This window comes from Chenopodium quinoa, unplaced genomic scaffold (assembly GCF_001683475.1).
Source record: "Chenopodium quinoa cultivar QQ74 unplaced genomic scaffold, ASM168347v1, whole genome shotgun sequence".
NCBI lineage: Eukaryota > Viridiplantae > Streptophyta > Magnoliopsida > Caryophyllales > Amaranthaceae > Chenopodium > Chenopodium quinoa.
The window spans coordinates 5,364,871-5,434,424 of record NW_018742204.1 but is presented as its reverse complement, the minus strand read 5'-3'; the positions used below and the strand labels follow the sequence as shown (position 1 = coordinate 5,434,424).

At 39.5% G+C, this 69,554-nt stretch overlaps 2 protein-coding genes and 1 long non-coding RNA gene across 4 annotated transcripts; 2 read left to right on the top strand and 1 right to left on the bottom strand.

Annotated features, from left to right (window-relative positions):
• Positions 1 to 10,951: 10,951 nt before the first annotated feature.
• Positions 10,952 to 32,951, top strand: LOC110705267 (dihydroorotate dehydrogenase (quinone), mitochondrial-like). 2 transcript variants are annotated; one of them, XM_021883137.1, is made up of 11 exons: positions 10,957 to 11,269; positions 11,568 to 11,650; positions 14,523 to 14,846; positions 15,623 to 15,878; positions 18,627 to 18,707; positions 18,784 to 18,891; positions 18,975 to 19,004; positions 19,249 to 19,386; positions 31,902 to 31,939; positions 32,055 to 32,154; positions 32,379 to 32,951. In XM_021883137.1, exons 1-11 carry the CDS (start codon positions 11,099 to 11,101, stop codon positions 32,451 to 32,453), a joined length of 1,404 nt encoding a protein of 467 aa, XP_021738829.1. In that variant the 5' UTR covers positions 10,957 to 11,098; the 3' UTR covers positions 32,454 to 32,951. The 2 variants fall into 2 exon arrangements, with proteins under 2 accessions (XP_021738899.1, XP_021738829.1); XM_021883207.1 differs by lacking the exons at positions 31,902 to 31,939; positions 32,379 to 32,951 and having other exon boundaries at positions 10,952 to 11,269; positions 32,055 to 32,147.
• Positions 32,952 to 40,647: 7,696 nt separating this feature from the next.
• On the bottom strand, positions 40,648 to 44,508 carry LOC110705166. Its single transcript, XM_021883055.1, has 2 exons — positions 44,264 to 44,508; positions 40,648 to 41,164 (listed from the first exon to the last, which is right to left on the bottom strand). The coding sequence occupies exons 1-2, from the start codon at positions 44,421 to 44,423 to the stop codon at positions 40,896 to 40,898; spliced, it is 429 nt and encodes a 142-aa protein (XP_021738747.1). The 5' UTR covers positions 44,424 to 44,508; the 3' UTR covers positions 40,648 to 40,895.
• Positions 44,509 to 56,613: 12,105 nt separating this feature from the next.
• Positions 56,614 to 62,145, top strand: LOC110705109. The gene is made up of 4 exons (XR_002508046.1): positions 56,614 to 57,103; positions 57,440 to 59,618; positions 59,718 to 59,861; positions 59,958 to 62,145. It is a non-coding gene; the product is annotated as an uncharacterized LOC110705109 (long non-coding RNA).
• The last annotated feature ends 7,409 nt before the right edge of the window (positions 62,146 to 69,554 follow it).

The following is a 69,554-nucleotide window of genomic DNA, read 5'->3' as shown; positions in this document are numbered from 1 at the left end:
GCTTCTCCAGGCTCAGAAGAAAGAAACAGCCGCCTACAAGAGGCGAGGCTTTCTCATGCAGTTGAGAAGGGGGGCAATTGGGCGGAGCCGTCCGCCTCTTACAGAGAGGAAAACACCCCCTACTACTGCACGGTACCCCGGGGCCGGATCGCAGCCATGCAAGACAAAGTGGAGAGCTTTATAGCTAACCACAGAATGGGCCCCGGATTTTTACTGTTCGTGCCGGATCCAGAAGACACTGTCGTCTGGCCGGCTGGTACCAGCTATGATGACGGCTGCTTTGGCTGCTATGTGGCGGCCATCAAAGCTGGACTGCGCTTCCCATTACATCCGGCTGTTCAGCGGATTTTAGATGGGTATGATTTGGGGTTATGGCAGTTAGCCCCCAACTCTTGGGTAAACGTACTCGGCTATGTGGCCGGGTGCGAAATGTACGGGGTGGAGCCAAGCTTTGAGGCTTTCGCCCACATGAACTATCTCAGCCGGACCCCTAAGTCGGGAGGTACCGGCTGGTATCAATTAACAAGCCATAGGGGCTACCTCATGACGAGAGGTAAGGCGAACAAATGGAAGGATTGGCGGAACACCTTCCTTATCATCGAGGGTTCAGACACGGAGCTGAACAAACGCTTTAACAAGTGGAATAGGGATCCGCCTCTTCTCGCAAGCGGCCGCAGCATGCCGCCTGTTCCCCCAAAGGCTAAAAAAGAGATCCTAGACAAAGGACTCTTCAAAGTAGAGACTAGGGTGAACTCTACTTCAGGGGTACGAGAGCAAGTACCCCTAAACTGCGTCCCGAGCTTCAAGTGGCTCTATGACGAGTACCTTTTGGCCGCCTGTGGCCTCAGCAGTCGGTGCTCTAGAGGTAGTCGGCCTGACAAATACTCTGTTTTTTCACGCCTTGTTTACTTGGGATTTTTACTAACTTTGCTGTTTATTTTTTGCAGCTGACGCCATGAGTAAAATAACAGCATCCAAGACTGCGGCGGCCATGTTGCGGGCCTCTCTCATGCAACAGTCTTGTACCGACTCCCCCAACAAGGGGGCACCCTTGGTAGGCTTCGAAACTTCCTCTTTTAGGAGTTGTCTTATGCATATACTAACTCTTTTTTTTTTTTTTTTTTTTTTTTTTTTTTTTTTTTTTTTTCAGTCGGGCACTCCAAGAGCTTCTTCCTCGCAACAGCCGGACCCCAAGGCCCGGAGGACGACTGTTGCAAGCTCTCCTGGGTCTTCCAGGAAAACAGTGGCGGCTGAGAAGCAGCCGGCCACTTCTTCTAAAACCCCGGCGGGGCCGCCTAAAAGTATGGACAATTACTTGTAAAAACTTTTACACTTGCTTCCTTCTTCACTAGGTCTAACTTGCTTTTTTACGCTTGATGCAGCCGGCCCTCAGGGGCCTGACTTGGTAGAGGTAGCCAAGTCCATGATCAAAGCAGTTCCTCCATCTGAAAAGGAGGCGGTCAGGGGTGTCGGCACCCTTAACCTTGATGGGATTGCAGGGGTCCTTGCTGAGGTATACTTTTTGAGTATTTGAATTCCAGGACGCCTGTTATCTTTTTTTGTTTGGAAACTGACGCCTGTTTTTTTTTTGTACTTAGGCTCTGCTCCGAATTAACGGCCTTCGCAAGCCGCTTGATCGGAAGAACAAAGAGGTAAAGGCTGCAAAAGCTATGGCCGCCTCTGACTGTGATAAGGAAATGTTTCAAATTGCCCAAAATGAAGTACTGACCATTGATATTCTTTATTATCAGGCGCAGGCTACCGCCGCTGTTCGGGCTCAGTTAGAGGCGGCCCAGAAGAAGAATGACGAGCTGGAGGCGACCATCACAAATCTTAAGGCCGAGCTGAAACCTCTTCGCCTAAAAATGTACTCTTACGAAGCCATGGAGAAATCCTTGGCCAGCGTAAAAGAACGCCTGATGAGCCAAGAGAAGAGTCTTACCCAAGAGCTCTCGGAAAAGGCCGAGCAAGAGAAGAAAGAGCTCGTCCGGGAGATGATGGAAGACTCCGCTCAAATCCAGCGCATGACCTGGGGCCGCCTCTTCCCCAGTGCCGACTTTGCCTCTTGGGAAAGAACGTACCGCCAGTGTTCGGAAACATATAATCAAGAGATCCTGGCGGCTGCTGAAGAAGAGGCGTTGGAAGAAGCGTTGGAGGAGGAGGAGGAGCCGGTTGTGGCGCTTGTGCCACTTGGGGGTAAGGCATCAAAAAAGGATGCAGCTGAAGCCGAGTCCAGCAAGAAGAGTGCTGACCAGGCGGCAGCTGCTAATACTGAACTGCCCCCTTCTTAAGCTTAATGTATTCTTTCCACGGCCTGCGTGCCGTTTGCTTTGTATTTACCCGGCCAGGGGGCCGGGGCTTTGAATATTTTGCTGGTCTTTAATGACCGGCTTATTTTTAATGAATTTTTGTTTTGCTTCAAATTTGTCCAAGTATTCCATATCTAATATCCAATTGTTTACTAGACCGACTGTTGTACATGGCCGAACGTTGCAGACAGGTACGGATAATTAGTACGCCGCCTATGCCCCTGGACGACTGGTTGTCTGTTTCCAGGATAGACGATCAGTCGGCCATTTATTCAATCGGTATTCGAACTATTTTGTCTGGATCCTTTTTAGGCAGGCGTGCCTGTCTTTTTGTAATTTTAACCAAGTAGGAAAGTGGTCTGACCAAGTAAATAGAGTACAGGCGGCGGAGGCCGGCTGATCCCCTTGATTTGCCAATGTTTGTTGGCTATTAACTCAATAGGTTACCTAGTAGGAATAGGGGTTTGAGTGCCCTTGTTTGTTAAAAACAGGCGGACGACTCAAACCTTTTAGGTTCCATACCAAATTTGAGGGAGTGACTATGAGTTAACGTTGGAGTTACTCAGACGCCGTCACTTTTGTTTGAGAAGTAGAGGTACCAGGCGGCGTAAGCCGGCTAGACCCCTTGATTCGCCAATGTTTGTGGCTATTAACTCAATAGGTACCCCCTGCATTTATCCCAAGTAATACAGGCGGTCATCTGACTCAGATGTCAACTGCTACCACTGGTTTGGTTAGTGATAGAGTTATCCTTGTCTCAAAAACGGCTACGTGGTTGCCCTTGGGGATAGTCGTATAGGTGCCGTGTAATTAGTTTATAGAACAATGTTCCACCCAAAAGGGAGCTGCTCTCTGCGACGAATTTCATCCGGAGGGATGCCGTCGGACGCCTGCTATGATGTTGGGACAGGTCGTATTAGTTTTGTAGATTTGATCAGTTGGCTTGGCGCCTGGTCTGATCATCCGGCCTATGGCCTTGGTAAGTTCTTGGTGAACGTTGGTGCTAAATAAAAGGAGGGTAGCCGCCTGTTAGGCACAGGGTCGGCCAGGCCCTAATCTTTTTAGCTAAGTATTAGGGGGGTGGCTATGTGTTTGGAACCAGTCGGCCATCTTCTTATGGAGAGTAGCCGACTATATGCCCAGGCGACATGCCCCTATTGTGAGTGAAATACTCAATGGAGAGTAGCCGACGGTAAAGGTACAGACGGCATGCCCCTCTGAAGATAGAGTGTAAAACTCAATGGAGAGTAGCCGACTGTAAAGGTACAGACGGCATGCCCCTCTGAAGATAGAGTGTAAAACTCAATGGAGAGTAGCCGACTGTAAAGGTACAGACGGCATGCCCCTCGTAATACAAAATTGAATAGTAAGTGCAAACTTTTATTAAGTAGCTCTTTACTTTACATCATTCAAAAGAAATATTTTTTAAGATTATCTACATTCCAAGTTCGAGGCAACGGTTGTCCGTCTGGTGTTTCCAGACGGTAGGTACCGTCCCTGACTTCCTCATAGATTCGGTAGGGTCCTTCTCAGTTGGGAGTTAGTTTGCCAGACTCATTAGCCCTACCAACTGCTTCCATTTTTCTAAGTACAAAGTCCCCTACTTTGAGTGGACGCCTGTGTACTTTTTTGTTGTATGATCTAGTCATTCTCAGGCTATAGATCTCATGGCGCAAGACAGCATTGCCCCTCTTTTCAGGAAGTGAGTCTAATGCCAGGCGCATGGCTTCCCAGTTTGCCTCTTCGTCATATAGCATTACACGAAGAGTCGGCTCGTAGTGTTCTATTGGAAGAACAGTTTCCGCACCGTAAGTTAGGAGGAATGGAGTTTCTCCAGTCGCCCCTTTTTCAGTCGTCCTAATGGCCCAGAGAACATGTGGTAGTTCATCCGCCCATAGGCCGCCTGCTCGTTCAATCTTTTTCTTGAGACCGTCTGAGATGATTTTATTAAAGGCTTCTACCTGGCCGTTTGCTTGTGGACGGCCGACAGATGCAAAGTAGTTTGCAATTCCTTGGTCACCCAACCAGCTTTTGAGAACAGGCGTCTCAAATTGGGGACCATTATCAAAAACCATAGACATGGGAACCCCGAACCGAATGATGACATTTTTCCAAATGAACGAAATTACATCTTTCGTCTTGATTCCCTTTACAGCCTCCGCCTCTACCCATTTAGTGAAGTAGTCGACGGCAACAAGTATGTACCTCCTTCCGCCTGTAGCAGGCATATATGGACCCAGAATGTCCATGCCCCACTTAGCAAACGGTAGTGGGCTGTGAATGGTAGTGAGGTCAGTAGCCGGACGGTGAATTAGTTTGCCAAACCTTTGGCACTTGTCACATTTTTTCACCATCTCCATTGCATCTGCTTCCAAAGTAGGCCAAAAGTAGCCCTGCCGCCTTGCCCTTTGAGCAAGCGTCCTACCGCCTATATGAGAAGCACAGTAACCAGAGTGAAGATCATCTAGTATCTCTCGTCCCTTTTCTGGAGTAACACACTTTAAGAAGGGTTGAAGGTACCCCCTCTTGTGAAGTTCTCCCTTAATCATTTCAAATCAGGTGGCTCGTTTTTTCAGTGCTGCCGCCTGTTGAGGATCATCCGGCAGTGTACCGTTTGTCAGATATGCCCTGATTGAATCCATCCAGGTTGAGCTTCTGTCTAGGATTCCAATAGGGTCTTCCTCGATGCTTCTCTTCTCCATTACATCCCAAAAAACAGTTCGAGGAGTATCAGAGGAGGCGGATGATGCTAATTTTGACAGTGCGTCCGCCTGGTTGTTTTCTGATCTCGGCACTTGGATCAGATGGAAATCCTCAAGGGAGTCGACTGCTTGTCGGACCGCCTGTAAATACTTGATCATGGCCGGATGGGTTGCTTCGTATTCGCCATTGTACTGACTCACTATCAATTGTGAATCGGAACAGGCGTCTATTTTTCTTGCCCCTGCCGCCTTGGACATGCGGATCCCGGCTAGTAAAGCTTCATATTCTGCCTCATTGTTTGAAGCCTGAAAACTGAAGCGTAGAGCATACTCGAACCTGTCGCCCTCTGGCGACTGACATATGACGCCTGCTCCACAACCATTTGAAGTAGAGCTTCCGTCCACATATACCTTCCATACTTGGTCTGGAACTTGAGAGTTAGGAGGACGAGTCATCTCTACAATAAAGTCAGCAAAGGCTTGCCCCTTCACTGCTTTTCTAGGCTCGAAAGTAACTTCGAGGCTCTGTATTTCTATGGCCCATTTGATCATTCGGCCTGACGACTCCATGATGGTCAGCGGCCGCTTGATAGGTTGGTCTGTATACACGACGACTGTATGTGCCAAAAAGTAGGGCTTCAATTTTTTAACAGCCATGAAGAGTGCAAGACCAAATTTCTCCACTAGGGGATACCTCAACTCGGCATTTTTCAGTACGTGACTGACAAAGTAGACCGGGAGCTGACAGCCGTCCCTTTCAGCAAGGAGAACAACGCTTAACGCATGATCAGAGACGGCCAGGTACATGTAGAGAACCTCTTTGGGCAAAGGGCTGACCAGCCTCGGCAAGGAATGCAAGTGAACTTTTAATTTCTGGAAGGCGGCCTCAGCATCCGGCCCCCATTCAAACCTTGCCTTTTTCTTAATTGCCTGGAAAAAGTATAGGCATTTGTCGCCTGATCGGCTTAGAAATCTTCCCAAGGCCGCCAGACAACCTGTTAACTTCTGAACCTCTCGGATGGTACGAGGCGACTGCATGTCAATGACCGCCTGCACCTTCTCAGGGTTCGCTTCTATTCCTCTCTGATTGATAAGGAATCCGAGAAATTTCCCAGACTCAACTCCAAATACACATTTCTTGGGATTGAGCATAACATGGTGCCGCCTGAGTGTGGCGAAAGTTTCTCGGAGGTCCGACAGATGATCTTTCTGAAGTTTAGTCTTGACAATCATATCATCAATATATGCCTCGACGTTTCTCCCAATCTGATCAAAGAACACAGTGTTTATCATTCGTTGGAAGGTAGCCGGGGCATTCTTAAGACCAAACGGCATGACCGTGTAACAGTATAACCCCTGATCAGTGACGAAGGCCGTCTTCTCCTGATCTTTCTTCCATAAGGGAATTTGATGGAAACCAGAATAGGCGTCCATGAAACTCATCAAGGCATGGCCGGCTGTTGAGTCGACCAGGTTATCAATTTTAGGCAGAGGGTAACTGTCTTTGGGGCACGCCTTGTTTAAGTCTGTGTAGTCTACACACATTCGCCAGGTGCCATTCGGCTTTTTAACAAGCACCACATTTGCAACCCAGTCTGGGAAGTAACATTGCCGAATGAACCCTGCATCAAGTAATTTTTTAACTTCGGCGGCTGCCGCCTGACTTCTTTCTTCGCCATGGTTCCGCTTCTTTTGCCGTACCGGCTTCTTTTTTGGATCCACGGCGAGTTTATGTACCGCCAGATCAGGACTAATGCCTGGCATTTCATGGACTTCAAATGCAAAGATGTCCTTGTATTCTTTCAATAGGTTGTGAAAGTCGTCACCAAGGTTTCTCAGAGCAGTCGTCCCAACTTTGACTGTTCGGTCAGGACGTGAGTCGTCTAAGATCAGGTCCGCATGCTCACCAGCCGGCTGAGGGCGGAACTCATCCGGCCGCTCCTCTGCCAATGATTGCTATTTTCTTGCTTTTCTTGCGGACTCTGTCAGGGACGCCTTTCTCTTATTGCCGCCTGCTTCTTGAACAGGCGCACTCTCCTTGACATTGTCAAGGTCTGTTTTTTTACCACTTGACCCAGTGGCCATAACAGTGGGCTTGACATCCGAGAGATAGCACTCTCGGGCCATCCTCTGATCTCCCCTTAGGGAGCCGACTGTTCCATTATCCCTCTCAAACTTGAGCAACATAAGAGACGGGATTATAACCGCCTTGGAATTATTCAGGGTTGGTCGACCCAGAATCATGTTGTAGGCCGAGAGTTCCTCTACTACTAGGAACCGGACTACCATGTGTCGTCCTTCCCCTTTTTCGCCCAGGCGAATGGGTAAATCTACTCGTCCCAGTGGGTGGACGACTCCTCCTCCAAACCCTATTAAAGGGTGGGAGGCCGGATGTATGCAGTCAGTCTGATATTTCAGTTTCGACAGACATTTGCTGCTGATGAGATCTGAGGAGCTCCCGGTATCTATGAGGATTCGGCCAACTCTCTGGTTGGCCACTTTACATTCAATAACGAGAGGGTTATCATGCGGCCCCCTTACCCCTCCTAGATCCTCTTCAGTGATGACAATCTCAGGAAATGTATATTTGGACGGCCGTTCTTGGTGAACGGAATTTACATCTAACCGCCTTATATTATCTTTGTTGCCCCTAATAGTGGGGCCGCCTCCTGAGAAGCCGCCTGCAATGGTGTAGACGACTGCATCATCTGTATCGGAGCTGTCGGCCTGTTGATTCTTTTTGGCCGACAACTTTTTTGAGGAAGTGTTCCCCGTAGATTTCTTGACATAAGTGTCAAGATCACCTTGCTCAGCCAGGCGGTCTAGGTACCGCATAAGACTGATGCAGTCATTAGTGTGATGACCAACGTCATCATGATAAGCACAGATTTTATATTGGTTCCGGTTGTTTGCAGAACCTTTCATGGGGACCGGCTTCTCAATTGAGATCCGTCCCTTGATTTCTTTTAGGATAAACTGGTTATCCTTGTTAAACGCATACTTTGGGGAGTATGGTTTGAATTCTTTTTTCTTTTTCTGGGCCGGCTGTTTAGAGGAATCAGCCGCCCAGACCTCTTTTCTTTTCTCATCTTTGTTTGACGACTGTTTCTGTCGTCCTTCTCTTTTGTCGAACCTTTTCCCGTCCGACTGTTTTATCGTACACAGATCAGTCACCTGTATATAGGCTTCTGCTTCAATCAAGGCCTCCTGAAGAGTCGCCACCCTTTTTCGAACCAAATCAAATTTGAAGGTAGACCCGTCTTTGAGACCTCTAAAAAAGTCGGTATAAGCTACCTCATCCAGTAACCCTTGAATCTGTATTCTCATCAGGTTGAACCGCCTGATGTAAGAACGAAGCCCCTCCTTCTTGCCCTGCTGAATTGTTCCCAAATCAAGGGTCGTTTTCTTCGCAGGGATGTTCATGGCGAAGTTGGAGGCAAATAAGTAAGCAAGCGTCCTGAAGCTATTTACACAACCAGTCGGCAGGTTGCCGAACCATTGCTGTGCGATTCCTTTGAGAGTCGCTGGGAAACACTTGCACCAAGTGGGATCATCCAACCCTTGAAGGTACATCAGGTTGGTGAATGCCATCAGATGGTCTTCTGGGTTAGTAGTGCCGTCATAGGCGCCTACTAGTACATTTTTTACTTTGGCCGGCTGAGCGGCGTCAGTAATTTCCTTGGAGAAGGCCGACGGCTGTTCACCAAGTCTAAGCAACCGTAGCTGCCAGTCCATAGGTTGGATGTTTTTTTGCTGTAGGTCCACCAAATGGAGGTGGCTGCATAAAATACTGTTGTTGCGGCACAAATGGTAAGTTTGGTACCGCCTGGGCACTATGAAAGCCGGACTGACGGGAGGTGCCGCCTGACTGACTCTCATGGTACGACTGAGTATGCCTCATCGAGGCATTTCGCAAACTGTCTTGAAAGTTTGAAGTAGAAGCCGACTCTGACAATCGGTCACTCTTCTTCTGCTCTAGCAGTAGCCGAGCATCTGTGAATGTTTGCTTTGACCCGTCCGCCTGAATATGACGAACCGGTTTCCTATTTCCTGTAGGATAACGGAATTTTGTGAAATCAAGGGCAGGTGGCTCCCGCTTCCTAGATTTAGGATGAGGAGTCGCCTCTCGCCCTTGAACTGGCTTCCTCTTCAGTGAAGTGGAGGGTTTCTTGGCCGACTGCTCCTTGACTGAAGCAGGCGGCTTCTTGTTGATCAGCTCTTGAATCTCTCCCTTGAAGTTCCTCATGAAGGTCATGAGTTCGTTCCTTGTGATGGGAGCAGACCCATCAGTCGGCTGTTGCCGAACAGGCGGTGCGCCTGCTGGCTCGCTTCCTGTTTGAAGATGCTCCCGTTCCCTCCTTTCGGTATGACGGGTACGTCGGGCCCTTAGGGTCCCGTCTGGAGCTGTATGAGTTTCAACTTCAAATTCACTTTCGGTGTCATGGTCCGACTGAACTTGAGGGTCGTTTAGGGGACGCCTCTCTTCAGAAGTCGGTACAGACTTGGATGCCATCTCTGAAGTACTCTCCCCACAGACGGCGCCAAATGTTTCGGGGTTTTCTGATGTCCTGCGGGAGAGTTACAATTCCGAGACTGGAACCGGACGCCTGTACCTGCAAAATAACGGAGACTCCTGTGAGCTCCGCCTCCAACGGTCAAGTTAGTACCTGATTAAGGAGTAATTAATGCGGAAATTAAAGTAATAAGGTCTCTCTAGGTGAGAGTGTTTAAGGTAGGTAATCTGCTTAGTTAGCGAGATCAGCCGGTTATTAGTGTGTTCCGTAATGTTTCTGTCCTCACCCTCCCCTTAATGAGGATTAAGGGAGGTATTTATAACCTTGGGAAACGTGCCCATCCTAGGTTTAGGTAAACCTAGGGCCGATTGGGCTTCCCTCGGAAGTTGGGCCTGGGTGGCCGGTTTCTCCATTAGGCATGGAGTATGCCACATGTCGTGACATAACAGGTCCAAGGTGGACGAATAAGCGCGTGCCACGTGGCAAGCCCTGACAGTTCCAACTAGGGGACACTTGGCAGGTCCTGATTGGCCCACGTGGCGCATTCCGATTGGTAGGAGCAAAATCCCCTAATCAACTACTACTACGACTACTACTACTACTACTACTACTACTACTACTACGACTACTACTACTACTACTACTACTACTACTACTACTACTACTACTACCACTACTACTACTACTACTACTACTACTACGACTACGTGCATATACGATTTAGGTGAGTGAAAACATAAATGAGTGAAAACATAAATATATGTGTGCCATATTTAACATATGTTAATACTAGAAAGATAAAAGACAACAGTTTACTTATATTTATTTCACAAAAAATTAAAATAAAATGATTTAATGAGTTATAATGATTTTACTTATAAATTTGTCTTAATCATATATGTTTTACCCTAAAATTGATAATAATATAAAAAGTACTAATTGAAAACAATCTCTTTTTTTTTTGAAAGAATTGTTATAATTATTAGAAATTATTAATTAATAATATTATTAAATATTAATTCTTAATAGTTTCAATTATTAAATATTATTATTGATAATTATTAATAATAATTATTATTATGATTAATAAATATTAATTATTATTAATATTAATAATTATTTAAATTATTTTTAATCTTAATAATTATTCAAAATAATAAATTATTATCATCAATACAATATTAATTATTATTGTTGTTATTATTAATTATTTTTTGTAAATAGAGCAGAGCCGAACCGAGCAGAGCAGATTTAATTTGAGCAGAACAAATTTGATTTGAGTAGAGCAGAGCAAAACAGAACGGGGCCTTACTCTATAGGCCTCCCCTCTTCTCAAGTCCTTTATTTATCTTTCTTACTAGCAAACCCTTTCTTACTAGCAAACCCTTTCTTGATGTTTTATGCATCGTATTATTCGATCTCTTTGAGTTGTTAGCGTAACTTTCACGAGTGCAATGTGTCGGGTCGGATTACCCATATTCTAAGCAGTCGGGTCAACTTGAGTTGAGTTATGAAATACAATCTCCTATTTGCAGCACAATAGTCCACACTCGTCACCTCCTTCCTCCCAACAATGGCGGTAAAATTCATCAAGCTACCAAAAAGGGCTCTCTCACAAACCCCTTTCTTCAACTCCCTCTTCTTTCGTCGCCATTTTTGCGACAAGGTACGACCTTCCTCACTCGACAACTCCGACCGTGTCACCTCCGCCGCCAAAAACTTCCATAAAGTTGACCCTTCAAAGGTATTATTTTCTATTCATTATCTAATTAATCTCATTTTCAGTTTTTCAATTTTAGTTTTGTGATTGATTAATTTAAATTTCGTTAATTGCACTGTTAATTCTTGTATAAAAGCGGCAGATTATTCAATTGAATTTTTACTGGCATTATAAGCTTCGTGTTTTGAAGAAATTTAAATTAAATTTGTTAACTTTAGATTTTTATATTGTGCTGTTGAATTTGAAGATTTTTAAATTACAGATCAAAATTAATTCATTGTTGAGTTCTTATTATGCTATATTTGTTTTGGTTAACGTATAGGGAAGATTATTGACTGGAGCAACAATTGGCTTAATTATAGCTGGAGGAGCTTATGTTAGTACAGTCGATGAAGCGACATTCTGGTATTTTGTTTTCGATTTATCGTTATTTCGGATGCGATATGTGTAGCCATTATTAGCATTTTGGTGATTTGAATGTTTGATAAAACTTTAATATTTGTTACTAAGCATTGCTAATACCATCTGCTCGTAGCATGAAAGGAAGGGCAATAGGAAAAAAAGAGCCCTATGATTTATGGAAGGCAAAACATAGTTTAGCCTTGAAACTCGTGATAGGATAATGTCGGCAATGTCGCTTAATTTTTAGTTTAGGTAGCCTTGAATCATGGATCAATTGGCAAAGAATAAGGTATCCTCATTGTGGCTGATTGACAGTCATAAGAATGTGATAAAGCTTCCCACTTCCCAAGCTATTTATAGAAAATAGCTCTTTGAAGTGCTCATATACTGATGATTAACTTTAATGTAATTTGCTAACCTCATAGAAAATTGCGCTTCTTGTCATAATTTGCAAATGGCAAATAAAGAGTGTTTTTTTGACGAGAGAACTGTTGGAATTGTGGTAGTACAACTTGTAATGTGTAGTAGAATTGTCATGTGTAATTGATAATGAAGGCATTGGGAGTTTGATGATCATGTGGGAGAAGTGAGATTTGATTGATTGATAGTTTAAAACTTTTCTGTTGATGCAAAACCATCTAAGTAACATATTTCAGTACAGCCAATCCAAAAGAAGCTAGCATTACATGCCAGTTACCTGTAGGACTGACTGAGTTTGTCAATGCAGCAAAGATGACAGAGTTAGACACTGAAAACTAGGAAGACATGCTTGTGACTAGGAAGAATCACCTATCAACCAGAGGCTACTTTAGGAGTGAGATTGTGTTATTGCTGATCCTGGGTAAAATTAGGAATTTCCAGCTTCAACTAAGGTGACAAGACACATTGATTTTTGAGGGTTATTAACTAATGTAAAATTCCTCGAGTGTTAAGTTTCGTCCTCATTTCCAGAGATTTTAATGATGGTATAATTTAGGAGTTTAGTATGGTTGGGATTCATGGTCTTACGGAGTACCATTTAGAAACTAATATTTACGGATTTGCTTCACTCTGCTTCAAGGTGATGCTGTTATTACCTAAGAAAAAGGTTATGCTGTTATTGGGACTATATTACAGAATTTTCATATTTTCTCTTTGGTCATTTGTTTTATTGGTTTCTTTTAGTTTCAAGTTAGTTTGCGGGATGGAAATATTCCCAGGAGTTAGTTCTGTTGAGAAGTTTACAGAATGATAATCTGACATTGTTGCATTGACAGTGTCAAACAGATTAGGCATTTAGCAAAGCTTGCAGCTTTAACATAATTTACCTTGTCAAACATCTGTGAGTAAGAATAATATGATTGTAAGGACAGCGTTGAAGTAATTCACGATTCAATCAATTACTGAAATCAAGTTTTATTTTTTATTTATTTATTTATTTATTTTATTTTTTTTTGGGTCCAGCAGTCTTCAATGTTGAGTCATGTGGTGGTGATATTTGGTTCATGCGATCATGGTGGATTATAGTATCACCTTTGATTGGGAACGAATTGGGCATATCTATCAAGTCAATTTTGAGATTATCCTCCCTATGTTGAACCACCATATGATTGACAATGCTGAAACTTCAAAGTTGTTGCTCTCTTAATTGTCATCAAATCAGAAGAACTGTCAGAGGAGATTTCTTTATCCAAGACCAGAATGCTATTGCTTATTCGAACCTTTTCAGCTACCAAATCATTTAAATTACAATCAAATTTTCTTGATTCAGATAATGTGCTTCTTGAGTAATTAGTTTCCTCAGTTGTGTGCCTCGATGGGAAAGTCTCTACCTGCACATCCTCAGTTGGAAGTGTTGAATTAGTTTCTAGTCACCATTACCTTCTGATTCCTTACCTGCTTCAAAAATCTCACATTCTGGTGATCCTTCTGCTAACAGCTTATCAAACTGCTCAGACGTTTCATTAATCTGCACATGATTTACAAAATGAACATTATCCCTTTCACTCACATTGAAACACTGCCCATTGCTATTCAAAGACACCTCCAAATTTGCCTGTTCTTGATGATCCAAAATGACAAGGTTATCAGTCTCCTTACTTGTTGATATACATGCCACCTTAGCAGCGTCTTCCCCTATTTTTTCAGTCCAATGTTCAGTAGAGTGCAGAACAACATCCATATCATAATGTCTGGTAGATTGCCTATTGTTGTCTAAATTGAGCACCATAGTATCCTTTTTTTCTTGACTCGAGAAACCATTCAGTCCACTTGCTGTCTGAAACAAAACACCTTGAGGTTCAGAAGAAATTATTCCCAATGGATAATCAACTGCAACGGTATCACCTTTTTGCTCTTCATAAGTAAATTGTCCAGTACCCAGAACCCTATTCTCTTGAATTATCTCCCTAAAAATCTCCCGAACAGTATAAAACGAACCCCCAACCTCTTTATGAGTTAAATTCAGAGATGGAAAATTTCCATTTTAGAACTCTGGTATCTGCAAACCAGCAATAATAATGAAATAGCTAAAATCTAATTCCTCAGCTCATACACTTTAACATATAAAAGAAATGTACCCTACTTCAACCACTTTTTACCCAGTCCTTTTATACTTGCAATTGAGTAAAATGTTGTTATAAATCAAGGTTTAACTTATAAAAAAAACTTATGTGTAAATTGCCAAAAGTATATAATGAAGGGAATTACTGCACACTGTACAGTGATTGAATTCTTGACATTTTTGTCTGTTAATAAGTGACTCAGGCTAGCTTGTCATTATTGTGATTTATTGTCAACAATTTTTGGGTAACACCATAGCTGATTCTTTGGAGAAGTATTATGTCATATCTTTCTAATCCCTCATTATGATAATAGCTGTAATCTTCTTCTGCAGTGGTTGGTTGTTTTCAGCGACAAAACTTGTGAATCCATTCTTTGCCTTATTAGATCCAGAGGTTGCTCATAGATTGGCTGTCTCAGCTGCTGCTCGTGGATGGGTTCCTAGAGAAAAAAGGCCAGATCCTTCCATTCTAGAACTGGAAGTCTGGGGAAGAAAATTCTCCAATCCAATAGGTCTTGCTGCTGGATTTGATAAAAATGCCGAGGCTGTCGAAGGTCTGCTGGGTCTTGGTTATGGCTTTGTAGAAGTTGGTTCTGTTACTCCTGTTCCACAGGTGGGCAATCCAAAGCCTCGTATCTTTAGATTGCGGGAGGAACGGTAAGTATAATTTTGGAACAATCAGCATCAAATGCTTTTTTTTTCATGATTCTAGCTGATCCTTTCTACCTTTGATCCTGCATAAAGATGTGTATAAGCGTGTGCACACTTTTGGGCGTGTTTGTTAATTTCTGCATAAATACATATATAGATATACATTTTACACCGATGCACGCTCACATATGCACATGCACCCTTACATCCTGATTTATCAATAATGCCTGTGATAGAATCACAAATTAATTTTAGTGATCAACTATAGTTTCATTTCATTTGTATGGTTACCTATATTCCACTATTCCAGTGTATGAACAAAAAATTATTAATTTGAAAATTCCCCATTCTTGTAAATTGATCTTTTTATCCAAAAATTGTGGCACTATAGTAAGGTGAATCATCTAATATCTTCTTAGAGGTTATCTTTATATAGAAACCACCCAAAGTTTTGGCAAAGCCTGCCTAGTGTCTATGGATATAAAAAAATGGGAAAGTTGGTTTAGACTTATTTGTCCTCATGTCATCCCTCAGCTAAACCCGTATAACCACAGCCCATAACTTCCATCACTTCTTGTTCAAGCTTCAATTTTTTGATGCGTATCGTTAACATTGGTTTGAAGCTGGCAAATTAGGAGAGAGAGCCTGGATAGGAAACCATAAGCTATGTTAATTTGTTAAGTAATGATAAGAACATGTGGCTGCATGGGCTTCATATAGTTTGTTGGATACATGCAAAAATTCTCTCTCTAATATATTGCATTTGATTGATATATAAACAGTGCAATCATCAATCACTGTGGGTTTAATAGTGAGGGTATACAAGCTGTTGCTAAACGTTTAGGTGCACAGCACGGCAAGAGGAAGTTAGATGAGAGTTCTAGCACTTCCCCAACTGCTAATGATGGGGGGAAACCAGGAGGAAAGGCTGGGCCAGGAATTCTTGGTGTCAACCTTGGCAAGAATAAGACAAGTGAAGATGCTGCTAATGACTATGTACAAGGAGTGCACACATTATCTCAGTATGCAGACTACCTGGTAGATATTCTTTTGTTTCTTACTTGCTTTATGTGTAATAATTATTGATTTTGTTTTCCTAAAGTAAATTTAGCTACTGTGAGTCCAATTTTCATTTTAAGGAGCTACCAAATATTCAGCCTATATAAATATAAATATAAATATAAATATACAGATTTGTGTGTATACCAACTTTGTAATTAGATGGCGTTCACATTCACCCATTTGCAACAATATAACTAAAACACGTGTTTATAAGCATTTACCTAACTAAGCTTTAAATATTCTATCAAAAAAGTTGGAAGGGGCAAGCTTTGGCCTTCTCAAAAGCATCTTGGTGTTGAATTTTGTAGTTTTTGCTACTTACAGTACTTATTATGTGGACTGTATCACTGAGATTAGTTTTCTTTTATGTTTATAATAGTCATTAAATCTCCTTGAATAAATAATTACTAAACTCATACTCCCTCTAATCCTTTTTGTTTGTCCAATTTAACTTTTTGCAAAACTTCAAATGCATATATTACATAAATTTGTGCAATATTATGGTGAAAAGTTGATAATTTTAATATACACGTAGATAAGAATCTAACATGATCCCGCATGAATGTATCTTTTGATAAAGTTTTCTTTTCATAGTAAATACTCTAAAAAAGTTAAAAAAAAATTAATAAATAAATAAAAAATGAAAAAAAAAGGAAAGAAAGAAAGGAAAAAAAGAAGGAATTAGAGTATAAAGACTACCTCTATTATTTGGTTCTACTCAATTGCTGTAGATATGTTGGTTAAGCAAATTTTGAAAAATGTGAGTGAATGTAAAGTGGGTAAGAGAGATTGTAAAAAGGTGGATAGGGGTAATTAAAAGTTGTTTAAAGTGAAAGAGTGTGAAAAGATTTAATTATTGTGGGGTAAGATGGTAAAAGCCTAAAGGGGATATGCCTCAATTAAAATAAAGCATAGTGGGCATACAAGAATGAACATACATGGAAAATACTTTGAACAAATAAGAATTGGGGGATTATTTATTTAAGATATAAACTTTTACATATTTTAGTCAATAAAGCTACTTACTAACTTATTAATTGGTTTACTTTGTGATGGGAAGTTGCCAAATGTGTTTTGGAATATAAAACCCTTACAAGTTTTCTCCAAAAATTTATTTAATAATTTAAATATGTATTCCTCGTGGAAAATGTCTATACAAGATCTAACTTGAGGAGGTCCTCATCATGGGCTGAACATATCCAGGGATAACCAATCCTTTTGGCTTCCCTTCAGTTGATAATGTGGAAACATATAATTAGGTTCCTTTTTGAATTTGCTAACAACAATGTTTTTGGGCAGTCAAGTATTGAGTTTAAACATTTTTCATGTTAACTAATTCCCTTTTTTGATCTAAAATTAAATTCTTTTTTAATAGTTTTTTTTTTTTTTTTTTTTTTTTTTTTTTTTTTTTTTTTTTTTTGTGTTCGTGTACTATTTGTCTATTTGGGATTAATTTTCCTTTTTCTACATTGTTTCCATACCTATGTCTGTTTAATGTAATCTAGGTTATGTATTGTTTTATTTTTAGTCTATATCTTTAAATAATGGTTTCAGCTTTCAGATTATATACTCCCTCTGTTTTGCATAGTTGTCGACCTTGTCCCACTTTGATTTCTAAGATATTCACATAACCCACTTCGACCTTATTTTCTTACTAATATATACAAACACATTATCTTGTTAAATGTTGAATTTATCTCATTGTTTAATTTTCAGCTTTTTACTAATTTGTGATGAAAGATATTAATGATCAAAGTTGTGCATTGGAAAGCTTGAAAGTCAAAGTGAAACAACTTACCAAATACAACTAATTTGTATATCACAGCAAACTTCTAGCATGTCCAATTGTCCAAGAGTCTGTATCTGAAGTCCATTATATCTCTGTCGGCTAGTACCAAATGACTGATTTTTCCTAGTATGTAGGGATGCAACTAATCTATTTGCATTTTTGTGTGGGCTTCATAGCAGTTTGAAAATAACTATAAAATTTTGTGAAAATAAGCAATGTATATGGTGGTGGGCTCGTCTTGTTGATTGAAGAAAGGTTTTTTTTTTTATTTTTATATATTTTATTTTGTTTTATTTTATTTTATATTAAAATCATGTTCCCTTTGTTTGGCCAGTTATGATTATCCAAATACTGGGAAGAATTTACTACAAAATTTACTTTGGTGACTTCCCTTATCTGGTGCTTAATTAATTTTTTTTGTTTGTCCTCTCAAAATGCTGGTACATCATGTTGATTCTCTTGATTCTGTCCCTTATGTCTTCTTTTGTATCAGCTAGAGTAATTTTTCAATTTGTGTTCATGTTTATGATAGTCATTGGTCCTTATTGCATCTATGTAAAATCTTACACACTGTTCGGATAGAAGGAAATAGAAGGAAAAGAAGAGGAGAAAGGGAGGAGGACAATTTCTCTTGTTTGAGTAAAGGATTAAGGAAGGGGAATGAAAGGGAGGGATCAATAAGTATAATCCCTCCAAAATAGGATAGTTTTGGAGGGAAAATGGAGCTAACCTTTCTGCTCCCTTTCTCTTCCCTCCTCTTCCTTTCTTTCCTCCTTTGTTATCCAGACAAAGTATTAATTACTCTTTATTTTTATTGGCTGTTACAATAAAGTATAAGTTTTTAGCTGATATCACAATATGTTTATGGTGGTGTTAGCTACCCAAATCTGTTTATTGCAGTTTTTGTAAATCTAAAGTGTCCTTTTTTTAATCAGGTGATCAATGTTTCATCACCAAATACACCTGGACTGCGTCAGCTTCAAGGAAGAAAACAACTTAAGGATCTCGTTAAAAAGGTTTTGTCTTCAGATCCTACGTATATATCTACACATTGCTTTTACTCTACTAACTATGTTGTGGAAAATTATGTAGGTTCAAGCTGCTCGTGATGAAATGCAATGGGGGGATGAAGGTCCACCTCCGTTGCTTGTTAAAATTGCCCCCGACTTGTCTAAACAGGACCTTGAAGACATTGCTGCGGTACTTGTTTGATTGTGAACTGTATATTCTTTGTTAAGTATCTATATACTATATTAAGATTTTCTATTTCATCCCTTTCCCAGGTTGCGCTTGCTCTCCAAGTAGATGGACTGGTAAGCTTTCTTCTTCATATTAGGTTATCATGCCTTTTTTTAGATTGGAATATCTAACTGTATGATTTCTTATACTATGAGTAATGAGTAATGAGCGGCACATATTTGCATGACTGCACAAGCATTTGCTGATGTGCACATGTCTAAGACTTGGTTGATAAACTTTGGGAAATTTGATTATGGTAATAGATTACTTTTAACTTATAATGTGCTACATTCTAAAAAATTGTCTGGTTCTCTGCAGATTATATCAAATACGACTATTTCAAGGCCTGACTCCATCAGCCAGAATCCTCTATCTCAGGAAGTCGGTGGTTTAAGTGGGAAGCCTTTGTTTGACTTATCAACCAGTGTCTTGAAAGAAATGTATAACTTAACAAGGGTATGGTTACTCCATTCTGAAAAAAGAGATCATTCTTTATTGCTTAAAAATTATCTTCACTTCTTTCACAGTATGTAACTTTCTGAAATATCCTAAGGCACTAACACATGCATAGGCGTAAGGAGAGTGAATTCTTCCACAAATATTGAATGCCTGTTTGTTGTAGCTCATCATATAAATAAGACTAGTAGTCTGAAGACTGATTGGTTTTTTCTTTTCTTTTTTATTTTTTTTTTATTTTTATAATCTTGCTATTATTTTACTTATTGCTTCTAACTGTGCATTTGCTTGCATCCTGATTTCAATTAGTTGATTAGTGATCCAACACCAACTTCTGTCATCTAACTGTTTATAATATTCCTCATTTCTTGAAGTGTCTTGTGAATTGTGAGCATGTTTGGTACTCATCATTTGGAATTGTGTGAGTGAGCTTGATTTGAGATCTCTTTCTAGCTAGTTTAAAAGTTCCCTTATAGTCTTATACCAGGAAGTTTTGTGTTACCTATTGGCTGAGCACCATAATATCATTTCTGTGAATGAATTGTGGCTTGTTGATTCCTTCATTGCTCGAGAAGTCATAAGACCAAGCAAAAATTTCATCCTGATTTTTTTTTCTTCGTTTTATTATGTGGATATTTTTTGGGGGGAGGGGGTGCTGTAGACTTGTAGTTGACGGTGGGCTTATGATTATTTTGGCTCCATTTACATGCAATTGAGCCCCAATTGCAAACATGCAAGCCTACACAGTAAAGTAGCAGTTATAAGTTGGGTTTTGGGTGTGTAGCTGTCTATATCTGTTTGTCAAGGAAGTTGTTTCGGGGTTTTCTGATGTCCTGCGGGAGAGTTACAATTCCGAGACTGGAACCGGACGCCTGTACCTGCAAAACAAACGGATGCTCCGGATGATTGGAGATCCGCCTCCGACGATCAAGTTAGTACTTGATTAAGGAGTAATTAATGCGGAAATTAAAGTGATTGGGTGTCTCTAGGTGAGAGTGTTTAATGTGTGTAACCTGCGTTTTTGCGTAATCTCCCTTAATGAGGATTAAGGGAGGTATTTATAACCTCGGGAAACGTGCCAATCTAGGTTTAGGTTAACCTTGGGCTGATTGGGCTTCCCTCGGAAGTTGGGCCTAGGTGACCGGCTTCTCCATTTGGCATGGAGTATGCCACGTGTCATGACATAATAAGTCCAGGGTGGACGAATAAGCGTGTGCCACGTGGCAAGCCCTGAGAGGTCCAACTGGGGGACACTTGGCAGGACCTGATTGGCCCACGTGGCGCATTCCGATTGGTGGGAGCAAAATCCCCTAATCATTTGCCCCTCACAGGTGGCACGTGACTGGTCACGTGTTACCTGTGACAGGACGGCCTGCTACAGGTGTCACTCGGCGAGAGGCCGAGAGATTCTCCCGCCAAAATTTTGAATTCTGGAAGTGACCCTTCGCCTTCTCACTTCGCCTATATAAAGGAGTGTTGACTTAAACTTTGTGAGAGAACAGTCGGACCCCTGAACTTGCTCTGACATTTTGGACCCTTTCTGCCTACCGCCTGCTCTGACAAGCCGACTGCAAAGGATTTTCAGAACTTCATCAATCGTCACTCGTTCAGGTAACCGTCGGTTCTCTTACTCTTAATTTTCTCTTTACTTTATTCTTTTTTGAAATGGCACCACGGAAGCACACGACACGACCTAGGTTAGTGATCAGCCGGTCACCGGGGACGGCTTAATCTAGGACTAGGAGTGCCGCTTGCCCTTTTCTGGACCCATCTTTGCCCTTTATACAAAGTCCGACTGTATCTGTGTCTATGCAGAGCATGATGGCCAGAACAAAAAAGACTGCCAGGATCTCAAACTCAGACGGCTCCTCCCACAGGGTGCCGATTAGTGAAACATCTGACCAGGCGCCAGATGTGGAAGTGAAACAAAGCGGCTTGAAAGCCGACAGTTCTGAGGGAGGAGTCAAAGTGACCCCTTCCCATTTTACAGTTGACAATTCTACATTCTCTCCTGCTCCTTTTAAAGGAGAGGAGGCGGGCCCCTCCGGGAGAGGGGAGGAGTCGTCCTCTTCGGACTCGTCAGAAGACGAATCCGAGTCTAGCTCTTCTGGCCATGCTTCTCTGGACACAGAAGAGAAAAACAGTCGCCTACAAGAGGCGAGGCTTTCTCACGCAGTTGAGAAGGGGGACGATTGGGCGGAGCCATCCGCCTCTCACCGAGAGCAAAATACCCCCTACTACTGCACGGTACCTCGGGGCCGGATCACGGCCATGCAAGAGAAAGTGGGGAGCTTTATCGCAAACCACACAATGGGCCCCGACTTTTTAGTGTTCGTGCCGGATCCGGAAGACACAGTCGTCTGGCCGGCTGGTACCAGTTATGATGGCGCCTGCTTTGGCTGCTACGAGGCGGCCATCAAGGCTGGGCTGCGCTTCCCACTACATCCGGCTGTTCAGCGGATCTTGGATGGGTATGAGTTGGGGTTATGACAGTTAGCCTCGAACTCCTGGGTCAACGTACTCGGCTATGTGGCCGGGTGCGAACTGCACGGGGTGGAGCCGAACTTCGAGGCTTTCGCCCACATGAACTACCTCAGCCGGACCCCTAAGGCAGGCGGTACCGGCTGGTATCAATTGACGAGCCACAGGGGCTACCTCATGACGAGAGGTAAAGCAAACAAATGGAAGGACTGGCGGAGCACCTTCCTTATCATTGAGAGTTCAGACACAGAGCTGAACAAGCGCTTCAACAGGTGGAACAGGAATCCGCCCCTTCTTGCAGGCGGCCGCAGCATGCCGCCTGTTCCCCCCAAGGCTAAGAAAGAGATCCTAGATAAAGGACTCTTCAAAGTAGAGTCGAAGGTGAACTCTATTTCAGGGGTACGAGAGCAAGTACCCCTGTACTGCGTCCCGAGCTTCAAATGGCTCTACGACGAGTACTTTTTGGCTGCCTGTGGCCTCAGCAGTCGGTGCTCAAGAGGTAGTCGGCCTGTCGAATACTCTGTTGTTCCGTGCATTTCTTGTTATGACTTTTATTAACTTTGCTATTTGTTTTTGCAGCGGACGCCATGAGCAAAATTACCGCCTCCAAGACTGCGGCGGCCATGTTGCGGGCCTCCATCATGCAACAGTCTTCAACCGACTCCCCCAACAAGGGGGCACCCTTGGTGGGCTTCGAACCTTTCACCCTCTTTTTGGAGTTGTGTTTATGCATATACTGACTCTTTTCTTCTTTTTTAGACGGGCGCTCCAAGAGCTTCTTCTTCCCAACAGCCGGACCCCAAGGCCCGGAGGACGACTGTTGCGAGCTCTCCTGGTTCTGCCAGGAAACATGCGGCGGCTGAGAAACAGCCGGCCACTTCTTCTAAAACTCCAGCTGGGCCACTTAGAAGTATGAAATTGTCCTTGTAAATTTTAGACTTGCTCTCTCCTTTACTAGGTCTAATCCGTTTGTTTATGCTTGATGCAGCCGGCCCTCAGGAGCCTGGCTTGGTCGAAGTGGCCAAGTCTATGATCAAGGCCGTACCTCCAGCTGAAAGGGAGGCGGTCAGGGGTGTCGGCACCCTTGACCTAGACGGGATTGCAGGGGTCCTTGCTGAGGTATACTTAGCATATTTTTGAGTATTTGAATTCCAGGATGCCTGTTTTCTTTTTTGTTTGGAAACTGACGCCTGTTCCCCTTTTTACTTAGGCCCTGCTCCGAGTGAACGGCCTTCGCAAGCCGCTTGACCGGAAGAACAAAGAGTTAAAGGCTGCAAAAGCTATGGCCGCCTCTGACTGTGATAAGGCAATGTTTCAAATTGCCCAAAATGAAGTTCTGACAATTGATATTCTTTATTATCAGGCGCAGGCTACCGCCGCTATCCGGGCTCAGTTAGAGGCGGCCCAGAAGAGGAATAGCGAGCTGGAGGCGACCATCAACAACCTCAAGACCGAGCTGAGACCTCTTCGCCAAAAGATGTCCTCATACGAAACCTTGGAGAAATCCTTGGCGAGCGTAAAGGAACGCCTGGTGACCCAGGAGAAGAGTCTTACTCAGGAGCTCTCGGAAAAGGCCGGGCAAGAAAAGAAAGAGCTGGTCCGGGAGATGATGGAAGACTCTAATCCAGCGCATGACTTGGGGCCGCCTCTTCCCCAATGCCGACTTTGCCTCCTGGGAAAAAACGTACCGCCAGTGTTCTGATAGATATAATCAAGAGATCTTGGCGGCTGCTGAGGAAGAGGCGTTGGAGGAGGAGGAGCAGCCGGTAGTGGCGCTTGTGCCGCTTGGGGGTAATACATCGAAGAAGGATGCAGCTGAAGCCGAGTCCAGCAAAAAGAGTGCTGACTAGGCGGCAACTGCTAATATTGAAGATCTGCCCCCTTCATAAGCTTTATGTCTTCTTTCCCCGGCCTGCGTGCCGTTTGTTTGTATTTACCCGGCCAGGGGGCCGGGGCTCTGAATATTTTGCCGGTCTTTAATGACCGGCTTCCTTTTAATGAATATTTTTGTTTTGCTTCAAATTTGTTCAAGTATTGAATATTCTGATATCCAATTGTACACTATACCGACTGTTTTACATGGCCGATAGTTGCAGACAGGTACGGATAGTTAGTCACGCCGCCTATGCCCCTGGACGACTGGTTGTCTGTTTCCAGGCTAGACGATCAGTCGGCCATTTATCCAATCGGTATTCGAACCAATTTAAAGACTGGATCCCCTTTAGGCAGGCGGTTCTGTCATTTGTAAAATTAACCAAGTAGGAAAGTGGTTTCCTACTTGTCATGTTTTTAGGCTAGAGACTTTAGGCCGTCTAGGCCGACTGTTCCCCGCCATATTTAATCTAGTGTGAACAGGTGTTGTATGAACACCTTTTTAGTTTCATACTAAATTTTTAAGGAGTGACCAAGTAAACATGATTGTTACCTAGTCGCCAAGTAACTGAGTAGTAGAGGTATCAAGCGGTGGGTACCGGTTGTTCCCCTTTATTCGCCAATGTTTGTTGGCTTTTAACTCATAGGTTGTTAACCTAGCAGGAGTAGTGGTTGAGAGCCCTTGTTTGCTAAAAACAGGCGGACGACTCATACCTTTTAGGCTCCATACTAAGTTTGAGAGAGTGACTATGAGTTAACTTTGGTGTTACTCAGTCGCCGTCACTCCTGCTTGAGTAGTAAAGGTACCAGGCGGCGGAGGCCGGCTGAACCTTTTGATTCGCCAATGTTTGTTGGCTATTAACTCAAGAGGTACCCCCTGCATTTATCCCAAGTAATACAGGCGGTCATCTGACTCAGATGTCAACTGCTACCACTGGTTTGGTTAGTGATAGAGTTATCCTTGTCTCAAAAACGGCTACGTGGTTGCCCTTGGGGACAGTCGTATAGGTGCCGTGTAATTAGTTTATAGAGCAATGTTCCACCCAAAAGGGAGCTGCTCTCTGCGACGAATTTCATCCGGAGGGATGCCGCCGGACGCCTGCTATGATGATGGGACAGGTCGTATTAGTTTTGAAGATTGGATCAGTTGGCTTGGCGCCTGGTCTGATCATTCGGCCTGTGGCCTTGGTTAGTCCTTTGGTGGATGCAGATGCTAAGTAAGAGGAGGGCAGCTGCCTATTTAGGCACAGGATCGGCCAGGCCACCATCATTTTTTAGCTAAGTATAGGAGGGTGGTCGTCTGTCTTGGGATCGACTGTATGTCCAGACGGCATGCCCCTATGGTGATAGAGTAAAATATTCAATGGAGAGTAGCCGACTGTAAAGGTACAGGCGGCATGCCCCTCTGAAGATAGAGTAAAATACTCAATGGAGAGTAGCCGACTGTAAAGGTACAGACGGCATGCCCCTCTGATGATAAAGTGAAAACTCAATGGAGAGTAGGCGACTGTAAATGTATAGGCGGCCTGCCCCTCTTAAGTAAGAATAAAAATTAAACATGGAGAGTAGCCGACTGTTTGTCAGTAGGCATGCCCCTTTAAGTAAAAATGAAAACTGAGTATGGAGAGTAGCCGACTGTTTGTTAGTAGGCGTGCCCCTCTTAGTACAAAATTGAATATTAAGTATGCAAACTTTTATTAAGTAGCCCTTGACTATTTATATCATTCACAAGAAATATTTCTTAAGATTATCTACATTCCAAGTTCGAGGCAACGGTTGGCCGTCTGGTGTTTCCAGACGGTAGGTACCGTCCCTGACCTCTTCACAGATTCGGTAGGGTCCTTCCCAGTTGGGAGTTAGTTTGCCAGACTCATTAGCCCTTCCAACTGCTTCCATTTTTCTAAGTACAAAGTCCCCCACTTTGAGTGGACGCCTGTGTACTTTTTTGTTGTATGATCTAGTCATTCTCAGGCGGTAAATTTCATGGCGCAAGACAGCATTGCCCTTCCTTTCAGGAAGTGAGTCTAATGCCAGGCGCATGGCTTCCCAGTTTGCCTCTTCGTCATATAGCATTACTCGAAGAGTCGGCTCGTAGTGTTCTATTGGAAGAACAGCTTCCGCACCATAAGTTAGGAAGAATGGAGTTTCTCCAGTCGCCCCTTTTTCAGTCGTCCTAATGGCCCAGAGAACATGTGGTAATTCATCCGCCCATAGGCAGCCTGCTCGTTCAATCTTTTTCTTGAGACCGTCTGAGATGATTTTATTAAAGGCTTCTACCTGGCCGTTTGCTTGTGGACGGCCGACAGATGCAAAGTAGTGTGCAATTCCTTGGTCACCCAACCAGCTTTTGAGAACAGGCGTCTCAAATTGGGGACCATTATCAAAAACCATAGACATGGGAACCCCGAACCGAGTGATGACATTTTTCCAAATGAATGAAATTACATCCTTCGTCTTGATTCCCTTTACAGCCTCCGCCTTTACCCATTTAGTGAAGTAGTCGACGGCAACAAGTATGTACCTCCTTCCGCCTGTAGCAGGCGTATATGGACCCAGAATATCCATGCCCCACTTAGCAAACGGTAGTGGGCTATGAATGGTAGTGAGGTCAGTAGCCGGACGGTGAATTAGTTTGCCAAACCTTTGGCACTTGTCACATTTTTTCACCATCTCCATCGCATCTGCTTCTAAAGTAGGCCAAAAGTAGCCCTGCCGCCTTACCCGTTGAGCAAGCGTCCTACCGCCTATATGGGAAGCACAGTAACCAGAGTGAAGATCATCTAGTATCTCTCGCCCCTTTTTTGGAGTAACACAGTTTAAGAAGGGTTGCAGGTACCCCCTTTTGTGAAGTTCTCCCTTTATTATTTCAAAACTGGTTGCTCGTTTTTTCAGTGCTGCCGCCTGTTGATGATCATCCGGCAGGGTACCATTTGTCAGATATGCCCTGATTGGATCCATCCAGGTTGAGCTTCTGTCTAAGATTCCAATAGGGTCTTCCTCAATGCTTCTCCTCTCCATTACTTCCCAAAAAACAGTTCGAGGAGTATCACAGGAGGCGGATGATGCTAATTTTGAAAGTGCATCCGCCTGGTTGTTTTCTGATCTCGGCACTTTGGTCAGATGGAAATCCTCAAGGGAGCCGACTGCTTGTCGGACCGCCTGTAAATACTTGATCATGGCCGGATGGGTTGCTTCGTATTCGCCATTGTACTGACTCACTATCAATTGTGAATCGGAACAGGCGTCTATTTTTCTTGCCCCTGCCGCCTTGCACATGCGGATTCCGGCTAGTAAAGCTTCATATTCTGCCTCATTGTTTGAGGCCTGAAAACTGAAGCGTAGAGCATACTCGTACCTGTCGCCCTCTGGCGACTGACATATGACGCCTGCTCCACAACCATTTGAAGTAGAGCTTCCATCCACATATACCTTCCAGACTTGGTCTGGAACTTGAGAGTCAGGAGGACGAGTCATCTCAACAATAAAGTCAGCAAAGGCTTGCCCCTTCACTGCTTTTCTAGGCTCGAAGGTAACTTCGAGGCTCTGTATTTCTATGGCCCATTTGATCATTCGGCCTGACGACTCCATGATGGTCAGTGGCCGCTTGATAGGTTGGTCTGTATACACGACGACTGCATGTGCCAAAAAGTAGGGCTTCAATTTTTTAACAGCCATGAAGAGTGCAAGACCAAATTTCTCCACTAAGGGATACCTCAACTCGGCATTTTTCAGTAGGTGACTGACAAAGTAGACCAGGAGCTGACAGCCGTCTCTTTCAGCAAGGAGAACAGCGCTTAACGCATGATCAGAGACGGCCAGGTACATGTAGAGTACTTTCAATTTCTGGAAGGCCGCCTCAGCATCCGGCCCCCGTTCAAACCTTGCCTTTTTCTTAATTGCCTGGAAAAAGTATAGGCATTTGTCGCCTGATTGGCTTAGAAATCTTCCCAAGGCCGCCAGACAACCTGTTAACTTCTGAACCTCTCGGATGGTACGAGGCGACTGCATGTCGATGATCGCCTGCACCTTCTCAGGGTTCGCCTTTATTCCTCTCTGATTGATAAGGAATCCGAGAAATTTCCCAGACTCAACTCCAAAGAAACATTTCCTGGGATTGAGCATGACATGGTGCCGCCTGAGTGTGGCGAAAGTTTCTCGGAGGTCCGACAGATGATCTTTCTGAAGTTTAGACTTGACAATCATATCATCAATATATGCCTCGACATTTCTCCCAATCTGATCAAAGAACACAGTGGTTATCATTCGCTGGAAAGTGGCCGGGGTATTCTTAAGACCAAACGGCATGACCGTGTAATAGTATAACCCCTGATCAGTGACGAAGGCCGTCTTCTCCTGATCTTTCTTCCATAAAGGAATTTGATGAAAACCAGAGTAGGCGTCCATAAAGCTCATCAAAGCATGGCCGGCTGTTGAGTCGACCAGGTTATCAATTTTAGGCAGAGGGTAACTGTCTTTGGGGCACGCCTTGTTTAAGTCTGTGTAGTCTACACACATTCGCCAGGTGCCATTCGGCTTTTTAACAAGCACCACATTTGCAACCCAGTCTGGGAAGTAACATTGCCGAATGAACCCTGCGTCAAGTAATTTTTTAACTTCGGCGGCTGCCGCCTGACTTCTTTCTTCGCCATGGTTCCGCTTCTTCTGCCGTACCGGCTTCTTTTTCGGATCCACGGCCAGTTTATGTACCGCCAGATCAGGACTAATGCCTGGCATTTCATGGACTTCGAATGCAAAGATGTCCTTGTATTCTTTCAATAGTTTGTGAAAGTCGTCACCTAGGTCCCTTAGAGCAGTCGTCCCAACCTTGATTGTTCTGTCAGGACACGAGTCATCTAAGATCAGGTCCGTATGCTCACCAGCTGGCTGAGGGCGGAATTCATCCGACCGCTCCTCTGCCAATGATTGCTATTTTCTGTCTTTTCTTGCGGCCCCTGTCTGGGATGCCTCTCTCTTCTTGCCGCCTGCTTTTGAACAGGCGCACTCTCCTTGACATTGTCAAGGTCTATTTTTCCACCGCTCGACCCAGTGGCCATAACAGTGGGCTTGACATTCGAGAGATAGCACTCTCGGGCCATCCTCTGATCTCCCCTTAGGGTCCCGACTGTTCCATTATCCCTCTCAAACTTGAGCAACATAAGAGATGGGATTATAACAGCCTTGGAATTATTCAGGGTTGGTCGTCCCAAAATCATGTTGTAGGCCGAGAGTTCTTCTACTACCAGGAACCGGACTACCATGTGTCGTCCTTCCCCTTTTTCGCCCAGGCAAATGGGTAAATCCACTCGTCCCACTGGGTGGACGACTCCTCCTCCAAACCCTACTAAAGGGTGGGATGCCGGATGTATGCAATCTGTCTGATATTTTAGTTTCGACAGACATTTGCTACTGATGAGATCTGAGGAGCTTCCGGTATCTATGAGGATTCGGCCAACTCTCTGGTTGGCCACTTTACATTCAATAACGATAGGGTCGTCATGCGGCCCTCTTACCCCTCCTAGATCTTCTTCAGTGATGACAATCTCAGGAAATGAATATTTGTAGGGCCGTTCTTGGTGAACGAAATTTACATCTAACCGTCTGATATTTTCTTTGTTGCCCCTAATAGTGGGGCCGCCTCCTGAGAAGCCGCCTGCAATGGTGTAGACGACTGCATCATCTGTATCGGAGCTGTCAGCCTGTTGATTCTTTTTGGTCGACTGCTTTTTCGAGGAAGTGTTCCCCGTAGATTTCTTGACATAAGTGTCAAGGTCACCTTGCTTAGCCAGGCGGTCCAGATACCGCATGAGAGTGATGCATTCATTGGTGTGATGACCAACATCTTCATGATAATCACAGAATTTTTCTTGGTTCCGATTGTTTGCAGAACCCTTCATGGGGACCGGCTTCTCAATTGAGATCCGTCCCTTGATTTCCTTTAGGATAAATTGGCTATCCTTGTTAAACACATACTTTGGGGAGTATGGTTTGAATTCTTTTTTCTTCTTCTGGGACGGTTGTTTAGAGGAATCAGTTGCCCAGACCTCTTTTCTCTTCTCGTCTTTGTTTGACGACTGCTTCTGTCGTCCTTCTCTTTTGTCGGACCTTTTCCCGTCTGACTGTTTTACCGTACTACAAAGATCAGTCGCCTGTATATAGGCTTCCGCTTCAATCAAGGCCTCTTGAAGAGTCGCCACCCTCTTTCGGACCAAATCAAATTTGAAGGTCGACCCGTCTTTGAGACCTCTGAAAAAGTCAGTATAGGCTACTTCATCCGGTAACCCTTGAATCTGTATTCTCATCAGGTTAAATCGCCTGATGTAAGAACGAAGCCCCTCCTTCTCGCCCTGCTGAATTGTTCCTAAATCAAGGGTCGTCTTCTTCGCAGGGATGTTCATGGCGAAGTTGGAGGTGAATAAGTAAGCAAGCGTCTTGAAGTTATTTACACAACCAGTCGGCAGGTTGCCGAACCATTGTTGTGCGATTCCTTTGAGAGTCGCTGGGAAACACTTGCACCAAGTGGGATCATCCAACCCTTGAAGGTACATCAGGTTGGTGAATGCCATCAGATGGTCTTCTGGGTTAGTAGTGCCGTCATAGGCGCCTACTAATACATTTTTCACTTTGGCCGGCTGAGCGGCTTCAGTAATTTCCTTGGAGAAGGCCGACGGCTGTTCGCCAAGTCTAAGCAACCGTAGCTGCCAGTCCATAGGTTGGACATTTTTTGCTGCATGCCCACCAAACGGAGGTGGCTGCAAAAAATACTGTTGTTGTGGTACAAACGGTAAGTTTGGTACCGCCTGGTCGCTATGAAAGCCGGACTGACGGGAGGTGCCGCCTGACTGACCCTCATGATACGACTGAGTATGCCTCATCGAGGTATTTCGCAGACTGTCTTGGAAGTTTGAAGTAGAGGCCGACTCTGACAATCGGTCACTCTTCTTCTGCTCTAGCAGTAGCCGAGCGTCTGTGTATGTTTTCCTCGACCCGTCCGCCTGAATATGACGAACAGGTTTCCTCTTTCCTGGAGTAGGAAACGGTATTTTGTGAAATCAAGGGCAGGCGGCTCCCTCTTCCTAGATTTAGGATGAGGGGTCGCCTCTCGCCCTTGAACTGGCTTCCTCTTCCGTGAAGTGGAGGGTTTCTTAGCCGACTGCTCCTTGTCCAGAGCAGGCGGCTTCTTGTTGATCAACTCTTGAATTTCTCCCTTGAAGTCCCTCATGAAGGTCATGAGTTCGTTCCTTGTGATGGGAGCAGACCCATCAGTCGGCTGCTGCCGAACAGGTGGTGCGCCTGTTGGCTCACTTCCAGTTTGAAGATGTTCCCGTTCCCTCCTTTCGGTATGACGGGTACGTCGGGCCCTTAGGGTCCCGTCTGAAGCTGTGTGAGCTTCAACTTCAAATTCATTCTCAGTATCGTGGTCCGACTGAACTAGAGGGTCGTCCAGGGGACGCCTCTCTTCAGGAGCCGGTACAAACGTGGATGCCATCTCAGAAGTACTCTCCCCACAGACGGCGCCAAAATGTTTCGGGGTTTTCTGATGTCCTGCGGGAGAATTACAATTCCGAGACTGGAACCGGACGCCTGTACCTGCAAAACAAACGGATGCTCCGGATGATTGGAGATCCGCCTCCGACGGTCAAGTTAGTACTTGATTAAGGAGTACTTAATGCGGAAATTAAAGTGATTGGGTCTCTCTAGGTGAGAGTGTTTAATGTGTGTAATCTGCGTTCTCCCCCTTAATGAGGATTAAGGGAGGTATTTATAACCTCGGGAAACGTGCCAATCTAGGTTTAGGTTAACCTTGGGCTGATTGGGCTTCCCTCGGAAGTTGGGCCTAGGTGACCGGCTTCTCCATTTGGCATAGAGTATGCCACGTGTCATGACATAATAAGTCCAGGGTGGACGAATAAGCGTGTGCCACGTGGCAAGCCCTGAGAGGTCCAACTATGGGACACTTGGCAGGACCTGATTGGCCCACGTGGCGCATTCCGATTGGTGGGAGCAAAATCCCCTAATCAGAAGTTATAACCTATGAGCCGTGTTTTTTTGTATTGCTATGTTTCTTAGGATATTTGTTCCCCGATTTCACTCTTTACAATTTGTTTAACAGACATCCCTTTTTTTTTTTATTTATTTTATTTTTATTTTTTTAATAATAACAGGGGAAGATTCCTTTGATTGGCTGTGGTGGTGTTGGCAGGTTAATTTTTTAACTCATAGCAGCATTACTTCATTAGTATGTTAGTGTAAGTAAGATCATATTTAACCTTATAAGCCATTTGATTGATTTTGCTACTCTATTGTTTTTAAATCAGTGGTGAAGAGGCGTACAAGAAAATACGTTCTGGAGCTACACTAGTTCAGTTGTACACTGCATTTGCCTATGGAGGACCTGCCCTAATTCCGCGAATAAAGGTATATTATTGCTTTAGCCACCATTATGGGTAGTTCATGTGCAAATGAGATGCTATCTAGGTGCTTGAATGTGAGATCTTTCCTGCTTCGGTAGTGATTACATTAGCTGAAGAGCAGGGCCTTAGTGGGGTGCACCCACGAGGTCACTCTTGCAGTAGTACCATGCTCAGATTATATTGATGTTAAAATATTCTGTTTCACATTCTTGATGATCTTATCCTTAGGCTGAATTGGCTGAATGCTTGGAGAGGGATGGATACAAGTCGGTCCATGAAGCTATTGGTGCTGATTGCATTTAAGTTCTTGACAGGCAAATTGAGTGCCATGAGCTACCTTAACCTGCTACTTGTGATTTTCTTAAGAGTTCTCAAGGAGAAGCAAGAAAGTGTAGCAAGTCCACTTTGCTGAGATTTGGAAGTCAGCTCTCAGACAAGGGAAAAATTCATCAAGTGATTGATTGAATACACTGCGTGTATTAAATTATATTTCTCCCACATTACATGGTTTTTAAGCCCTGCTAAAGAATGTTGGGTTTTCCTTCAACTTTCATTTTGTTAGGTTTGGGGAGTTTCGCTGCACCCGAGAGCATATAAATGGTTAATTAGATAGGGATGTGAGAAATTTTTTGATGGTGACATGTAATGGTTATTATTACACTGGAACACTTAGGAATTGTAAAGTTCAGACATACATTTGATTATTTGAAAGTGCTTAGAGCATACCATGGAAGGGTTCGCGAAAGAATACGAACTGCTTATCTTTGGTGTAATAAAGTCTTACAACACATTGTTTGAAAATGGAAGGAGCAAAGAACTTTGTTATGTACGAATGGAACTAGGGGATGAATTTCCGTCATGAAAGTCTTGAGTTCATGACGTACCTAAGTACGAAGTGGTAAGTATCTAGTTAATTTCATGGTCAACAGATAAGGTAAACTGTCTACTTTGGAATAAACTTGGGATTCTAGTGGCAGACATGCCATGATATTGTCTCCCTTAAGTGGTTGACTATGAACTTTAGGGTGGAATTTCAAGTTTTGGACACAAGCTAATCTGATAATTAATAAGTCATCACATGAAATTCTATGACAAAGCATACTTTGATCAGATTACTATAAGTAAACTGTGTTAAAATGTAGTCAATGTCAAATTATTTTAGGAAAATTGTAAACTAATAATCTCATCTTTAGTGCGTCTTCCATAAACAATCCCACCTTTCGAAATTCCAGAAATAATCCCACCTATGGTAGGGATCTTCCATTAACAATCCCTGACCGATTTGATTATTTTAGTAACCGGATTTCTTAGGTTTAAGACACGTGTCGGATTTTAATAGGGTTATTCTAATTTTTAATAATTAAAAAAAAAGCAAAATTTATGTAAAAAAACTAAAACCCCCAACCTCTGCCGCAGCCCCACCACTGCATTCCCCTCCCCATCCCCTGCCCTTGCTTTCCCAGCAACCCAACTTACCCCCCAAGGCGCCAGACCCAACCACTGCATTCCCCACCGCATCGCCGCCCTATCCCCGTAGCATTGTTAGTCGTCAATGGCAGATTATTAAGATCAGTTTCCAAGGAAATCATTCGATATCTCGATCACTCACCCTAAATTCAATTTCAACAACAAAATCAACAAACAATTCAAGAAAATAATCAAAACTTAGAAATACTAATTGAATGAAGAGGGTACGAATAGAAATTAAACCACAAAGAAATCCACTAGTTTTTAGGGCTCGCAATTTCCAATTTTCCTGGAAACTCGTTGTTGGGGGTTGGTGATACGAGGCTGGGGTGGGGTTTTTTGGCTGGGGGTGGAGATTTTCGGGGTTGTTGTGGAGGTTTTTCGGGGTGGTTGAAAGGGTTTTCCGGCATGGTTTGGGGTTTATGGTGAATAGGGGGCGGCAAGGGACAAGTGGGTATTCTGGGTGGTGGACTGTGGTTACGGGTTTTCAAGGTGGTGTTTTCGGGGGTAGTTAGGTTGTGAGCTGTCGTTGTTGTTGTTGCATGCAGTCGATGCCGGTGGTGAAGTGGGAGGAGGGTAGCAGCTTGTTGTTGGTGTAAGGTGAGGTGAACGTGGTGAGCAGGTTGGTGCGTGAGGGAGAAGGGTGGAGTTATGGTGGTGGATTGGTGGCCCAATGAGAGAGATTAGGTAGAAGAAAAAAGAAAAAAAAAATTAAACTGCTTAACAGGTTATAGGTCAAAGGGATCGTTAATGGAAGATCCCTACCAAAGGTGGGATTGTTTCTGGAATTTCAAAAGGTGGGATTGTTTATAGAAGACTCACTAAAGGTGGGATTATTAGTTTACAATTTTCCATTATTTTATGCTTTATGATAGAATTTTTTGTGAACCACTACTGTTCAGTTTTTGCAAGTAATTACCTTTTTTTTAAAAAAAGAAAAACAAATATCATCATTTGAAAATTTTTTATATTATCAATTTACCACTATTATTTAATGGCAATTGTGAAAAAAATCCATCTTATAGAGCCCGCCTGAATTGAATCCTAACCATCTGCCACTCTCCCACCTAACCGTACCCTAACCACCCAATACTCCCCTGCACTTGAACCAAACCAGCCACACACCACTCCCCTACCAGTTCACCACCTCCACCTCTCACCCCAACCCAACTCGAAACCCCACCATACCTACCCAGCCACAACCCCAACCTAAAACCCATAAAACCACCAACACTACAACCCCTGAGCCGTAAACCAGGACCTACTCGGCCACCATCGCAACCTAAAACCCCCCTCCTTCCTCTTCACCTTGAGTCCTTGACATACTCACATTCTCTCTCCTATTGCAATACCCACCCACCCCACTGCATCACCTCTTCTCTCACCTCCACGTGTCGGAGCCTCAACGCCAACAACATAATTAAGATGTCGAAAAATTGTAGGTCTAGTGGGGGTTTGGTTGGGTGGTTAAGGTGAGGTTTAGGCGGGGAGAGTAGTGGGTGGTTGGGGTTTGATTCAAGTAGGGGAGGGAGTGATATGTGGCTAGTTCGGGTCAAGTACGTGGGGGTGGTTAGGGTTCAGTTCAGGTGAGCCTCACAAGACATATTTTTTAACCATTGTCGTTTAAATGGTAGTTGTAGTCAAACAAATCTTCAAATAATGATACTTAATTTTTTTTTTTTTTTTTAAATGGTAGTTATTCTCAAAAGGTGTAAAAAAAATGGTTATGGTTCCCAAAATATCCTTTAGGATATTATATGATATTGTAGAAAATATCTATGCAATCATTGCATTATTGTTGATTGTAATAGTAGAATATGCGTATATGCCCAAATTTAAGAATTACAAAAACTTTTGTATATGTGTAAGTGTCTAATGAACAATTTTAATTTAGTTTTTAACTAAATTTGGGCAACTTAACCTATTTTGGGATGGATAATTTAAACTTGATTACCTTCATCCATTAAAATTTGATTGTTACCCTTTAAAAAAGGCAAATTAATCAATAAAAAAAAAGGATAACATTAATTAATATTGGTGTCACTTTTGATCATTTAAGGGTTACTTTACAACTACTCGTAATGTACAATACAAATTGTACACTCAATTAGCTTTTTGTCAATTAATGGGAGTACATTTGATTCTTATTGTTTCAGGAAAATAATCAAATTTAGTAGAGAAATTGCAAAACAGTGGTGCATGCAAAATTGGTAGAGAGAATTAATAAAACAATGTTGTATGCAAATTGGTAGAGATGAATAATACTAGTACTACTTGTATAACAGTGGTACAACAAGTAACTTGCATTTGAGAAATTTAAGGCAGATTCTAGTTGGACATTTAGATCAATTTAGCTAGTTCTAATTGTTACATAATACATACTTGGCAAATATTAAACATGCAAAGATCAGACACAACAGTCCTTTTTACATTCATCAGTAGTACATGTTGTGAGGCTTCCGCCTTCTTCACTCACCGTCGTAATTTTGTTGCAACGTTTTCTTCTTCCTTTTGTCGCAATTGCTTGACTAACCATGCTTAGTAAACAACGGATGATCTCGACCTTAATCCTACCCCTCTTCGGGGGCAATCTCTCCTTTTCCTTATTTGCATCAGGGCTTGCAAGTACCATTGCACCAAAAGCTAAGTAGCAAATGTCCTGTAAAGCTAACAAAGAATTAAACAGGACATTCAACTTTCAAGTAGTGTAGCAAGAAAGAAATGGAAAAATTAATTTGTAGTATGATATAAAATGTATCAATATGTATATATATAACAACATTGTGAATCTCTAAAACTGTAGGCAAGATTGAATGATGTTTGGAATGGTGACTTGGTGAGAATATAGGGAGGCAGAGTTGGTGAATGTAGGGTTATAATGTTTCCTAAATCTATTGCATGTTTAGGCAAAAGTTACGACATGAAGAGACTACTTGCACCGTTGCACGTGTGACTTGATCAAATCATAATTCTTTCCAGTCTCTTACATTAATCATTTTTAATTTGTTATGTACCAACTACAGAGTACCAAGTAAGACATCATTTTTTTGAATGTTAAATGCAATAGTTTGACTCGACTAATTGTTATACACATAGGGAAAAAAACAACTTTAATTAGTACTTAAATCTCTAGTATATATAATGTCTATTATTAAATATCGTTATTTTGTTACCGAGTTAAGCTTGGTCTAGTTGTAAGGAGGTTAGAGGTTTAATCTTTATTAAAGACACTTTGAGGATGGGGATCTCTTACCCTTCCCTCCTTACTCTCAAAGTATCTGACCCACAAATACCGGAACAAAAAATCGTGAGAATTGAGGTCACTCTCCTTACCTTGCAAAAATATTTTTACCTTGTTTGTAGATGGTGTTTGCATATATACATGCCAAAAAAAAAAAAAAACTCTAATAATTCTATTATTCATGTATTCTGTCATTATTAACGACATTATTATGATTATCATAGAAATTAATGGGAAAAGATAATAAAGTTTGCATTAATCAAACCCAATGTTACTGTCGTCCGACTTTTGTTATATGATGAAGCAAACTTAATGAAGTTAATGTCTGGTCAAGCTCAACTTGTTACACTGCCATTTGAGTTAAATTTCAATTATTTCAAGCTCAAACAAAATTTTACTACCTCCGTTAATTTTTATGTGCAACTTTGGAATATTTTATACCTCACAAATAATACCCCAAAGTTGCACATAAAAATTAACAGAGGTAGTACAATTTCTTATACCCTATATTTTTTTAACTACACGCCGACTTTTTACACTATTTAGGTTTTTGACTTAATTTTTTATTCATATATGTTGTTGAATTAGTCATAATGTATACTTTCACAATACAATATTATTTTATTTTTTTGCTGCCTACTCTAAAATGTGATATTACGAGTAATAAATAAACTCTTTTTTTTTTTTTTTTTGGAGAACACGAGAGTAATGAATAAAAACTAGAGATGTCAATTCAGGTATTCAAGTCGGGTTTGAGTCGGGTCAAATCAGGTCTCGGGTCCAATCGGGATCAGGTTATACTGTGTCGGGTCAATCTAGCCTCAGATCAGGTTTAGGTTCCAATCGGGTCAATTTCGGTTCAAGTTATTTCAGGTCGTTCATCCTTTCGGATGTAGGTCGAGTCCGATTCGAGTCAAATTCATAACGGGTTTAATTTCAAGTTCAGGTTGTATTGAGTCGGGTTTGGCCGAGTTAATAGATGGTACATTTGGGTTCGGGTTAAGGTTGGCTCAGATAATTATTTGGTCAGATAATCTTAAAGTTGGATCATTCTTGGTTTTGGTTCAAGTTCAATTCGAATAAATTCGACGTGGTTAAGTTAATTTATTTAATTACGCTCTGCATAATTTGTTCAAGCATTATTATCAAGATTTTATTACACCTATATACGAAGTAATAAAGAACAAAAGGTGTATAAAATTTATTAAACCGTCCACGACTCACTTCAATAACAGAACGTTGGGTTATAGATGTTTTCAGGTTCTAATAGGGTCGGGTACCAGTTCGGGTTCGGATTGTTTTCGGGTCGAATTAAATCGGCTGACGGTTACTATCGGTTCGGGTGCGGATTCGGATTCAGGTCATAAAATATTGAATCAAATCAGTTTTCAGTTAACATCGGGTTGGTTAAGGTCGTGTTACGGGTCACTAATTTCACCCCATTGTTCGGGTACAAGTCAGGTTCAGATCATTATCAATTCAGGTCGGGTTCTCGGGTCGGGTCAATTTTTGACAGCTCTAATAAAAACTAAGAGAAGTGAAGTCACTTAAAAAGGGACAATTTTGCAATAGCTAGAATAATATTGTGGTCATTATAATTGAGTAAATCTCAATCCTTCAGTTAACAAGACTCATCTTATCCGTTCAGGTAGATGACTTTTAAGATATAAAAAAAACCATATAAATAAATTTTCCACTTCAATTCTGAAACATCGATTTAAGATGGATTTTTATTTTATTTATTTATTTATTTTGATGAAATAGCTTATCTACAATATATAATTTGTTTATCTATATTTTAAGAGGATTATTGTAAGATTTGTAACTTGAAAATTAAAAAACCTATCGCACTGCTTTCAATTGCTTTTACGGAATACATTTCTCTGTTTTTGCCAGGATGATATAATACTCCAATCACACAAGACCACATACAAACACATGACACATGTATGATACTATGATCTGATGAACATTTCTTATATTTGAATTGGTTTTGTTTTTGCAGGTATGGCGACTAGCATCCTTATTTTTTTACAGTAAAAAAAAAACAAAAAAAAAAAAAAACAAGCAAAACTGTTTTTTATGCATAATATCATAATATGACTAGCATCCTTATTTTTTAAATTTTTTTTACAGTAACAAAAAAAATATTAAGAAAGTTGAATAAATGGAATCCATAAAAAATAAAGGGTCAAGATTAAAACCAATTACAATGACTACAATTTTATTGTAGCCATTAAAAAGCATTCCCTTAAAAAGACCTAAGAGAATATAATGTTCGCTTTTTTGTTTTTTTTTTAATGTTAAGAAATACTGTACTACGTATATATGCTTAATAAGACCTAAATTTAAGGAAGTGAAGTCAAAGTCAGCTGCTAGTATGAATAAATGATTCATGAAGCCAACAGTAATTCCATGCCAACATTATCAATTCCATAAATTACTTGTTCAATCAATAAATCACTTTGTCTCCTTTGAAAATGCTTTACGCGTCAACAGATTTGTCAAGTCATTGTGAGACTCAGTGTTCCATAATCAAACAATGTGAACAAGAAAACATAGTCAATACCATATCATAAATGTTTGCAATAAACATACTGCTAGACTGCTAGTACTAAATTTTGATTATCAAACAAAAAATCTAAGAGTAAAATCCAATCATTTAACCTTAGACGTGTCAAAATGTCAGGTAATGATTGGAAGAGTCCGTCGATATGTTAGTTTGGGTCATATTTTAATCAAGTTGGAAAATTTTGACACGTTCCCGGACTATAGTAGTTATGGTATTGTTTACACAAATTTCGAGTCTAAATAAATAAAGACAAGAAATAAAGTAAAAAATGAATTTATATTAATATGTGATTTTTGGGTACAATCTCTGAATAAAAGTTTATAATAAAATAAACTAAGTCCTCTGATTCTGTTCCGTAGCTTGACGATGACATGTGTGTGACACCTATAGGATACTCCTGAACGAGGGCTTTAAAGCTTAGTCCCGTTCAAATGTGTGTGAGTGTATCTGAACAAGTCGGCACAAGTTTGATGTGCTTGTTGACTTACTTCAGAGAGAATTCCGTTTGAGTTTTATGAGCTCTTGGAATAATGATTTCTGGATCCCCACAACTAATGGAGGAATGGTGTATATATAGGAGATGAGAACCCTTGAGTGGACTTAGTAGGTTTGGGTCTGACCCATTTAATGACTTGGAAGTCTTTTAACCTGGTCCGTTTGATTTATTTTATAACCCGAATTGTATTTGATTAATTCGGATTAATTATTTGGGTGGGCCAAAAATAATTAAAATGGATCAGTAGCATGATTTAACCCAAATTAATTAATTTAATTTAATGTAAAACACTCATAAAATTTCTGTGTCTACAGGTATAACCGGCAGTATTATGCTTATTGTACAAGTAAAACTATATATCACTTTATTTGCTCATTTGTAGTTCATTGAAATTAACAGATTTAACTAAAGAAACAATAATTTTGGTAGTACCCCATAGCCCTTACAATACAAACTCTGCATTTATTGGACAGGTTCCTGATGAGCTCGGAAGTTGGTACTCGACCAGCTTAGCATGACAGCAGAAGTAAAAGATAAATGGAAGGGTTGATTGACTGCAAGGCGCATAATCATTTTAAAGGGAGTACAACAACAAAAACAACAACAAAGCCTTAGTCCCAAAATGATTTAGGGGTCAGCTAACATGAATCATTTAAAAGGGAGTACTGATCAAAAACTAAATTCTACACTTACAGAATTCAGAACTCTAATAGAGGTATAATTGGTGAACAATACCATTCAAAAGGTAAACAAACTAACAAGTAACAAACATATCTCGAAGACCAAATATAGTATTTTCAGTGGAAACATCCTTTAGAACTCAGAATATCATCAAATTATAGACACTAAATCATGCAAGGGATCATGAAAATCAAGAATACACATTATACTTAAGCTCAGCACTTTGATGAAATTAAATTAATTTTTCTAGCAGCCAGTAGAGGCTTGTATCTAATCTTAAAGTAATCATCACTTCGGTGGAGCAAGAATGGTGTAAATTAACAATAACGAGACTATCACAATGGCTAAACCTAGAGTAAACCTGGGGCTAGTCCATAACATGAGGTTTGATCTCTCTGTTCTCTTGATTGGATCAACCTCTTCAGATAAAGGGTAGTTTGAACGCCTTGGATTCCAGGTCACGTATTTGTTTGGAGAAAACTGTGATGAGAAGCTCTTCTTCCCCTGCTTCTTGAAGCTTGACCATGCTTTGTCCCAATCAGTAGAGAATTTGTCACCTAGAAAAATTCAAGATATTATACTTTGTTCCTTATTTTGAAAGTGTACTAATTTCAATGTAAAGCAAGTCAAGCCCAGTAGTATGTCAAGAAATAGCCATATTCTTGACTAAAGGATAGTATTTGGACCAACTTGCTTGGTGTAGTTAATACGCTTATAAGGATTCCTACAAGTTTGAGTCCTGCTCCAACTACGATTCGAAGGGGGGATTTCTCTCATCTTCCCCTCTACAAAAAGGGGGGAAAATGCAAGGGACCTGGCTCATAAAGGCTGTACCGAGTCAAGCCAGGTCCCTGTTGGGTCCATTCATCTTTCCTTCTCCAGAAGAAAGAAAATTAAGTGATTATTAGAATCCGAGACCACAAGTTAGTGTAAAGACTTTATAGAGAGACTAAACTCTAATGAATCAACTGTTGCCTGAAAAAAAAAAAAAAAAAAAAAAAAAAAAAAAAACTGAAATGGAAAAGATTGTGCAGGCCAAACAAATCAAACTAACACCGTATTCTTTGGAATAGACTTCTCCTGATCTGGTTGAGGACACCAATGTCTAATAGAGTTCTTGGTAAAGAAAGATGAAGAAGAGGTGACAAGCAATATCATCTGTCTGAATGCAGAACAATACATGAACCAACCTCAATAACATTCTTTTTCCTTATTTTTGTTTTTGACTTAAACAGAAATGTCACTTAAATTTATCTTTACATGTAGATTTGGATTTTGTAGGACTAAACATATTTATCAACAAAACCAAAGAGTTTGACATGCTCAAGAGAAAGAAATTCATTAAAATGTATATTGAATAAAGAAGTGATTCAAGCTTGATATCTTTGTATAAAGCTCAGTTAAAAATGGATATATTGCGGCAAAGCAAACATGGGAAAGGTGATGACAAGCAATGTTTAGTTTCACAAAGATAATGCTATGAACAAGACGCAAAAAAATGAGAGACCATAAAATGATTAAGTCCTTGAATGATGCAAATACAGGAAGTCAGAACTCAGAAACAAAGCAAGTATCTGACTATTTTAAGAAATCCAAGTTTCTGTTCCATACTTCCATATAATCATTGAGAAAATTTCTTATGAAGGGAATACCGACTACTTTTCAAGACAGGATAATACGGAGAGAGCTTCAAATAATGATGCTAAAACAATCTAAACCTATCCTAAATATACTAAGAAAGGAAGGAATGATATGCGTCAAGACATTTCATACTGGACCCAAAATGGATCTCACTGTTAATATTTCACTATATTTGTAAGGCTCTGTAGGCATTAAGAAAATTCTCATCACAATATATTTTAAGCACAAATTTCTATCCGTGTCTTAATAGAAGGCATATAGCATAGTCCTTTTAAGAAAGGCTTCATGCTTCAATGCACAGGACTTGAGCTCAAAGCTGTAATACCAGTAGTATTTCAAACTATCAAACTATATTCCTTTAAGAAGAGACTAGAAAAAAGGGGCTCATATTTTTGTTGGTACAAACTATTAACAAAGACTAGAAAAAAGGGGCTCATATCTTTGTTGGAACAAATTATAAACAACACCATGGCAAGTTTGAGAAGGTCACATGGAGAAGGTTCTCATATGTCATAACAAACACAGTCCAAGTATTTTTTCAATCACGTGACACTTCTAATAAACCATTAAGCAATTTGCAGTTCATGCAATGGTAATCTTGAAAGTTGAAACAACCCAACACTTGTTCTCAGTGCCTCTTTACTGATGCAATTTGGTGGTGGAATAATCCTGAAGATGTTGGGGTAAGGTCAGGGCTGGATTATGAGCTAATAGAAGCTGTAAGGATCAAAAGGAAAACCACCCACCCTTCAATTCGTAAAATATGCATTTTATAGAGTCTATAGATCATATTTGGTTGTGCTGAACTGGGAAGGTTCTTATTAAAGAGATCATTTTTAAGGCTGCTCAAAGGTTATCTTGTTGATTAAGGTAATTTTTGAAGTAATTCATAGCACCTGCTATGTCAGGCAACTTGTCGCTTCAATTTTAAATCCCTGTTAAAAGCAGTCAGTCTGTTGATATTAAGCTATCTACAGTCTGATTGTTTCAGATTTCTGATTGTTAATTGCCAAAATGGAACAGACTAGAAATTAAACAAAAAGAAATTTGACTTTCTAGCTCAGAAGCCTCAGATACAATTTCTTACAACTCCTAACATGCTGCTCTCTAATTAAATAGTTCATTCATGAGAATATTATACCTAAAAGGATATAAAGATAGCAGGTAGCACAAAAGTAAAAGATAAGCAGCCACTAGCATTATAGTAGACTTGCATGGACTTACCCTCCCCCCCCCCCCCTCCCTTTAAACGTTTAAAGATCCCAAAAATGGTGAGCCTTTGTCACATGGAAGTTCCAACGAAATCCCAATACTATACAAAGTAAGAATTCAAATGCAAAATGCGCTAAGGTACAAGACAGTTGAGAAGGGGTTAAGGATATGAAGGTCCAAAAGACGGAAATAAATTTGTGCTTCTCCAATTCTTCCTGAAGTCCAGATAGAATACTTTCATGAAGACTCAAGAGACAACCTACCACCATAATAAGCACAGATATAAACCAAGATCATTCCATTAAATATACTTATGTACTTGTATAGTTTAGCCATCACAATGTATTGCTCAATTATTCGAAATCCACTACCTAATGTCAATTAGTATCCAAGTAATCCCAAACATGCTAACATAACCCAAACTCGGGGTCCAATTCGTCTTGAATATATGTATCAAATCAACCCACAAATACCCAATTAGCCTAGAGACCAAACCAGAACAACCAACAAACCTAAGTTCATATTCCAAACCCTCACCCAAAAATATTCCTCAAATTGTAATAAACAAAATTAATCTAATGCTAATACAGCTAAAATAAATGACAATATATCAACATATAATAGTTTTCCTAAGATTCTAAAACCTTCAGTCAATTCAGCATCAAAGTACAAACAAACAAGATTGCATAATAATAAGAAAATAATTGCTCCAAATTACAGGAAAAAAAATACAAAATTTGAGATGGGTTTTCACTAAAAATGATGAATTAAATCAACAATTGAAAATATAAACTTTTTTTTACCAGTTTTATTGTCTTTTGCATCATCATCATCAGGGTTTTGTTGGGGTTGCTGAGAGTTTTTCTTGGAGCAAAAAGTCTTGAATGATTTAGAAAAGTTGAAGGAATTTGATAAGAAGCTGCTTCGTCTTGGCTTTACAATCAAAATATCCATTTTCATCATTTTCTCATTGCATGTTTGAAATGACTCTGCTAACCAGTGGTTTTCCAGTTTACTACAAGCCACACCTTCAACGATTCTTTATTGGTTGCTTACTACCCACAGCTAGTCCCACATAAATTAAGAGATTTTTTTTTTTCTATAAAGTCTAAGTCTAAGAGCGTGTTCTTTTCAGCTTATTTTCAATTCAATTTAATTTAGGTTCACTTTCAATAAATTCAGTTCAATTTTTAATTTTCTTTGTTTATAAAATATTCATTTTAGTTCAGTTCAGCTTCAATAAGTTTAGTTCAGTTTAGTAATGTTCTGATTTACTTGAGTTGAGCTGAACTGATTGGAGCTGAGCTGTACTAAACTGAGCTGAAATGAATATTTTATAAGAGGAGAAAATTAGGAAATAAAATTGAATTGAACTGATTAGAGCTTAACTAAACTGAAATTAAGCCGAAGAGAACAAATTCCTATATTCTAACTTATCTAATCTCACAATTTGCTATATTTGTTTTTGTGCCACACAGATAATGATGGGATAAAGCTGTTGACTTATTTACCAAAATTTCATGTGCTAAACAATTTTTTATTTTTTTATTTATCATAGTAATTAACATGCGCATATTCAATTTTAAAACTTTTATTACTTTAAAAATTTAAGGAAAAAAATGGTGAGATGAGATATATTTGTATATTTATCTCAAAGATAAAGTATAATTTTCTTGATATATTCATCTCTGTCTCAAACCCAAATAATCCTCCCTCCATGTTTTTTTAGTGCTACATTTACCCTATCCATTTTTTTCCTCCTAACATTTAAGTAAAAAATATAAAGATATATATAAGCCTTAATTTATTTGACCCAAAAAAAATAAATATAAATATAAGTATAAATATATAAGTGTAGACACCCATTTGTGTCTCTCCAAAACCAAACCTAGTGATGAATACCTTTCGCGTCAAATCATAATCGAATGAAGTAAAAGTGTGGAAAGTCTAATGTTGTGGATAATTTTTTTTATTAAAAATCTTTCTTTCTGTTTTTGAAAACTTACCCTATTTATGAATTACATGCATTCCAGTTAGTTTGGTCCATGATATGGGTCCAATAATAGTGTAGTTGGATGGGGTTTAAAAAGACCTTTCCAACGATGTATTATAAGCCCAATTCCGATGAATAATGAGGAAGTTATGACCAAAATATTAAACTAGGTCCGGTTTGGTTCTTACATGCGGCCCGATGATCTAGAGGAGGGTCTATTATGAATTATCATTCCTAAAGCTATTTAGGATTGATTATAGTATTCTAGAATACTCTAGAAGGTTCTCTTAAATCCTAATGGAGTTAGGATTGATAATTATGTTTCAAAGAGTTTGAAATGGAAAAAAACTACTCCTTTTGAGAGTCCTTGTTTTGTAAGAAATGGAATATATTCAGATATTATTTTTTTGCCTCATAATCTTTATCCAACTCTTATATGGTTGGATAGATCTTGAAATTATCTTTCCAATGATATATTAAAATATTAATTCCAAGGTATAACGAAAAAGATATGAATGAGATACGAAACTCTATCCAAAATTGATACTCTTCTACTATTTCGGCCATTCTTTTTATCTACAAGTATTTTAATCTGATTCTAATTGGGTTAGAAATTAGACTTCAAGAGATTTCCAACGACATATTATATGACTTATTTGGACTTTTGGTCAAAAGATATGGTAAAAACAAAATCCGCAAAAACTGTCCTGCATCGCCAAACGACAGGTTTGTCGCCTGGCGACAAAATTGTCGCCTGACAACAATTCCTGTTGTTGGCGAAAGAGATGTGTTTTATTCATTTTCGAACTCTGATTCGTTTCTATCGATTCTGGACTATTTTCTTATAAATAGGGTCCCTGGACTCCCGTTTTCAATCATCAACTCTTAACCAGAATTCTCTAATTTTTCTCTCTCTCTCTAAGCTAAATCTTACTCTCTCTCTCTCTCCCTCTTTCTAGCCTAGCCTTTTACAAACACAATTCCTCATACATTAGATCTAGATGCATCTAGCCAAGTTCGAAGTTGTCTTTGCCCTAGACATGAAAGGTTGATAATTTATGAGGGTTTGGTCCTAAATCCAGTCTAAACTTTTTAACTCTCTCTATTTCAATTATTTAATTTAATTGTTTGTTTTAATATTTTTCTTGAAGTTACTAACGTGTGTATTTTGTTATTAGAAAGAGGTACGAGGCATCCAAGTAAGTGCTTTAATTGTTTTATTGATATTTTGATATAGAAATCATGTTTAGGTTGTTATTTTGATTCCTAGAATCATGTTAGGATGCTTTTCTTAGTATCATGTTTAGGGTAAAGAATAAGTTTCTAATATCGATTATGATTTCTATGATGCTTCTTATTTCCTTTCTTAATAGCATGTTAGTATCATGTTAGGGTTAAAGCTTTGAATTTTTTTTTTTTTGTTTAGTTTATAAAGCTTTGGAACAAATTATAAACAACACCATGGAAAGTTTGAGAAGGTCACATGCTAGGGTTTGTTATTAATCTTGTTAGTATCATGCCTAGGAAATTGCTATTATTATGCTTAACATGATTATTTTAATTATGATTGTTATTTTGTAATTATTATGATTGTTGTTATCATGATGATTTATTATGTTTCTTGATGATTATATTTATTGTTATTGCTTGATCACACCTTTTATGCATATTTAAAGGGAATTTGTACTTGTAATCACGCTTAATAAGATAATTAATAATCTTGTTTAGGGTTAATATGATTATAATTTAAGTGATCGCCAATAATAGTTTTATTTGTGCATTAATATTCAACCAACATAGATAAACAAGTTTAGGGTAAACCTAAAGATTGCATGTTAGTCAGAAAGCACACATGAATACGAGTAGAATAAAGTAAAGGCCTATTATTAGGGAAAGTTTAATCTCTTTTAGGTTGGATTTGTACCTTCATCCCCGAACTTCTAGTCTTGGTTCCAGACCTATTGGAGTTAACGATCTCATGGATCGTTAAGAGGTGTAACCTTCACCATGTGAACAGTTTACAAGTTCCTAAAACTTGTTGGCGACTCTTTTGCTCTAACTTCCTTCCCTTTGGACGCCACCGTAATTTAGTGTATGATTACAGTGGGGTTCAAGTTTGGGATAACGCTTGAAATATTCCCTACAATAAGCCTTACTTTAATCGGTTCGTCTATGATGGTTTGCCCTATAACACTAATGAAGTAACCTCTATGATTGTTTACCACATGGTGTGGCCAACCACATATAAAAATTAGTGTAAATTGTTTTATTAGTTTGTTTTTCAGCTCGTCTTGTGTGTGGCTGGTAATATGATGTGGCTGATTTTAAAAGAACATAATAACCCCTATTGTTTTGGGGTTTTCCTGGTCCCTGGGAAGAGTTACGTCACTAAGTCTAGAGTCTTCTGTCTGTACCTGCAAAATAACGGAGACTCCGGGTGGTTGGAGCTCCGCTGTAATCCCCCATATTTTCAACCTAATTAAAGTATATTTATTTATTATATATACAAATATTTTAATTTTAATTTTATAGTATGAATTATTTTGATGTAAAAGCAATAAGACTTTCATTATTAGTAAGCTAAAACTATTAAGTTTTAATTTAAATCATAATTCCTTTTACGTTAGTAGCACAATGCATAATTTTTATTCAAGCCCAAACCACACAATTCCTATTCCTAATAAAATTAGGAGTCTTTGGTCCAAATAAAAACCCCAAAAACCCTCACACTCCTTTCTCTCTCACGTAAAAATGCATTCACCTCTTTCCTCCTCCTTCTCTGCTATTCACGACTTCACAAAAAAAAAAAAAAACTATTGATGCCTTGCCGTACACCACTGCTGCCGGAGCCCAGACCGGTGCCGCTGCTCCATCGCAGCCCACTAGTTCGCCTTCTTCCCCTATTTTCTCTCCTTTCCTTTCTTTTGTTAATTTAATTAAAGTTTTAATCTTTATTGAAATTTTGTTAATGAATTGTTATTATTATGGTTTAATTATGTATATGAGTTATAACAGATTGCAAATTTATGAAGTACACATGTTTAATTTATAATACAAAATTTCAGATTTTATATTATGTATAATTTAGGTTTAGTTGTTGATTTTCATGTTTTAGGGCTTGAAAACGTGTCAAGCAAGTTAATTATCAATACTATAATTTCACAATGAAAAAACTCACAATTTTATACTTAAAAATAATTTTCAGATTATATATTTTATGAAATTGGAGTTTTGTTTTGTTTATTTAAAGGATTTTAAGGTTTCAATGTGTAATATACTATTATAACTATTGTATTATGAATTTTGATCATTAAAAGCTTGAAATTTACAACTTAAACTAATTTCTAGATTTTATATAATCCGATTTTTATTGCTATTAAGCTAAAATAAAGGTTTAGAATGTTTCTTCATGTTATTTAAATTGCAAACACTATTAATAAAACAAATTTTCAGCATATGTTCGTAAGTTAAACTTGCTGGAATTTTATGTTATAAGCTATATTGGAATTTTATGTTATAAGCTATATTTTCATGATTTTAACATATTAACTTATAGTTGAACTATTATTATTAACTTTCACTATTGGGAATAATTTAAAGCCATTATTTCAATGGTTTAGGGAGTTTTAAAGTATTTTGGTATTGCTGTAAATTTGATTGATTGGGTATTGATTGAGCTGTTATTGTTTAGTTTAGGAGAGGACTTTATTGAAGGTGATTTCAAGTTAGTAAAGTGGCGTATCAACTTGCTTACTCGAGGTACGTACGAGTTACGAAACCTCGCCTTTAAATGTTGTTTAGGGATGTATCGAGAACCTATTATCATGTATAGAGAAGACTGGGCTAAATTGTTTGGTTATACATTGTGATTTCCGTATATTGTGTATGACGCGTGTTTGAGATATAAGTATATGGGTATTGTAGGCGTCGTTCGAAGTGCGCCTACATTAAAGCATGTGTGAATATGCTTGACACTCATAGGAAGAGGGAATTAACATACGATTAGGGACAAGGAAAGTAGGGAGCCACCAACAAGTTTTTAAGGAACTTGGAAACCGTTCACGGATCATTTAAAGCAACCATGATAGGCAACAACGATTGACCCGTCAAAGTTATAGCCCATTCATAATCCATGAAATTACTAACTCCATATGATTTGGAACTACAAAAGGAGGATCAAGGATGATGGTACGAAGTGAGTCATGGAGTCACATTCGCCCGTATTGGCCTTTACACGATTCTTATAATGAAAAGTGATTTCCGCGATCTCAAAGGCATGCAAACAAAGATTCAATTCGCTCCAAACTATTATTATGCTAAATTGATTCAATATTAATGAAACACATAATTCTAAAATATCGTGATCACTTGATTTTAAAACAAGATTAAAAAGGAACCTAAACCGCTTGTCCAAATTATCTTATTAGGCGTGAATTTTTCAATTAAATATTCCCTTTAAACATGCAATATGGTGATCAATAAATATAATAGAATAAACATTAATATTGGAAGCAATTCAACAATTAATTGTTAGTCAAATCAAATATAACTTAACCTAATCATGATGCTAGCAACAGGAATAAAAATAAGTAATTAAATTAATTAATTACTCACATTTCACGCGCTCCTTTAAATTGCTACATCATGAATAAATTGTAAGTAACTTCAATAAAAACATAAATAAAATTGAAATTAAAATAACTTAATGTAGAGTTGATTTAGTCCAAACCCTCAGTCAATTATACCTTTCACGCGTTGGTTTAAGGACGGAACCTCGGGTGTTGTATAGACTCCTTGGAGTGTTTAAGGGAAGAATGATGTAATTAGAAATATAGGTTTAAATCTTAGAATATAAGTGGGAGATAAGAGAATGATTTTTGGTGTATTGATGAGTTATATTTATATAGAGTTTATAGGCACGTTTATGCTAGTTTTATAATTGTTTTTTTGAGTCTTTTGTCGCTTTTTAGGTCGCAATTGCATAAGTTGTCCATTTTATGCTCTATTACGCTTCGTTTGTGTTTTCTTAATGTTTAAGGTAGTTTCCATAACTATTTAGACGCTTTCGGAGTGGTTTTGGAAGAATCGAACAATGAAAGGATGAAAAGTTTATGAATCGATGTCGCTCAATGAAGGATATGCATTTGTGGAAGCTTAGTATGAGATTAATATGTATGAGAAATGAAAATAGCATCCACAAGGGTCGTTATGCACTTTACGGAAATGAATTTGAGTTAGAAACGAAGAAAAACGAAGGTTTGCAAAGTAACAAAAATGACATTTTCTTACTCTTTTGATCATAACTCGAGTTCTACAGATTGGATTGAAGTGATTCAAGTTGCATTGGAAACTAGACTTGAAGATCTTTCCAATGATAGGTCACACGCCCCGAGAAGCTTCTTAGAACAGAAGTTATGAGCATTTGAATCCAGACATTGCAGTCAGCCACCCGCGGGATCTTGCTGCGGGTCTGTCCCGCGCCCACTCGAAGGCTGCTGCCGCCACTGCCAGGGCGCGGGAACCACCCTGCGGCCACGGGTTCTGGCGAGCAGCCAAAGAAGCCACGTGTAGCTCGTGTTCTCGACTTCTCTTGCGGTTTTATGCCACGTCATCTTCTATCATCCAATAATAATTCAACTTATGTATTTATTATTTTCTTATTAATTTTCTTTAATTATTTTTTTAGATTAGTTTTAGGATAATATAAATACTCAAGGGATATTATTTTTCCCTTATGCCTTTTTATGCTTTTTTTTTATTTACGTTCTTTTGAGTTTTCTCTTGAACCCTAGTTTCTCATGGCATCTCCATGGATTCTTTCATGGATGATTCTTGGGTTTATTATTTCAATTCATTGAGGTATTTTATTTATATCTCTTATTTTTAATTATGTTTTATTCCTTAGATCTAGTTTTAATTATTTCTTCCATGTTTGAGTAGTTTATTTCTAGGGTTTGGGAATCCATGTTTATATTATGAATCTTGATTGATGTTTTTAATATTTTGATTATTAATTTCTTTAATTGATAGTGTTTTATTGTTAATCTTGCAACCTGATCAATTGTTTGATTAATTTTTGTTAATAAGAGTTCGAATCGAAAGATCTTACTTTTAGAGGCTTACCTACAATTAAAAATTCTGATTATGTTAGCGACCGAACTACATATGTTGAATTGAGAGCGTTAAGGCCCGACCATAGGCTTAGCAATTGCTCTAGATAATTGATTGATTGAATTGTTATTGATATTTGATAGATTTAGAACTGTAAGCATGGTGAACCACAATCCTAGGTCTTTTTATCAATTGTTTTATTCCTATTTTAATTTAGACTACTTCCCTATCCCAATTTCGTGACATAGTTTAGTTTTTCCATTTCTTAGAGGTTAGATTGAATACCATCTCCCTGTGGATTCGACCCTACTTACCCTACTACATTGTTAGTTGGTTTTGTTAGGAATTTATTTTTGACAGGTGTACGACAACCTATCATGTATAAGAGAGGAAGAGAGAATGATTTGGTGCCCCAAACTGTAAAAAAGGAGGGGGGGTATTTAATTATTTATAGGAAAAATGAGTATAGGGAACACACAGAACTCTAAAAAGATAAAACCCTAGTTTTGGGGCGCCGTGAGACAGCAAAGTCCACTGTGGCGCGGCAGGTGGCGCCGTGTCACGGTGTACTTTTTTATTCGAAATGTGTGAGGAAGTGCTGAGAATAAAGAAAAGGCACCATGACACGGTGTAGATTACCGTGTCATGACAATATGCACCTTGCCACGTCAGCCTTTGCTGCGTCTCGGCCTTTTAGCTGCTACGCAGTAATCCAGTTTTTTTATGCGTTTTTAAAACTATGATAACTTTTGATTTGTAACTCAGAATAAGGCATATAATATATAATTGGAAAGCTTATCAAGTATACTTTCCAACCCAATTAGAATCAGGTCAAAATCATTTGTAGATTTAAGATATGGCCGTTTTAGTGAAAGGGTGTCGGTTTTGGGCCGAGTTTAGTATTTTGCTCATATCTTCTTCGTTTTAAATCGGAATTGGGCTTATGATATATTGTTAGAAAGCTTATTGAAAGGCCTAAACAACCAAATAATAATTGGACCAAAATTATAAGGAAACAAAATCATATTTTTCGGTTTTGTGATGTGGACACGAAAAGTGAAAAGTAAGTTATGGTTTAGGGAAATGAGCTAGGAATTGGATTCGTTTATGAAATGTATTGAATGGAAATATGGATTAAGCACTCTAAAGGTTAAATAATCAAACCAACCAATAATGGCGGTGAAAGGTTTTTTATCATCGGGTTTGGTTTTGGGGAGATATTTTTAGGTGTCTACAACTAAGGTTGTGGGTGATGTATAAGTAGTGTTGTCAAATTTCAAACCGAAACCGTTTCACTGCCCGAAACCAACTGACCCAAAAGAGAACCGAACCGATAACAAGCCAAATTTTTAAAACGGGTTAGGATCCTTGACATCATCAAGGTCTATTGGCTCCTTCCCCTATCCGGCTTCTACAACTGTGGGTTTGACGTCTGATAGGTAACACTCCCTAGCCATCTTTTGATTCCCTGTTTAGGGAGCCAACAGAGCCATCATCCCTTTCATAATTCAGCAGCTTGAGAGCTTGGATGATGACGATCTTACACTCCTTCAGAGTGAGGCGACCCAGATTAAGGTTGTAGGCGGTCAACTCTTCAACCACCAAAAATCGAATGACCATATGGCGTCCTTTTCCTTTCTCTCCCAGCTGGATGGGCAGGTCTACTCGTCCTACTACGTGCACGACTCCTCCCCCAAAGCCAACAAGAGGGTGAGAGACGTCACACATGTTGTCTACCTTGTACCTCAGCTTGGACATGCACTTATAGCTGATGATGTCAAATGAGCTACCCGTGTCAATTAGAATGCAACCAACCAAGTGGTTGGCAATTTTACATTCAATAACCATGGGGTCAACATGCGGCCAGTGGACATTTCCCCGATTCCTTTAAGTGATGACGACCTCTGGGAATGTGCTGGTAGACTCCTGACCTTCCTCAACACAATTGACATCCATTTTCCTCAAATGGTCCTTGGTGCCCCGGATGGTAGGGCCCCTCCTGCAAAACCACCTACTATGGTGTAGATCGAATCTTTGTTAGTGTCCAAGCTAGTAGTAGGCTGAGCAGTCTTTTTAGACGATTGCCCAGGGTTTGTCTTCAAGGTAACCTTGGACTTGAGAATGTAGGACTTTAACACCCCCTGATAAGCCAGACTATCCAATAGCTGCTTGAGGCTATAGCAGTCATTGGTGTCATAGCCAATGTCCTCATGGAAATGGCTGTATTTATTCTTGTTTCGATTTTTGGCGGAAACCTTCATAGCCGCGGGTTTGTCAATAGTCACCCGGTCCGTTATCTCCATGAGGATGGAGTAGCAGTCTTTATTAAACTCGTACTTAGGGACGTACGGTTTAAATTCCTTTTTTTCTTCTAGGACGGCTGATTAGAGTCGTCGACCGCCCAGATCTCTTTTTTCTTTTTGCTCTGTTAAGATTTCGGAGCCAGCTAAGCAGATCGACTCTTTTTTTGTTTTTCACCCTCTTAGAGTGTGACTGTCTGTTGGGCGAGCAGAAGTCGGTTGCTTGTATGAAGCTTTCCGCCTCTATCAGCGCCTCTTCAAGGGTAAAATCCCTCTTTCGAACGAGGTCAAACTTAAAGATTGACCAGTTCTTCAGACCCTTAAAGATGTCTGTGTAAGCAAACTCGTTAGAATGTCCTTGAATCTGGATTCTCACCAGAATGAACTGCCTGATGTAGGAGCAAAGTCCTTCTCTCTCCCTGCCAGATGGTGCTCAAGTTGAGGCTTGTTTCCTTGGGAAGGATGTTCATCAAGAAGTTTGAAGCAAATAAGAAGTTAAGCCTCTTGAAGCTATCAATACATTAGGCTGGCAAGTTGCTAAACCATTATTGGGCTATTCCCTTCAACATAGCCAGGAAACATATGCAAAATATAACATCATCCAACCCCTGTAGGTACATGAGGTTGGTGTAAGCCATGAGATGATCTTCAGGGTTGGTGGTACCATCATAGGCACCAACCAAGACATTCTTAACCTTGGCAGGTTGTTCCGCCTCAGTTTTCTGCCTGGTGAACGCAAAAGGTTGTTCGCCAAGTTTAAGCAGCTAGAGATGCCAGTCCAAGGGCTGGACATTGTATGTCGCTTGACCTCCGAAGAGGGACAACTTAATGTAAGGTAGGGCATACTGCCCATATGGCATCTGAGGCGCATACGAGGCCGACCCAATCCTCTTGGGGCATCAGTGGATGGACTAGCCGCCTGTATGACTCTCATGAAAGGATTGAGTATTCCTTGGTGAGCTTTTTTTAAAGCTATCTGGGAAGCTCGATGTAGAGGCCGACTTAGACAGCTGCTGGTTTCTCTTCTGCTCTATAATGTGCTGAGCATCAGATAATGATTTTTTGCTGCCATCCGATTGAACTTGCCGAATGACCTTTCTTGTGCCCGTCTGCGGTAGTAGGAATTTAGACCAGTCAATTGCAGGTGTGGCCTTCTCCTTCTGTTGTGGAGTAGGCTGCCTGTCCTTGACCGACTTTCTCCTCTCAGCTTGAGGAGTCTTCTTCGCCGACTAACCCTTGCTAGAGCAAGTCGTCCTTTTATCGATGAGGTCCTTGATCTCCCCCTTGAAACTAGTCATCAACTTCATGTGTTCATCCCTAGTTACGGGAGCAATCCCTCTTGCCGACTGCGTTTCCCCAGTTGGTGGCCTATTAGTTTTACTTGGACCGGCTTCATTGGTGTTCCGTTCCAAGTTGTCCCTAGGACGAATGCGTCTAGTCCTGAGTGATCCATTAGAGGCCATATATGTTTCGACTTCAACGTCGTTATCTGTATCATGGTATGAATAGACCTCCCCGTCAACCAAAGCGAGGCCGGTTGGGTTCAAGTGGCGGTATAGACTCTTGAACCATCATAGAGGTACTCTCCCCACAGACGGCGCCAAATGTTTTGAGATTTTCCTAGTCCCTCGGGACAGTTGCGTCATTAAGTCTGGAGTCTTCTATTTGTACCTGCAAAATAACGGAGACTCTTGGTGGTAGCTGTAATACCCCTCATGATTGCTTTAAAAGGATTTGATATACTACTCATATCAACAATGTGCATCTTCCTTTTAGGGAGCTCATAATCTAAGATACTTCATAGTTAAGCGTGCTTGGCTGGGAGTAGTCTTGGGATGGGTGACCTCCTGGGAAGTTTTCTCGGGGCGCGCATGAGTGAGGACAAAGTGCGTCGGAAGGACTTATGTTGGTTTGTGAGGATAGTTGTTGGCCCTTGATGCTCATTTCGTGACAATAGGCCCCTCCCTAATTTGTTTGGGGTCGGGATGTTACAAATGGTATCAGAGCAACCCTGCGACCGTGTGCTGACCGTAGATAATTAATCCTTTGTCAGTCGCCTAGCGGGGGAGAATTCTGGGGCCATATGGCCGTAGCCAGACTGGATGTAACACTTTGGCTACCCAGTTTCCATTAGGCGTAATACTTGAGTCCCTAGCCTTCCAGGCGCAATGAGGGCATTGTCGTTCTCTAGTAGGGGTGTATGTAATACCCCTCATGATTGCTTTAAAAGGATTTGATATACTACTCATATCAATAAGGTGCATCTTCCTTTTAGGGAGCTCATAATCTGATAGTTGTTGGCCCGTGTACGGAGAAAGGTAAAAGGTGCAGAAAGGTAAAAGTGAGATCTCCTATTTATAGGGTCATCGGAAATTGTGCCCCTGCCTAGGTTACAAAAACCTAGGATTGATGGGTTGTGCCTTTTGCGGCGTTCTCGGGAATCAGGCCAAGAAGGCCGCCTTTTTTCCCAACAACTGGGAGGGACACGTGTCAAATGGATATTGGTTCACTTTGGACCTCTCTTAGGGTGACACGTGTCACCTTTTAATAGGTCCACTTGGCATGGGTATTTTTACCCAAAACACCTATAACACTAATCGAGTAGCCCTTATAATATTATCAAAGTAATTAACCCCTAAAAATCTAAAATGTTATAACACTATTGAAGTAACTCATGTTAGACTGAACGTGTAACCCTATAACACTGCCTAAGTAATTCCAATAACACTAACGAAGTAACCTCTTTTGTGCTAGCCACATAGTGTGGCCAACCACATATAAGAGTTTGTGTAATTTAAGGTAAAATTGGTATAAGCCACCTTTTTTGAAAAAACCACCTTTTACGTTTTTTTTTTTTTTTTTACTAAACCACCTTTTAAGTACAAGTTTTTAATGGCACCACCCGTATTTCAAATTTAACGAAAATACTAACGGCGCTGTTAGAGGGGCCCACCAATCTCATGTTTTCCTCTTAAATCCCACGTTTAGTTAGAAAGACTTAAATCCTCCTTTTATAAACTCAACTAATTCATCTCTCTCCTCTGTCCTTCACTCTTCTTTGTCACTCATCCAATTTAATGTTGACAAATTTCTGCCATTGACGCCATTTCTAACTCATTTTCCTTTAATTATTAGATACTTTTTTGTTGGCAAAAGTAAATCATTGGAGAAATGGACAATAACAAGGGTAAAGGCAAGGAATTGGAAAAGATTTATGGCTTATTAAACTGTAGTACGGGGTAAATTTCTTTCTTTATTTTTTAATATTTTTTATTCTAATTTTTGTGGGCTTGTGGCGTTTTGTGTTAATTCATTATTGTATTATATGATTGGTAGATTGCAATTGTTTATTAATTCTTTATTTTTGGGTTGAAGTAAAGAATTATAAACCCTAATTTCATGTATGATACTTTAATCAGTTTGTGTTGGGTTGATTATTGGGCAAAGAAACAAACTTTATTGTTTTCAGTGGTTGTTTTGACTATGTTTAGAGTGCTTAACCGTTGACTTAATGTTTAATTTTTTGGCAAAAAAATATGTGTTAAATGAAAAATCTTTTGGTCATATGATTTTAGGTTGCCTAGTGGGGCAATTGATGCTCGAATCTGGATGGGGAGTTTGATTTTGTAAAAGTGGAGGTTGAGTATGTAGGTGGACAGATGTTTATGGCTTTGACATTGTGGGTTATTGAATTGACTGTGGAATTATTGAGGGAAGAAGTAATGCGTGTAATGAATATAGTGTATGGGAAATCTACACAACAATTCAGTATTTGGTATAGGATGAAGAAGAAAAATTTGACAGTTGGGAGGATGAAAGTGAAGTCTTTGGAGGATATATATAGGATTGTTGATGGTAGGGACAACAATGGGATTGTGACCATTTATGTGTTGTTTGAAAATCCCCCGCCCATGTCACATACAGTTGGGAAGACCAAGGTGAAGTTAGAATAGGGCCTTGATTGTGAGAATAGTGTTGGGCCTTCTAGAAAGCTCACTACAAACATCCCAATGTTTCAACCAGGTAATGAAATTATGTTGATGGGAGAGGGTTGGACTTATTTGCAAGGAACTGCACACACAGTGAGCAACCAACATATTCTCTGCCATTTACTCAAAAAAACCCATTTTGTCCAACAACTTCCAAGTGTGTGGCAAATCTGACAGCTTATCAAGAGCAGCAAAAAAACACCAGCCTTTATGTACAAGCCCCCAACTTAAGCAAAGCTACCTGGAAAAAAACAACCCTTCACTGCCTTTAAACAACCATCAGTTGTTGCATCTCAACCATACACTTTCAAATCAACACCTAGAACAAAACCTTTCCTTCCATCTAAACCATCCATCTCAGAACCACCAACCACAAGACCTCTTTCTCCTAAATCTCAACCTCTTACAATTTTACCAAAAAGAACTACTCCAAGGATCAAAACAGTTGTAAGTAAGGGGAAAAAAGGAAATAAAAAGCAACCTACAGAAGAGGAGGACTGGAGTGGGGAAGGGGATTGTTCTGATGATTCCCACTGCAGTGATCTTGACGTAGAGTTTGATCCTGAAGAAGAAGATCTGACATCAGATGTAGAAGACAAGGAGATTGCCAAGGAAATTATAACACAAGTCAATGCAATTGTGAAACTTGGAGCACAACCACAGGGCAAAGAAGTTCAAAGGGAAGACGTACGAAAGTAGAAGTAGAAGGGCCAGAATACAGTGAAAAGCAAGAAAGGAGAAAAGTTGAAAAAAGTTCAAAATAAGGAAGATCTGATTGATTCATATGGGGTTGGAGAAATTGACTTTTGATTCTGATGAGCTGAGAAGCGTTGATGGTTTTGATGAAGAGGTAGATTCGTATCCCACTTTTAATCCTCTTGTTGACTTCATTAAGCCTATAGATTTGAAGAGAGGTTTGAAATTCAATGATGTTTATGTATTGAGAAAAGCTTTGACAGCACATGCCATTGAGAACCACTACGATTTTTACACTTTGAAAACACATTCACTAAAGTAATAGCCTACTGTAGACACAAGTGTAAATGTCCTGGGATTTGAAACATGGTAGAATAACTCTGTGTCAGTGTGAGGAAGAGTATAAGTGTCCATACAAAGTGCTTGCTAGGAAAATGAAGAACACTAGCACCCTTCAAATCAAAACTATTAGGTTAGAGCATAACTGTGGATGGCAACAAATAAATTCAAGGGTCACATACATGTATTTGGTAGAAAGGTATGTTGAGTTTTGGAGGGCAAATCCTAATTTTATTTTAAAGGGATTTATTGAACTTGTGAGGAGGGATCTAGGGGTTGAGATAAAATATATTAAGGCATGGATGGCTAGGGCAAGGTCCAAGTTACAAATTTATGGGGATTCAAGTGAACAATATGCTAAGGTCTTTGATTATGGTGATGTAATTCTTAAACACAACCCTGGAAGCACAGTGAGCATAATTTGTGAGGGTGTTGAGTCTGGTTCCCCTATTTTCCAAAGGATGTATGGCTGTCTTGCTGCCTGCAAAGAAGGATTTCAGGATGGGTGTAGGCCAATTATAGGAGTGGATGGATGTCACCTGAAAGGGGCCTACCCAGGGATGATACTAGTTGCTGTGAGTAAAGATGGGAATAACCAAATCTTTCCCATTGCTTAGGCAGTTGTTGAAGTGGAGAACAAGGAGAGGTGGAACTGGTTCTTTGATCTGTTAATTGCTGAGATAGGATTCCCACTTGGAGAGGGACTAAGTGTCATGAGTGAGAGACAAAAGTAAGATTTCAATTACTTTCTCCTCTTTCTTCTTTGGAACTGAATTTACACCTATTGAAAACATAACAATATTCCATGTTCAATGATTTGTCTGTATAGGATTTCCTAGATGTCATAGCCACATGTGTGCCTAAAGCAGAGGTTAGATTTTGTGTAAGGAACATATGGGAAAATTTTAAGTTGCATTTTCCTGGTCAAGCATTTAAAAAGAGTTTTTGGTATGCTGCAAGAACAAGTTCCAAGGTAAGCTCCATGGTCTTTGATGCTTTGATTATGAATTAAAGAAGTTATTTACCTAAGAATAATAAGTTATGATTGATTGCATGATTGTGTTGATAGAAAACATTTGATAATCAACTACAAGGCATCAAATTCTTGTCAGAAGATGCATTCAAGTACCTAGATGCCATACCTCCTGAGCATTCGGCAAGAAATGCTTTCAAGCCAACCTCAAATTCAATATGCTTCTCAACAACCTGTGTGAAACATTTAATGGGGTGCTCAAAGAAACAAGAGACAATCCCATCATCACATGCATGGAATGGATAAGAAGATATGTGATGAAGAGGACTTATGAGAAGCTACAGTTTGGGGAAGGCATTAACAACATATTCATGCCTTATGTTGACAGAGTTCTTGAATGGGTTGCAAAGGAGGCTCAAGAATGCACAATAATTCTAGCAAGCAGGGATTTGTGGGAGTTTGGATATAAGGAAGACACCTTGGTGGTGAATCTCAAGGACAGAACATGTTCATGCAACAAAAGGGGGTTGACAGGAATCCCTTGTGCACATGCATTTGCGTGCATTGTGAAAAGGAGGGAGAATCCAAACAATTATGTCCATCCTTATTACTCCAAGGAAACATACATCAAAGCTTATACCCCACATGTTAATCCAATGCCTGGAATGTGCCATTGGGAGGAAACTGACAACATCAAACCACTGCCTCCACTTATGAGTAAGATGCCAAGGAGGCCATCTGACAAGAAAAGAAAGAAAGAGTTCATCAAAAGAACAAAAAGGCAAAACAGTTGCTCAAACTATGGTGGGTTAGGCCACAATAGAGTGAAATGCAAAAACCCACCTATGGACAAGCCATTGAAGAAAGTTGGCAGACCACCCTCTATGGATATGTGGACTGTTCAACAAAGAACTAAGAAGAAACTCATAAATGACATTGTGCAGGTATAGTGTGCATACAATTAGTTAAATGCCATAATGTTTTGCAATATATGTTAGTGCATTATATTGTTTATTGTTCTTAATTTTATTATACATGCTGCCCTTGGCTCACAAGTAGCTTTAACTAGCAATGTCCAATCAGATGCTCCTAAAGCATCTCAATCCACTCAACAAAGCCAATCTTCATCAAGAAAGCCCAAAAAATCAAACGCACAAGTTCAGATACCTAAGCTTCTTGTGAAGTCCAAAGCAAAGAAGAAGAAGCTAACTGACTTAAAGTAATTTGATTATGTACATTATGGTCATAAGTACCACTATCTTATTTGATCTATGTGGTTAGGTACATTTGGAACAACTTAATATATGTTTTTCATACATATGTTTGTGACTGCAATGGGCATTGCCCTTGAGCTTTATGTCACTTGTAATGACTGATTTACAGGTTTGTTGCCCTGTGATATGCTATGGTATTTTGCTCCTCATGAAAGATTCATGATTACCCTTGTTTAGTTAAATGCCAATGGCAATTTTAGCTTAATAACAGTAACTACCAATGTTAATTTCATAAATCAAATTCATAACAGTAATACATGTAGGGTTGTTTCTCACTAAATTGCTTCAAATAAGAGTTACAATACAACAACCCCTAATGCTACATAAAGTACACAATCTCTTATAACTTCGGCTAACAAAAATCAAATAAATAAAAACAAATAAACCGCACATTTTCTGCTCCAAAATACCTAAAATCAAGCACCAAAACATTCCATCATCATCCCAACCCTACAATAGTTAAAGACCCTAATATAATCCCAAATTAAGTCAATTTAGAGAAGTACAAAATCATAATGAAAATTAAAGCTAAGACAAACCCAATTGCAACTGAAATCCCATAATTCCCTTTAACCTTAGCCTTCTTCTTCAATAATGTTGCCTGCATTTTTTCCTTTTGACCTTTCAATTGTTGGACATCCTTTAAAATATTAGACTTCTGGTCTTTTGTGTTGCACACTTGCAACTTCAAATGATCAACGTGTCTTTCCAACAGCTTCTTCTCTAGCAACAACTAACTAACTGATTGATGACTTGTCCCTACCACTCATTCATAGTATCATCCACCCACGTAAATGTGTTGCATCCATTCAACCCAATTCTAGGATTGTAAAATTTACAGCAGACAAATCGCCTTCTAGGGTTTCGTGTGGTCCATGATTGTTTCTGGCCAACAGGAATTCCACATTTGCAGAATTTTGGGACCTCCATAGCTGATTGGTAAGAACTCGACATCTACCAACACAAACAAAAAAGGTATTAATAACTTCATATTTAAAGGCAAAAAAAAAGGAAAAAAAAGAAAAACTGAAATGGGGATGTTCAATTACCTTAGGGCTTCAGATCTTCAATTACCTTAGGGCTTCAGATCTAATAATAACTTTAGATTTTTTTAGAGCTTTACTCATCAACAGATTCAAGCATTAATATACAGAGGAAGGGTTGAATGTTTTGGGAGGGAAAAATACATGATTTAGGAGGGAAAAGAAAAGGTCGTGGGCCCCTCTAACGGAGCAGTTAACTTTTTCATCAAATATTGAATACGGGTGGTGTCATTAAAACTTTAGGTACTTAAAAGGTGGTTTAGTAAAAAAAAACATAAAAGGTGGTTTTTTCAAAAAATTTGGACAAAAAAGGTGGTTTATACCAATTTTACCATAATTTAATACATATATAAATGTTGTTTAGTTCATTTTCCCCTATTTATATCTCATTCAAGTTTATTCAATTTCCAACCCTTCTTCTCCTTTATAAACTATTTAATTTTCAATCAAATTAAAAACAAACTGTAAATAAAACAAAAGATTACATAACATACCTATGAGCATCTCGTGCATTGCACAAGTCAAAAGGCTAGTATTAAGTAAAAAGTAATGAATGTGAGAAGAAAAAAAATTAATCTAATATTATATAAATAAAGGAGATATTTTTCGGAACCATACGGCGAACCACATAAGAAAAATTGTTATTTCGACCAATGAAAAACTAGAATTATGTTTTATTTTATAATTAAAAATTTCATTCACCATCTAAGATTAAGTAACAAATGGGGTTTGAGAATTTAACTGGTAAAAACACAACAAATAAAAATTTATGAATCAAAATATTTAAAAAAAAAATAAAATTTACCTTTTATATTAGGATTTAAATTTTTAAAAAAATAAATTAAAAATTGAAAAAATATATTTTTCGACATTAATGATTCAAAAAGTTTATTTGTTCATATTTTATAAAGAAATATTCATTTTATATGCACTAAATGTTCTCAATAATAAAATACACTAAATGTTCAGTTTATATTATAATACTATTGAATTATTATGAGTGAGACAAATTTTTTTCAAAAAGTTGATGTTCATTATATAGTGTTGTGTTCATATTTAAAATTTTAATGTTCATTTTCAACTAATAAATGTTCAAATTCGAATAGTTTCATTCAGATGCTCATTATGAAATAGTGTAATGATTATATTTAAAATTTTCAATGTTTTTTTACCAAACTAAATGTTCAAATTCTAATAGTTTCATGTTCATATTTTAAAAGATAGACAGCGAAAGAATCTTGTGACACATTTTCTACCTGTTAAATTTTGTATTTTATTTTGCTACCACCTAAAATCACAAAATTAAAATTTCACTACCACGTAACGGAATCCGTTAAGGTTCCGTTAAGTTTAATAAAAAAATTAAAATTAAAAAAAATTAAATAAAATAACATAAATTAACCCAGCCACCCTTAACTGCCAACCGTCCACCTCACTGTTACCCCTCCCCCCTGTCGACGGCCGGCGCCCAGAGCTTCGGTTGGCGCTGACACGACCCACCCCCCTCCCTCTCCCCCACCCTACGCAGCCAACCTCCCCTCCCTTTTCCCATTCTTGCTGCCCGACTCCCACCCCAAACCGGAAACCACCTATTTTCCTCTTCCCCACCAAAATCGGCCCCCTCCTTGTTCTCTCCACCGAAATCAACCCCCTTCCCCTACCTAAAGCTGTCAAAAGCTGACCCGACTTGAAATAACGACCCGAACCCGATTATTAACCGACCCATCTGAACCCGAAAAAATTGTGACCCAAACCCGACCTGAAACCAACCTTAGACCCGAATTGACCCGATTATGTGAGACCCAAACCCGAACATGAACCGACTTGGAGATGAGCTAACCCGAATGTAACCCGTAAATTATTGACCAAAATCGAACCCGACTTGAACTGAAATTGATCCAAACTTGTTTTAACCCGTCAAAACCTGAATTTAACCCGACTTGTTACTAACCCGAACATAATTCAACCCGACTTGTTCTTATCCCGACCAGTTACTAACCTGACTTAAAAATCAACCCGACCTGAAATGTACCCGACTTGTTATTGACCAGACCCGAATTTTACCCGACCTATTACTAACTCGACCCAAAAACTCTACCCAATCTGTTACTAACCCGACTCGAAATCAACATGACTTGTTATTGACCCGATTTAAATTCAATCCAAACTGTTCTTGACCCGATTTCAAATCACTTTAAATTCAATTTAGATGACCTTATTATTGTTTGATCAAAGCATTTTATCCAGAGAGGTCAAGTCGGTCCAACCAGCAAATGAAAGGAGCATAATCCCCAAATTTAGCAGTTAAATATAGTATATATTAGTTGTATGCTCAAAGGAGATAATTATCTTCCTAAATTATAAGATATAACTCCCTAGTATGTTATCATATATATTATAGTCAAAGAAAATAATTAGCTTGATAAATAAGATAATTATCTATTTATAATTAGTTGAACCTGAATATGACCCGACTTGGAAATGACACGACCTGATTGTAACCCCTAAATTATTAACTGGAACATAACCCGACTTGAACCCGAGAATGATCCGACTTGGAAATTTCCCAACGTGATTATAACCCGCAAATTATTGACTTCAATCGAACCCAACTTGAACTCGAGAATGACCTGACTAGGAAATAACTTGACCTGACTATAACCCGCAAATTATTGAATTGAAACGAACCCGACTCAAACCTAAAAATGACCCGACCAAATTCTAACCCGCAAATTATTGACCTGAATCGAACCCGAGAGTTACCCTAACCCTTTTTAACTCGTGAAAACCCGAATTAAACTTGACCTATTGTTCACCCGATCCTAATGTAACCCGACTTGTTATTAACCTGACCTAAACCAGACCCAAACTCGATAAGATGTATGACTTGCCGTGACCCGAATCAAACATGACCCAACCCGAACCCGACCTGCATAGGTTAAGACATTAAGTTGACCTGACCCAAGTTGACCTGAACCACTTTTAGTACACTATATGTTCACGAACGGTTCGTGAACAACTCGTTTAGTCAACGAGTCTTTCATGAACAAACTTAATAATAATTGAGGTTCTCCAATAAATGAGCTTTGTACTTTTTGTTTCGAGGTTTTTTGTGTCCCTTGGGAGAGTTACAGCTCAAGACTGGATTCAGCAAGAACGCCTGTACCTGCAAAACAAACGGAGCACCGAATGGTCGGTGGTCCGCCTCCGAAGATTAAGTTAGTATGGATTCAGAATAAAATGTGCGGAATTGAAGTTTATCTGCTCGGATTCCAAGCTCAGGTGTTGTCTGTTATGACAGCTGGGTAATGATTGGAAAAGGTAACGTCCCCGCATAAGTGAGGGGAATGTCCCTATTTATAGGGACCTTGTAAAGTGTGCCCTACCCTAGGGTTTGATGACCTAGGGATTAGGGCAGCGCCGTTTTGCGGCGCCCTGGAAGTTTGGGCATTGAAGGCTACTATTTAAAGGGAGGGATATTTGAGTGACACGTGTCACACATCTGGAGGGTCCATTTGGACACCTCCCAAGGCGACACGTGTCGCTCTCTCATTGGTCCACTTGGGATAATTAAATACCCTAAATCATTTTCCCTTCACAAGTGTCACGTGGCATGCCACGTGGCGCCTGTGACAGGTGTCGACCTCTGATTGGACGAGGATTTACTTTTACTGTTCACCTGAATCTAGGGTTTTTACCCTGGATCATTTATCCCCTCTATAAATAGAAGGGTTGGCCTCCTTTGGATTCACACTTGCGTGAATCTTTGGGAGAATCTTTGAATTTTTGACTTTCGAAGACTTTTGACTTCTTCAACATCCAACACTCGGCCAGCTCGTCTGCCTGTTCGAACAGACGTCCCTGACCAGCGCCTCTTAGTACCTTCTTCTAAGGTAACCGCCTGATCTTTTCTTTACTTTTTTCTTTGCATTTTTCTTTTTAAAAAATGGTTTCCCAAACGCACTCGGCACAACCTAGATTAGCGATCAGCCGGTCACCGGGGACGGCTGAATCTAGAACTAGGAGTGTCGAATGCTCGTTCGAGAACTACCCTTTGAGTACATCTTCAAATCCAACAATAATGTCTGTGCCCCTGCAAGACACGATGGCTAGAACAAAGAAGATGACCAAGAGATATAGGATGGATGGTTCTTGGTACCATTCAGAAAGTGGGACAGTCTTCTTGGATGGCTCCATTAGGGCACCTATCTCCGAGATTAGTAAAGACCCCCCTAGCAACATCAGCACTCCAAGCGACTCATTTCAATAGGAGTGTGATGAGGAATATGGAACCCCTAGGCCGAGTGGATCTATAATCCCACGTATTTTTGAATATGTTATAAATGAAATTTAATTTTATTTATAATATTGTTTTGTATTTTTCCGTAATTTAATTTCTAAATATTCAAATTATTAATTTGGGTCAAAAATTATTTTGGTACAAATTATTTTATGAACCTTCATTCTATAATTTATTTCAATACAACTAAAGCTTAGTCCATTTCATTCATTTGGCCCATTAATTTTATGAGGCCCAATCTTTCTATTTACCCTACAACATTCTCTCCTATAAATACCCCATGAATCCCCAAAAATTTCCCACACAAAAAGGTTAGTCTTATTTTCTTTCTCCTTTGTTTTATTAATTTGTGTAATTATAATTATTGATTATGGGTTTTAATTTTATTGTTTGAAAGTAATTTAATTAGTATCAAGTTGTATTTTGATGATTAAATTTGATAATTTCAGATTTTATAAATGTCATAATTTTCAGATTTTGTAAATTTTATAACCTAGGGTTTTTAATTATTGAAAATCATGATTTTAGGGCTTTTATGAACAATTGATTTAGGGCTTTTATAATGATGTTTTGAAATTTTGTTGATTATAACTAATGATTAGTTTAACTTAATTCCAGATTATTTTGAACATGTAAATTCGTGTTTTAATTTTTAGATTTTCGTTCGTTAATATTAATCCCGTTTTAATCCCGGTCAGGTTCTGTACTCATCCGATTTTGATAAAAAAAAAAGTACAGTTTTCCATGTAAAAACAACGTTTTAAGAAAGACTCACTACCTTTGGTAGTGTGCACCACCCTCTCGTGGCCAAATTCAGCCTCTAAATATGATTTTTGGGCAGTTTTTTATTTTAACGAAGTTTTTTTATACTTAAAATATTATCCTTGAGTTTGATTAATAAAATTAATTATGTTTAAAGTTAATTAAGCATAAATATATGTTTTTATTGAAGTTTTAAGTGCCGGAAATAGTTTCTAAGTATTACTTTTGATGTTTTATAAAGAGGGTTTAATCACCTATTAAAAAGGGAGATTATTAGGGGTTTTTAAATAATTTTAAGATTTTTATTAAACTTTAAACTTGTTGTAATTTCATGTATAAGAGTGTATTTTAAGGTTTTTATGAAGAAAATTTAAAGAACTATATATAAGCCTTTAATTTTAACTAAAGGGAAGGTTTTAAAGTGTTGTTTGATTTGGATTTTGAAGGTTTTTAAGTAAGTTAGTATTGCTGTAAATTTGATTGATTGGGTATTGATTGAGATGTTATTGTTTGGTTTAGGAGAGGAGTTTATTGAAGGTGATTTCTAGATAGTAAAGTGGCACACCAATTCGTTTATTCAAGGTACGTACGAGTTACGAAACCTTGCTTTTAGGTGCATGTTTAAGGACGAATCGAGAACTTAGTATCATGTATAGGGATGACTGGGTTAAATTGTTTGGTTATACATTGTGAATTTTCGTATGACATGCACTATTCTATATTTCAAGTATTGTCTATGCTCTAATTATGCAAGGTGCGCTTAGAGGCAAAGGTATATGATTGGTGTAATGATTAATTTATTACTCATTCATGATTATGCAAACAGGATGAGTAAAGGAAGAATTCAAGTCTTATAAGATGAGGTTAAGGTTTTGGGTTGCCTTATGCACTCAAGGTGTTTATACACCGAGGTAGTAAAGGAATAAATAATAAATGTTGTTTGTCACTAATAAATCAAGAATTTAAATTGGGAATTTGCCTCGTTTGATTGAATTGTGTTTGGAATGTTTGTATTGTAATGCATATGAGTCATCACCAAGTCTAAACCTGTAAATCACGTAAAGTGCAAGATGGATGAGCAATAAAACTATGGATTGGTGCACATCTGGAGTAATGACAATCAGGGGTTGGGGTACATGGGGTATTAGCCGTGTACTTTTATCAAGGCCGTCTGATCTATGAGTCTCCTATTTCAAATATTTTTTTAAAATCTAGGAGTTAGGTGAGATCTCATACTAACTACGGTCACGGAGTCGCGCCCGTGGTTGTTGGATGTTTATTGATGTTTCCGAAAAGAGGCATGAGGTTTTTCTTTTATTGATGTTACAAATGGAGCATGGGTTGGACAACCTTGTCTATTGCGTAATCTAATGAATAAAAATAATGATTTACCTATTATTAATTAATGGAGTCATAGTAATATAAATAGTTGAGTCATATGTCGAGTCTATAAACTAATGAGGCGTGATGATTGATTATTAGTAGCATGTTAGGTATTCCTTTTATGTTTTGCAGCTTGTATGTTCTCAGCTTTGCTGATTTCGTGCTTTGTGTGTCTTTCTTTGGTCACGGCCTTTGCCTTTCTATGACCCTGTGACAATCCAATTTTTACATTTGTAATATTGGGGAGCAGATTAACCACAGGTTCTTACACATGCAACATTCACACCAGGGTTGTGGGATTTTGAGTGGAGAGTTGGTTAATCTTTGCAGTTTATTTCTTTTCATGAGTTTAGATTTATTTTTAATCGGTTTTATTTTACACTACATCTTCTAGTTTGGATTTTGAATAAGGGCCATAATGGTTCCAACTTGTAACACTTAATTTAGTTTTATTCGTTGGTTTTGACATTTATTTATAACAGATTTAGTTTTTCCGCTGCTAATTTCTGATATAGCCTTAACGTTTTAACACGTGGCGATAGCACGCCAGTAATTCTCTTGGATTTTGTTCAGGGTATTTACAGGTTTTAAGAGAGAATTATTGGGGTGTTACAGGATCAGTACTAGAAGCTGAGATGGGGGAGGACACTACTGGCACCAGCCGGCAGGCCCCCAGCTCTAGAGAGAATTCTGATGATGACTCTGTGTCATCATCTTCTGAAAGCGCCTTCGTTGACTCGGAGGAGGCACAGTCCAACCTTAAAGCTGCCAGAGAGTCCATCTCCGTTGAAAAGGGATAGGGTTGGGAAGAGTCGTCTGCTATGCGGCGGCTGGAGCGTGCGGTCACGTGCAGACTAACTCCCCTAGTTTTGTACACGTGCGCCCACTAACTTCCTTACCAAAGGCTTCTAGTCAAGGCTAAACCCAAGTA

Coding starts and splice junctions, on each gene's coding strand:
- LOC110705267 (XM_021883137.1), top strand. CDS start 11,099: ATGGCGGTAAAATTCATCAAGCTACCAAAAAGGGCTCTCTCACAAACC. Junction 31,940..32,054: donor GGCTGTGGTGGTGTTGGCAG/GTTAATTTTTTA, acceptor TTTTTAAATCAG/TGGTGAAGAGGCGTACAAGA. Junction 32,155..32,378: donor CCCTAATTCCGCGAATAAAG/GTATATTATTGC, acceptor TCTTATCCTTAG/GCTGAATTGGCTGAATGCTT.
- LOC110705166 (XM_021883055.1), bottom strand. CDS start 44,423: ATGATGAAAATGGATATTTTGATTGTAAAGCCAAGACGAAGCAGCTTC. Junction 41,165..44,263: donor TGCAAAAGACAATAAAACTG/GTAAAAAAAAGT, acceptor GAATTTTTCTAG/GTGACAAATTCTCTACTGAT.